General features: G+C 36.9%; 3 protein-coding genes and 1 long non-coding RNA gene across 6 annotated transcripts; all 4 read left to right on the top strand.

Annotated features, from left to right (window-relative positions):
- The first annotated feature begins 6,987 nt into the window (after positions 1-6,987).
- Positions 6,988-12,437, top strand: LOC138873918 (uncharacterized). Its single transcript, XM_070152406.1, has 7 exons — positions 6,988-7,221; positions 7,311-7,823; positions 8,640-9,223; positions 9,397-9,410; positions 9,538-9,784; positions 9,907-10,001; positions 11,818-12,437. The coding sequence occupies exons 1-7, from the start codon at positions 6,988-6,990 to the stop codon at positions 12,435-12,437; spliced, it is 2,307 nt and encodes a 768-aa protein (XP_070008507.1).
- A 6,887-nt stretch (positions 12,438-19,324) lies between these two features.
- Positions 19,325-27,434, top strand: LOC104242720 (serine/threonine-protein kinase ATG1c). Of its 2 annotated transcripts, none has more exons than XM_009797799.2 (13): positions 19,325-19,802; positions 20,715-20,835; positions 20,956-21,014; positions 21,677-21,741; positions 21,979-22,072; positions 22,161-22,241; positions 22,363-22,471; positions 22,706-22,778; positions 22,859-23,193; positions 23,319-23,677; positions 25,234-25,528; positions 26,556-26,626; positions 26,915-27,434. In XM_009797799.2, the coding sequence occupies exons 1-13, from the start codon at positions 19,551-19,553 to the stop codon at positions 27,152-27,154; spliced, it is 2,154 nt and encodes a 717-aa protein (XP_009796101.1). In that variant the 5' UTR covers positions 19,325-19,550; the 3' UTR covers positions 27,155-27,434. The 2 variants fall into 2 exon arrangements, with proteins under 2 accessions (XP_009796101.1, XP_009796102.1); XM_009797800.2 differs by having other exon boundaries at positions 19,326-19,802; positions 22,862-23,193.
- Positions 27,435-32,901: 5,467 nt separating this feature from the next.
- LOC104242721 (putative receptor protein kinase ZmPK1) lies at positions 32,902-35,640 on the top strand. Its single transcript, XM_009797801.2, has one exon. It carries the CDS (start codon positions 33,106-33,108, stop codon positions 35,518-35,520), a length of 2,415 nt encoding a protein of 804 aa, XP_009796103.1. The 5' UTR covers positions 32,902-33,105; the 3' UTR covers positions 35,521-35,640.
- Positions 35,641-41,641: 6,001 nt separating this feature from the next.
- Positions 41,642-58,918, top strand: LOC104242722 (uncharacterized). Of its 2 annotated transcripts, XR_011401141.1 has the most exons (3): positions 41,674-41,820; positions 49,377-49,459; positions 58,706-58,918. It is a non-coding gene; the product is annotated as an uncharacterized lncRNA (long non-coding RNA). The 2 variants fall into 2 exon arrangements; XR_715060.2 differs by lacking the exon at positions 58,706-58,918 and having other exon boundaries at positions 41,642-41,820; positions 49,377-49,683.
- The last annotated feature ends 7,110 nt before the right edge of the window (positions 58,919-66,028 follow it).

The raw sequence follows: 66,028 nt of genomic DNA, 5'->3' as shown, positions 1-66,028 counted from the left end.
ACACAAGGCCTTTGCAAAATCCTCACTCCCAATGGTACATGAAATGGTAAATGTGCCGGGATCCTCAAGCTTTAGAGCCATCGAGTGCACAATAGCACTCACGTGATGAGTCATTTTGATGGTCTCACAATCCATAGATCTCTTTTTAGTTACCAAGTCTTTCATAAACTTGGCATAACTTGGCATTTGCTCAAGAGCTTCCACTAAGGGCACATTGATCGATAAACTTTTCATCATCTCAATAAACTTCTTAAACTGGCTTTCATTCTTCTGCTTTGCAAGTCTTTGAGGGTAAGGTTGAGGAGGCCTAGGCAAGGAAACCTTGTCTTTAGGCATTACCATTTCCGATATGTCTATCACATGTTCCCTAGAAGGGTTTACGTTATTTTGAGTCTCTTCCTCATTGTCATGAATATCAATTCTGACTTCCCCATTCAGATTCTCTTCACTCACATGCTCATCAACTATTGTATCATCATTATTTTGAACTTCAACATCATCACTCACAACTTCCTTTTGGTTGGAGGTACTTGCTTCACCACCTCTACTGCTCCTTGTGGTCACCGCCATTGCATGTCATGTATTGTTCCCTCCCTTCGGGTTTACTACCGTGTCACTAGGTAGTGCCTGCTTAGGGCGAGTGTTCAAAGCTTGCAAAATCTGTCCAAGTTGGACCTTCAGGTTGTGGATAGAAGTATTACGAGACGCCAATTGGGCATGAAAGTCGGTGTTTTTCTTCATCATTTGCTCAAACATTGACTCGATCCTTCCCATCTCATAGTTTAACGAGCTAGGACATTGGGATAGAAATGGAGGCAGATTGTTTGGTTGTTGAAACATTGGAGGGCTTTGAAACCCCAGCCCCGATTACCTTGATTACCGTTATTCCAATCCTCTTGGTTGTTGTTGCCACCCCAATTACTATTGTTACCCCCAATTCTGGTTGTTGTTCCCCCAATTGTTGGAGTTGGTGTTCCAATTTCCTTGGCCTTGGTTGCCCCAATTCTGATTATTCCCTTGTGATCTCCATTGTTGATTTGCAGCATTACCTCGTTGTCCTTGATAGTTGTTGGCATACAAAAACTCTTCACTTTGCTCACCATACCCATCATCTTGGTTATAACTACTACTACCTTGCTCATATTGATCTTGATTGTGTTGCATTTATTGCCTATGTTGTCTCCCCTTGTTTACCAATAGATTAATTCCTTCCATTGCATTTACTTGTTTTGGTCCCTGAATTTGCTGAAGTTGTGCTTTGGCTAACTGGTTCATGGTTGTTGTCAACTCAGCTATGACTTGTCCGTGGTCTTGAAGTTCCTTGTGAAGATTTATGACATGAGGGTCCCCCTGAGGAATATTTTCCCAACTCTGCCAGGTTGAGGAAGTGCCAGCCATCTCATCAAGAATGTCACAAGCCTCGACATAAGGTAGCTTCATAAAATTACCCTCAGCTAGCTGGTTTACCACATATTGATTGGTCGTGTTTATACCCCGATAAAATGTTTGTTGGATCATTGCTTCAGTCATATCATTGTTAGGGCATTCCTTGACCATAGTTTTGTATCTATCCCAAATTTCATGGAGGGGTTCATTTGGTTCTTGTTTAAGTGCTAAGATCTCATCCTTTAATGCAGCCATATGTCCCGGTGAGGAAAACTTGGCTATAAACTTGTCGGCCAACTCATCCCACGTAGTGATGGAATGGTTAGGGAGTCTTTCGAGCTAGTTCAAAGCTTTCTCTCTAAGTGAAAAAGGGAACAATCTCAGTCTCAATGCATCCCCCGACACATTTGTTTGTTTGATTCCCTAGCAGGTATCCACAAAGCCCTTTAGATGTTTATATGCATTCTAATGGGGACCACATGTGAAGTACCCTCTTTGCTCCAATAAGGTCAACATGACATTTGTAATATGAAGATTGCCCGCCTAGATCTGAGGTGGGATAATTTCACTTGCATAACCTTCATTTAGAAGCACCCGAGGAGCTACTCGTGGATGAGCCTCATTTGAGTTACTCATTTGAGCTCATATTGCAAGGCCTCTGAAATAGCGCGACAGCGGAATACCTGACGCAGCCGCGGTGCAAATTTCACTTAGGGCAAAATACCTTCTCTGAATCTCAATCCCGCAAACAGCGTAATTGTGGCTGCTTCAACGTTGGACCTTCTACGACCGCTCTTTTCCTTCGCGGTCAGCACTTTTATCTCAGCTTTTAACTTGTGCAGTTTTAATTCCTTCATGAGTTGTTTATAGCTTTCTTACCTTATTTTGACCAAACCCTGCAAACAAGCACAATAAGTCAGTTTTCGGGAATACTTTTACACATTTTTTATTCTAAATCAAGCAAAAGAGAGCATAAGATAGGCTAGAATCTATGGTTATCAGAGTGCCACGTAGACCGGGGACTGTTAGAACCAGGATCAATGTCTTATCAGGATCAGAGACTGCATGATCAGCCTCGCAAAATTAAGTTACAAGTTAGCCACATGTATTGGTATGTTTATTTACTTAAGAAAATAAATATTTATGTAAATGTACTTTTAAAGAAAGATGGAATAAATCAAAGACCTTTTATTCTTATCTTATTTCTTGTCCAAATTATAAGTTTTTAAATATTTTATCATTTGAGAGTTAACAAAAACTTCAAATGTTTATGCCAAAATGAATGGGAGATGTCCTCTTCAAGAGCACCGTAAACATAAGGGTCCTCTCTTATGAAACCCTTATAGTAAAGGGTAGATTCCCGGAGTGCTTATGCCCAAAATCAAAAGCTATTAGATGTAAAAATATTCCTGAAGCTTTATTAATCAAACGTAAAGAGGATATTTTTTGCACAACACTTGAGCAAAAAAGTTCTTTTATTTATTAAAGTGCCAAACTTAGTAAAAAGCTTTGGCATAATTACAAAAGATAAAAAGAAAAAAAATTATTCTTTGCTGCCAAAACTCGAAGGGAGAGAAGGGTCTTCATTCTCCCTGGTAAAAGAAGGTTGTTCCTTTGCCGGTTCGGGGCCTTCATCCTCTTCAGTCTCCCCTTCGGATCCTGAATACTCAAAACTAGTATTCGAGGAGTCAGTTGCAGCGGTCCAAGCAGGAAGATTTTCACAAGCAGTTAACTCTAGTCCCCAGGCCTGGGCAATGCAGTTATCAATATTGGTAATGCCTTCTTTGTCCTCCTCCAAAGTCTTTCTCTTCATATATTACATGGCATAGGTATTCTCGAAGACAAGAGAGTCTTCTTGGTTCTGGAGTTTTGCTTGGAGTTTGTCAATTTTGGCCTAGAGCTCTTCATTTTCCGTCTTCATTGCACTGAGTTTGGAATCACGCTCAACATTGATGGTTAAGTGAAATAGATTTTGCTCCATGACTCTCTTAAGCCTCTCTTCCATTTTGGCCCTCCACTCCTCGGCAGCAATGGCCTCCTTAGTTTTGGCATGCAAACCGACCTCGAAGTTTCTAACTTGTTTCATGAAGGTTGATTCACGTTCGGCAACAGTAGTTATAACATCTTGAAGCTCAACCTACTGATCATAGGCTAAAAACTCGTATTTTAGTCGTTGTAACAACACTTTAATTATTGCATTTTACAAAGGTTTGAGCTTAAATGATAATGAATTGTACTAAATTCATGCTTTATGCCTTGCAGGAAGCTAATCCGACTTAAGAATTAAGTTTGGTATGAATTTGATTAATTTGGGGTTTTCAAGTATGAGTAAAAGCTAAATAAATCAAGTCGGGATCGTGTTCGGGGGTCGCAAAGCAAGCCCGGATAGAAAAACAAGAGAAAAATGAAGCAGCGCAGAAAAATACACTGCCGCGCCGCAGGGGGCGCTGCGCCAGTGCAAAAATCTGCGCTGCATTGTTTTGCTCCGTTAAAATGCATTCTGCCTCTGTCCAATCCATGTACGCGGCGCACGGGGCGTTGCACGGGGTGCCGCAGATGTGTAAAAATTGCAGAACTGCTCTATTTCGGTCTAAAAAGGGCATAATTGTCAAAAAAACCCTTCACACACGATTAAAAAAGGGGGGAAAGCATCCATTATTGACGGACCAGACTGTTTTTGAGGAAAAAAAAAGGAGGAAATCCATCTTGGAGGATCAAAATCAAGAGGAGACAATACTTTGGAGCAAGGATTAAAAGAGTTTTTCTAAACTTTCTTCTAGTATCTATTTATTTGATGTTTAAGACTTATATTGTTGATGCTTGTATAATTATGAGTGGCTAAAAACCCAAATATTCTGGGGTTATGAGTGTTAGATGATTATGTTGTTTGAAGCTTAGATTGATGATATTGAAATTATCGTTAAGGGTTGTTTATTTGATTATGCTATTAATTAGTTTACTGCGTAGCTAACAGTGAAATACTATTTACGAATCTTGAGTTAAACTTGAAAAAGAAAATTCTTGATTGCATATAGAATCAAATAGAGCAAGATCTGGATCCTGGGCATCGGGTGAAAGATTCGCGATTAAGATAGAACTATACTTAGTTGCCTTGTTTGGTTGAGAAATAGGATTTGTAAATGCATTTAAGTTACTATTAATACCATAGAAATATAGGTATTAATTTAACTTGAATAAGTGCATAAGAAATCGACAGATTCTTATGGTTATTATTAACCCTATAATCAATAACCCAGATAATTCAATAAATCATTTTTAAGCTAAAAATGTAGCATGATCTCTAGCAAGCCCATAACCCCGGGATATCTCTTTTATTAATTGTTAAAAGAAAAATTCATAAGTGGCGTAATAACTTTGCATTGTATTATTGTTTGTCTACTAGTTAAATTGTAAATTGGTTATTTATGTATTTTGTGATGAATTAGCTTGAATCGATAATTGTTTGAGTTTGCATCAGTCGTTAAGTTAATCATAAGTCCTCGTGGGAACGATACTCTACTTATTACTATATTACTTGAAGATCGCATACACTTGCGTGAGTGTTTTGGTCGCAACAAGTTTTTGGCGTCGTTGCCGGGGACTTGAAAATTATCTACTTGAGTAAGTTAAGCTTTTATCAGCTATTGGTTTAAGTATTAATTTTCAGTTCACTTTGTTTGTGTCACGCAGGCTCTTCTCTTGAATGCGGAGGAGTAGAAGCACAAGCAATCTCTTCCCTCTTGATCCTGAAATTGAAAGAACACGTCATAGTGCGAGGAAGGAGTTGGAAGCTAGATACAAAACAGAAAGAGAGTTGGATATTTTAGTTCAACCACAGCCAATAGTGATGGCAGGTAATGGAGGGCGTCCGATGATAGAAGCTGCAAGGCCAAATCTTGCTAATATGACTCAGGCTATTGTGAAGCCTGATATCACTGGTCACTTTAAGCTTAAGCAGCATATGGTACAGCTGATTCAGTCCACTGGGCAATATGTAGGTCTATCTCATGAAGACCCGCAGAGGCACATTCAGAATTTTTTGGAAATCACGGATACTTACAACTTTCCAAATGTTTCCAAGGACTATGTCAGGCTAACATTATTTCCTTTTTCATTGTTGGGGGAAGCTAAAGAATGGTTGCAGAAGGAGCCTGCTAATTCAATCCATACTTGGGATGATTTAGCAAAGAAATTCTTAATCAAGTTTTTTCCCACTAAAAAGACAAAGTCTTTGCGGAGCCAGATTCTTGGGTTTCAACAACGGGATGGTGAGACTCTTCGCCAAGCTTGGGAAAGATACAAGAAACTACTTCGAGATTATCCACATCATTGTCAAACTGATGAGGTATTGGGTCGTACTTTTGTTGATAGATTAGATGAGACTTCAAAGATGAATCTTGATTCAGCTTGTGGAGGTAGTTGCATGGCGAGACCATATAGTGAAATACAACTTCTGCTAAACAAGTTCACTGCTAATGATCATAATTGGCAAGGTGAGGGAGAACCAAGGAGAGAAATGAAACAGAAAGCAGTAGGGGTACTTGAACTTGATGATTTTTCAGCCATGAGAGCAGATATAGCAAAATTGGCAAATCAAATGAATAGAATGACAATGAACCAGACACAACAAATGCAACATGTTCAACAAATGTCGATTTGTTGTGAAATGTGTGGTGACAATCACACAAGTGACATATGCCCAACGAATCCTGAATCTATTTATTATGTGGGACAACAAAGCAGAGGTCCAATGAACCAACAGGCACAATATGGGAACACTTACAATGCAAATTGGAGAAATCATCCTAATTTCTCTTGGGGTGGAAATCAATCAAATCAGAATCAATATAGACCCTAAGGAAATTTTAATCAACCTCAAAGACCACCCCAGCAGGTAGAAGAAAGTACAAATGATTTATTGAAGAAATTGTTGCATGAAAATCAACAATTCAGAACTGATTTCAGAAATCTTGAAAGGCAAATGAGACAGCTAGCTGCAAATCAAAACACTAGACCTGCAGGTGCTCTTCCAAGTGATACAGAGAAAAATCCACAAGTTAGTGCAATTACACTTAGAACTAGAAGGGAATTAGAAGAAGTTCCAAAGAAGAGAAAAGACAAGTCTATACCTGAAGGTGAATTGATTCCCAAAGCAACACAGGAAGCAAAGAAAGATGATACAGTTTCAGTGCATGTGAATGTTCCAAGGCCACCACCACCTTTTCCACAAAGATTGCAGAAAAAGAATGATGATCGCATATTCAACAAATTTTTCTCTATGTTGAGTCAGATTCAATTGAATATTCCGTTGGTAGATGCGATTCATGATATTCCAAAGTATGCCAAGTACATAAAAGATATTGTGGCTAACAAGAGGAGATTGACTAAATTTGAAACAGTTGCACTTACTGAGGAGTGCACTTCAAGGGTCCAAAATAAGCTTCCTCAAAAGGTTAAGGATCCTGGCAGCTTTACTATCACTGTGAGAATAGGCAATGTTGATGCATGTCATGCACTTTGTAATTTGGGAGCAAACATAAATTTGATGTCATTGTCCTTGTACAAAAATTTGGTTTGGGAGCTCCAAAACTCACCACTGTGATGTTGCAACTAGCAGACAGGTCCATAGCTTACCAGGAAGGGTTGATTGAAGATGTGCTGCTGAAAATTGGGAAATTCATTTTTCCGGCTGATTTCATTATCTTAGATTTTGAAGCAGATGAAAAAGTTTCTATTATATTGGGAAGACCTCTCTTGGCTACAGGTGATGCTATAATTAAAGTAAGAGAGGGAAAAATGATCATGAGAGTTGACAATGAGGAAGTTGTTTTTAATGTATACAAAGCAATTCAACTTCCTCGCCATTATGAAGAATTGTCATGGAGATGGATGAGCAACTTATTGCCCCAACTGTATATTTGAAGGATTCTTTCGAGAAAGCAATTGTGTTGTTCGAGAGTTTGGAGATTAATGATGAGGTTGAAGAGATGAAGCATATTTTGAATGCATCATGTGAATATATGAAAGGTTTAAATCCCTTTGAACCTTTGAATAGACCAAATGGTCCTCCTCCGAAGCCATCAATTGAAGAAGCTCCAAAATTGGAACTAAAGCATTTACCTTCTCACCTTCATTATGCTTATTTGGGTAGTTCTGATACGTTACCTATTATTATTTCTTCTGACTTATCTGAATTGCAGGAAGAAAAGTTGCTGAGAGTACTACGTGAGTATAAAAGAGCAATTGGGTGGACAATGTCTGACATAAGAGGTATTAGTCCAGCTTTTTGCATGCATAAAATTCTTATGGAGGAAGGACACAAGCCGAGAATAGAACAACAACGCCACCTAAATCCCAACATGAAAGAGGTGGTAAGAAAAGAAGTGATTAAATGGCTTGATGCAGGTATTGTATTTCCAATTTCTGATAGAAAATGGGTAAGTCCAGTCCAATGTGTTCCAAAGAAAGGAGGAATGACCGTAGTGACAAATGAAAACAATGATCTGATTCCCATTAGAACTGTTACTGGGTGGAGGATTTGCATAGATTATAGAAAATTAAATAATGCCACCCGAAAAGACCATTTTTCTCTCCCCTTTATTGACCAAATGCTTGATAGATTAGCTGGGCAAGAATACTACTATTTTTTGGATGGTTACTCGGGATATAATCAGATTGTTATAGCCCCAGAGGACCAAGAGAAGACCACATTTACATGTCCCTATGGGACATATGCATTTAAAAGAATGTCATTTGGTCTTTGCAATGCACCTGCGACTTTTCAAAGGTGTATGATGGTTATTTTTACTGTTATGGTTGAAAGATTTGTGGAAGTATTTATGGATGATTTTTCTGTATTTGGATGTTCTTTTGATGAATGTTTAATGAATCTTGACAAGGTACTTTCTAGGTGCGAAGAAACAAATTTGGTACTAAATTGAAAAAAATGTCATTTCATGGTAAGAGAAGGCATAGTCCTAGGGCATAAAGTGTCCAAGAATGGATTGAAGGTAGATAAAGCAAATGTGGAAGCAATTGAAAAATTATCTCCATCGACATCAGTTAGAGGCATTCGCAGTTTCTTGGGCCATGCAGGTTTTTATCGTCGTTTCACAACAGATTTTTCAAAAATTTCATCTCCTTTGTGCAAACTTCTTGAGAAAGATACATCCTTAAAGTTTGATGATGCTTGTCTGAAACATTTGATGAGCTGAAAAGAAGATTAGTTACTGCACCAATTATTATTGCTCCAGATGTGTGATGCAAGTGATATAGCCATTGGAGCTGTTTTGGGGCAACGGAAGGAGAAAATCTTTTACTCTATTCATTATGCGAGCAGAACTCTTAATCCAGCTGAAATGAATTACATTGTTACTGAAAAAGAGTTGCTTGTCGTAGTATGGGCATTTGATAAGTTCAGGTCTTATCTAGTGGGAACCAAAGTCATAGTTTACACAGATCACTCAGCTATCAGGTATTTATTTGCAAAGAAAGATGCCAAGCCAAGGTTAATCCGATGGGTTCTTCTTTTGCAGGAATTTGATTTGGAGATTCGAGATCGAAAAGGGACAGAGAATCAGGTAGCAGATCACTTATCCAGGCTAGAAAATCGTGGCCATGTCACTGAAGGAGAATCAATCAAAGAAACATTTCCTGACGAATATTTGCTAGCCATCACTTCAGATGAAACCCCGTGGTATGCTGATTATGTGAATTTCATTGCAAGTGGGGTAACTCCACCAGAATTCACAGCTGATCATAGAAGAAGATTCTTACATGACGTGAGATTCTACATGTGGGACGAGCCTTTTCTAAACAATAATGCGCAGATCAATTGGTAAGAAGGTGTGTCCCTGAGGAGGAGATGAATGCAATATTGCATGATTGTCATTCTTCTCTTTATAAAGATCATCATGGTGGAGACAAAACTGCACAAAAGGTTCTGCAATCAAGTTTTTACTGGCCAAAATTGTTTAAAGATGCACATGCTTTTGTTAAAAATTGTGACAGGTGTCAAAGAACAGGTACAATCACGAAGAGGAACGAAATGCCTTTGCAAAATATTTTAGTAGTAGAGCTCTTTGATGTCTGGGGAATTGATTTCATGGGACCATTCAAATTCTAATAGGCACAGATAAATTTTGGTTGCAGTCGATTATGTGTCTAAGTGGGTTGAGGCCATTGCTCTTCCTACTAATGATGCAAAGGTAGTGGTAAGTTTCGTAAAGAAGCATATTTTCACACGCTTTGGAACTTCAAGGGTGTTGATAAGTGATGGAGGAACACACTTTTGCAACAAATTGTTGAAAAATGTTCTAGCAAAATATGGGGTAAGACACAAGGTTGTACTGCATACCACCCTCAAACAAGTAGTCAAGTTGAAGTGTCAAACAGGGAGGTACAACAGATTTTGGAGAAAACAGTGAGTGCAAATAGAAAAGATTGGTCCGGTAAGTTAGAAGATGCATTGTGGGCTTACCGAACTGCATACAAGACTCCAATATGTACTTTTCCATACAGGTTGGTTTATGGAAAGACATGTCATTTGCCTGTTGAGTTAGAACGCAAAGCTTATTGGGCAATCAAAAAGCTAAATATGGATATGGACTTAGCCGGTGAAAAAAGACTGCTACAACTCAATGAACTTGATGAGTTTTGGTTGCATGCTTATGAAAATGCCAAGTTATATAAAGAAAAGACCAAGAGGTGGCATGACAAGCACATCCAACATCGTGAGTTTGAGCCGGGTCAAGAACTTCTCTTGTTTAATTCAAGGCTAAAGCTTTTTCCTAGAAAGCTTAAGTTGGGCAGGCCCTTTCGTTGTGGTAAGTGTGACTCCTCATGGAACAGGTTAATTACGGGACATAAATTCAAGTGATACATTCTTGGTGAATGGGCAGCGAGTAAAACACTATTGGAGTGGTGATATTAAACGTCACAAGACCTCGGTAGATTTGGTTGATGCATGATGAAGTGTTAAGTCGTGCCGCGACGTTAAATTAGGCGCTTGTTGAGAGGCAACCCAGTGACTAACATCACTAACTTTTAATTGTAGTTTAGAAATATTAGATTTTAGATGTATAATGTTTTTAGTTAGGTGCAAGCATGAATTTGGCATAAAATCAATGTACAATGATAGAGAGGGTAAATTGTGAGCTAAAAAATCGAAAAATAGGCTAACTCTGTGAAAAATTGGCCTACCGCGTCGCATGGGCCATCGTACCACACACCGCGCCAGGCAAAATTGCATAGACGAGGTAGAATACAAAATTTTCAGAGCAGCTGGAAAATTTGGCCTACCGCGCCGCAGGGTGCGCCGCGGCAAGCCATTGTCATATAAAAAAAAATATTTCCTTAAATCCGAACCCCCTCCCCTTATTTCATTATTTCACTCCCCAAACTCTCCTCTTCTCAAACACTAAACCCAAAAAGCCTAACCAACTAATTTCACTCAAAAATCCATCCACAAATCCATCTTCTTCTTGCAAGGTGAGTAGTTTCTTCTCTCTTTTCCTTCAAACTAGTAGTATTTCATTTGTTTATTTCCTTCTATTTTCAAGTATATTTGTATAAACCCTAGCAAGAATTGCATTGTTAATTCCTTTTAGTTTCTTTTATTAATATTGTTAAAAATAGTATTAGAAACTTAGAATGTATATTCTTTTTGTGGTTAGGGAGGATTTGAAGGTGTGTTGAGGTGAAATGAGTTGAGTTTCTTGTTGAAGATTGTTAAGGGGTGTACTAATCCAAAAATGAATATAAGAAAGTGAAAAATTGTGTATTGAATATTATTGTGAAAATGTGGTGATGTTATAGTTGTGATGAGAGGCATATTAGTGTTGTTGATATGGTGATTATGCCTCTTTTGAAGGTGAAATTTTAAGAATTCAAGAGATGCTCACAATGTGTTTGATAAAATGTCTAAGTGACATGAAATTAAGTAATGTCGCAAAATAAGAAACAAATTGCATTGTGAGATGTTACTATTGTAACAACTATAACATTAAGCTAAACCATGATTTTTCGCTTTCTTTATGTAAAAATAAAATGTAAGATTCATGCTAATGTGCCTATGTAGTATTTTTTTTTACAATAATTTTGAATTTTATAAAATAGACTAATTTCTTTTTATGTTTATGTTTAATAATAATCTAGCTTAATTTTGTTTAATATTTATGTTTATGCTTAGTATTAATCAAGCTGCAAAATCTAGCTTAGTTTTTGATTTTTATTTTATTTTTAATTGTTGCAATTGTCTCTGATATTGGGTAGGTCGATAAGCATTATATCATTCTAATTGAAGAACAGGGTAGTCTAAATCCCTGTTACATGTTAAGTGTCAACATGATGATACCATAAGTGTGGGGTATTTACTCTACTTGCTCTTAAAATAATTTTGTGTATCTTTAACTAATATATCATGTTGTGTAGGTATAATGTCTCGGCGCCCAAGCAAAAGATCAAACGTTGGCCTATCTGAGGCTGCATCTACTAGCCGACGTGGAGGTAGGAGGGCACCACCTCCAGCACCAGTGGAGGAGGAAGAGGAACACTTTGACCCTGATGCAGATGAGGTGCCAGAATGCAAATATGGCATCAGGGCTATTCCAGCCCATACAATACAATGGTTCCAATCCTTTGTCCCTGATGTGCCACCAACCCCAGAAGTTACCATAGATGAAGCAAAGCTTGCCCGTAAGTATAATGCCATATATAATAACATTCGAGCTTTGGATTTTGAAGGGTTGTTTCGCCAAGGTGATAGTGTGAACATCAACTTGGTAAAAGAATTTTATGCCAATTGGCAACCAGGAGGTGATTTAGGTGCAAGCTATCAAGTCAGAGTCAGAAACAGAGTAATCCCATTTTCTTCAAAGGTCATCAATCAAATAATGGGTTTCACTGAACATTCTCATAAGCTGTTTCAGAGGTTCCTTCGTAGACCAGATTACCCTGACATTCGCAGGCAGTTATGTGGTGCAGATTCCTTTGCCTTGTGGACTCGAGATTCAAATGAGTTCCACAAGGAGATGAAAAAAGGATCAATTTAGCGTCCTGCACGAGTTGTTTTGAAGATAATAAATGCCAAAATCATGCCAACACAAAGTGATACAGACGTATCAAAACTAAAGGTTTGCTTGATTTATGCAATTTTAACAGGAATGCAGGTTGATCTGGGGGAAATTATGCTGGAACACATGTCAAAGGTGAGACCTTTTGTCGGATGCCGCCTACACTATCCGAGTATGATCACTCGGTTATTGCGGACGGACTTCATTGAAGAAGAGTATCACTATGATCGGCGGATAGAAGTAACATATCCTATCAGGGCGCTTGATGTCACGACTGTGATAGATCTGCCTGCAGCTGCACTTAATGCCGATCAAAGGTTTGTCCGGGTGGAAGAGACTTTGCAGATATTATTTGCTGACATGCGCTTTCACGCATCTAGAGGGGAAGTGAACTTGGAAGAGTTGCAACAAAATCACCCTCTATCTCCTTTCACTCAACAGTGGTTAGGACTGGCTCAGCAAGGACAAATCCCACCGGATGAAGATGTAAACTCTATTCCCTCAGATGACGAGGAATATTTGCGCACCTTTGAGGATGAAGATGTTTAGGCCAATGGCCTCAGGGAGTCTCTTTTCTGATCTATTTTAGATCTTTTCGCATTAGGGACAATGCAAATTTTTTAAGTGTGGGGTGGTTGGCCCCTATTGTAATGTACTTACTTTTATATTTTTCGTATTTTGTTTGATTGAGTTTAGTTATTTTGTTTGATTTTGTTTAGTTTGTTAAAATTGCTTTTAGTTTGTTTTGTTAGAATATAGTGTTGATAGATAGTAAGTAATCCTAATTTCGGTATAGATCCCTCCTGGATTTTCTTGTTGAAAAATAAAGTCGAAATTTAAAAAAAAAAATCCATCAGAAAAATTCGAAATTTTTGAGTTTGCAGTTTTTGTTTTGTTTTATTTTCAGTTTAGTGTATGCTAGTTTTGGTTTAAATTAAAAAATTTCCCTTGGTTTTTCTTTACACCACAGTTCTTTTCCAAGGGTGTATTTGAACCGGGTATAATATAATTTTTTATTTCAATTGAATAAAAAGTTCCTAACTTACAGAGTTAATCTCCTCAAATGCACATGCTTTAGAAGTTATATGTACCTTATTTGTGATGTTCAAATCTTAGTTCTTGATTCTAAAGTAAGTGCCTTAAATTGTGTATTTATAACTATGCTTAACTGCTTTGACTAGAGAGTCGAGAAAGATCCAAGCTTGGATGAGTTATGTGCCAATGTGTGAGTGAGGTTGTTGAAATATTCTGTGTATAATAGTTGATATCTAGAACTTGCCCCCAAGTGTTTGCAAAGCAAAATAGTAGCATTATTCAGTTTAGGAGATGATATAGGCATTTCTTTGTTGAACCAGTTTTATAATTGTTCCCACCTAGTTGTATATATCTTAGTCAAACCTTTTGAGCCGTTAATCCTATTTCTTTGGCATCCGCAATATAAACCTTACCAATTTATGTAAATATTTCAGTTATATTGAACCTCTATCTCTCATGAGCACTTAGTGTTGTTTTAATGTTGTTAAAGTTGAGAAGAGATTTGTTTGTTTAAAAAAAAAGGTTGGAGATGGTTTAACATAAGAGTAATGCTGAAATTATGAAATGAAATGGTGTATGTATGAAGTGATCAAAGAGATGTAGCTACTACATTCTATATTTATCACACCCTTCCTCAGCCTGCATTACAACCAATTAAAGTCCTATTTGATCTTTGATTGAATAAGCTCAATTAATAGAGTATTACACTAGGGGCAAGCATATGGTATGTGATTTGTTGCACATGAATTTCAATTCTGAGGGTGAGTTAATTCTTCCTATTTTGAGTTCCTAAATATTTGTGAATACTATGTTGAGAGGAACTAGTCTATATTAGTTGTGGGAGGGCACATGATTTGTGAAAGCAAGGAAACGTTTTGACCTTAGTGTTAGAGTAAGTGAGCAAGTTATGAAAATGCATGGCACTTGTGAGTCATGTCTTGAGGTTGAACTATTATAAATTGTTACTTAAGTGTCGGCATGTGTTGTTAGAAAAATTGATTGATAAAAAGGTCGTTCTTATGTGAAATGTATGTTAATTGCTCGAGGACGAGCAATGGTCTAAGTGTGGGGTATTGATCATAGGCTAAAAACTCATATTTTAGTCATTGTAACAACACTTTAATTATTGCATTTTACAAAGGTTTGAGCTTAAATAATAATGAATTGTACTAAATTCATGCTTTATGCCTTGCAGGAAGCTAATCCGACTTAAGAATTAACTTTGGGATGAATTTGATTAATTTGGGGCTTTGAAGTCTGAGTAAAAGCTAAATAAATCAAGTCGGGATCGTGTTCGGGGGTCGCAAAGCAAGCCCGGATAGAAAAACAAGAGAAAAAATGAAGCATCGCAGAAAAATACATTGCTGCACCGCGGGGCGCGCCGCGTGGGGCACCACGGCAGTGCAAAAATCTACGCTGCATTGTTTTGCTCTGTTAAAATGCATTCTGCCTCTGTCTAATCCATGTACGTGGCGCACGGGGCGTCGCATGGGGCGCCGCGGACGTGTAAAAATCGCAGAACTACGCTATTTCGATCTAAAAAGGGCATAATTGTCAAAAACCCCTTCACACACGATTAAAAAAGGGGAAATCATCCATTATTGACGGACCAGACTGTTTTTGAGAGAGAAAAAGAGGAGGAAATCCATCTTGGAGGATCAAAATCAAGAGGAGACAATACTTTGGAGCAAGGATTAAAAGAGTTTTTCTAAACTTTCTTCTAGTATCTATTTATTTGATGTTTAAGACTTATATTGTTGATGCTTGTATAATTATGAGTGGCTAAAAACCCAAATATTCTGGGGTTGTGGGTGTTAGATGATTATGTTGTTTGAAGCTTAGATTGATGATCTTGAAATTATCGTTAAGGGTTGTTTATTTGATTCTGCTATTAATTACTTTACTGCGTAGCTAACAGTGAAATACTATTTACGAATCTTGAGTTAAACTTGAAAAAGAAAATTCTTGATTGCATATAGAATCAAATAGAGCAAGATCTGGATCCTGGGCATCGGGTGAAAGATTCGCGATTAAGATAGAACTATACTTAGTTGCCTTGTTTGGTTGAGAAATAGGATTTGTAAATGCATTTAAGTTAATATTAATACCATAGAAATATAGGTATTAATTTAACTTGAATAGGCGCATAAGAAATCGACAGATTCTTATGGGTATTATTAACCCTATAATCAATAACCCAGATAATTCAATAAATCATTTTAAAGCTAAAAACGTAGCATGATCTCTAGCAAGCCCATAACCCCGGGATATCTCTTTTATTAATTGTTAAAAGAAAAATTCATAAGTGGCATAGTAACTTTGCATTGTATTATTGTTTGTCTACTAGTTAAATTGTAAATTGGTTATTTATGTATTTTGTGATGAATTAGCTTGAATCGATAATTGTTTGAGTTTGCATCAGTCGTTAAGTTAATCATATGTCCTCATGGGAACGATACTCTACTTATTACTATATTACTTGAAGATCGCGTACACTTGCGTGAGTGTTTTGGTTGCAACACCTACTTGGCCTTTAATTCCTTTAAGTGCTCATGAAGCTAGGTGGCTTCTTGGCTATGAGACATCCTATCTTGCTCTGACTCCTGCAATCGGGCCTCGAGCTCATCCATTTGAGCAACTTTGGCCTCTAACACTAGGAGACACTCAGCAAGCTAATTCCTCTCAACCAACAGTTGTTCTCGTTCTGAAGCAAGCTCTTGCTTGTCCATAATCAACCTTTGCAGGCCCTCAGAGGCGAGAAGATTAGCTTGAGAAAGGGATAAGATCAAGATTACTACTTCGAAGTGTAAATGGAAAGAAGATAGAAAAAGGCGAGATTGTTACCTACACGAGCAGTGCATATTGTTGCTTATCAGGCATTTCTTAGAAAGGAAGTCCATCTTTTTCCAGTCCTTCGTCGAAGCTGGTGGCTTCAGGTAATTAGCAAGTTCCACCAGCTTGGCTAGAATATGGAACTCTTTCGAAATCGAAAGAGTAGCACTTCACCTACAACGAAGATCTTGAGAAGGAGTTGAGTACGTGTTTCCTAAGTTCCTGTGGTCCGGAGACCTCGGAGAAGAAGCATTCCCTACTTGTTCGGCTGAAGCCAGTGGAAGAGAAGTAGCCGGTATTGGTGAAGAAGGGGAATCTGGTGTTGGTGGATAAGGAGCTGTTGGTATGGACGGAGAAGAAGCATATATGGCAGAAGGAATAGTAGTTGTTGCTTGCTCAGAAGTTGGTGTCAAAAAGAGGTTAGGGGCCGAGCTCCTCTGATCGGAGATGGCAAGGGGGGTTGGAAAAGGAAAAAATTGACATTCTCAACCAAATCCATTTCCCCCAAAGTGCCTGAACTTCTTCTGTTGGTGGGTTTTGGAGCTCCCCCGGCTGAGCATCCGGTTGAGCAGATGAAGATCTTTTTCTTCTTTGAAGGGAAGCCTCTTCATCATTGGCTTCCTCTTCATCATCGAGGACAACTGTGGCCAGCTCGATTGGGGACTCTGAGAGGAGGCAACCTCTTCGGAGGCTTGAGCAGATCCACGAGCCTTTCTCCGGTTAAGGGCATTCTGCAGTACCCGCTCGGCCTTCTCGGGGTCATCGAGAACGTCGACATCGAGGCACACGACGGAACCCCTCAGAAGCTCTATACAAGCAGAAAAATGGTTATTAAATTGTTCTTAAACTATTTTATGCAGATGACATTTAAAGAAAGAGGGATTTTGCTCACCATGGTTCTTGGCTCTCCACCCGTATTTGGGAGCCATTTCTTTCCACCGTCGAGATTCTGGAGTTGTAATATCTAGAATTTTCTGAATCCATCGGTCTAGACCGTAAACCCGTGGAGGTTCCCAGCAAGTAGCTGAAACGAAGGGAGTAAAAAAACTCAGCTAAGAAATGATTTTCTACGAAAAAAGGAAACGTACATCCTAAGACTTACAGAAAAGATTCTATGATTGGGGGAAAGCTGGAGCTATGGTCTGGATGATGTCCCCGATAGCAATAACAACAAACCGCTCTATCCATCCATAATATTGTCATCATCTACACTGGTGAGAAGAGCATGGTGACCACACTTGCTGAAGTTTAACACCCCCCACGAAAAATCTTGGGGGAGTAAAGATTCATAATATGTGCGAGACCTAGGGTTTTCCTAGTCTCGGCGCACAACTGACGAAGGCAGGCCACCGTGCAAGATATGGATGGGCCTACTTATGCCAAACAGACCTGGTACCGGTAGAAAAATTCTAGAATTATTGGGTCGATTCCTTCACTCGACTCCAAGGTTTGTTCTACCCCATCTAGGGCAAAAAATTTCAACATTACTACAGTTGTAGTCCTCCTTTACAATGGGGATGTTAGGAGGACAGATGGATGAGGAGTACCTACAAACTGGCCAAAACCTGCTACTTTGGGAATTTGCAGGTGCACTTTGCTCTTGGAGATTGTATGCAATGCTAAGATGGAGTGGTATGATGGTGTTTACGGTCAGAGGTTCAGATTCGATATCAACCACTTTGTTCTTGTTTTTCTTTGGACCTTCACCAAAGACAAAACCAGAATTTCCAGAGACGACGGAGACGAGAAGACATGATGATAAGAAATTTGTGAAGAGGTTTTTATTGAAAGAGTTGAGTTTTGCAAAAAAGCTCTAAGGAGATTCAAAGAAGGAGAAAGTATTGTGAAAGTAGTGAAAGTGAAGAAACAAAAATGATGAGTAGCAGAGTTATAAACGGGAAAAATCGTAGTCATGATTATCTCAAAACCTGGCGAAAATACTTGATGAATCACGGGGCAAAACGTGTTCGGGATATTAAATGCGAGAAGACGTGCGTCTCTTCAAGTGTCAGCGACTATTCAGAAATTTTCCCGCCAAGAAAAGAATGCTCATCTACTTCCCGATAACACTGAGTTGTATCACCGGAAAGTAGGGGGACTATCTGTATGAGGTGAAATCGGTTGATAACGGGTGGTCAAATGGCGAGGTGACACGTGGAACCGAAGATAGGCAAAAGATGAGTCAACAAATAATTGGCACCGGGTACGAAGTATGTAACCGGTACAGGATGGATCTCGAAAGAAGCATAACCGATGATAAAGGTTCAAAGGTTTGACATCGGATAATATTCAGTGAGCAACCGCTACAGAGAATATCTACATTCAAAGCCAGCCGTTATGCACCTATCAATGATATTTTTATTCTCATTCAAGAGGAGCTTGATTTTAGGATCTTGTCTCCTTAAGTATAACTATAAATAGCAGGATTAAAAACCATTGTAGGACATGAAAGATTCTGTACACAAAAGTTGTAATCTACTATTTTACGCTCAATCTAAACAGTTTTATCATTGCTTTTACTTTTGCTTTCAAAAAGAATAAACTAAAAGTTAGGCTTGTCATCTTCTTTAATTTCAGTCGTTAATTTTATTTTTGTTCCTATTTCTTTATCATTCTTGAATCAAATCGATTTAATTATCTATAAATCACGTTATAAATTCAGTTGTACCGTTTTACGGGTAAACAATACATTTTTCTCTATCTTCTATTTTGCGGAAAAGAGCTCACTATGATTCAAATTCAAACTAAAGAAAAAGTGCCCTCTATTTTCTCACGATCAATATGATGTCACCCCATTATTATTAACAAAATATTTAAGGTGGTCCTCTTCCACAGCAATAGACCACGTCGCATTACGTCCGCTCCCCAATATGCCTCAAGTCAATATGTTCACCAAGCGCACGGCACGATCACCATGACCTTAAGCAAACACCAAACTTCCAATACCACCCAAAAGAAAGCCCCCCCACCCCCCCCCCCCCCCCCCCAAAAAAAAAAAAAATTAAGTTTTAAAATCAAGATTAACTCCGTTAATTTTCCTTTTTTATAACACTCAATCATTTCAAAGCTCAATCACCATCACCATAACCCATAGTTCATTACTAAGCTCAAAAACCTCCCGTAATTGAATTTGACCGTTGTGGACTTTTCTGATAAGGCCGTGTTTGGTTGTATAGACTCAGCTTTCTGATAAGGCCGTGTTTGGGAAATTCGGTTAGGGTTTTGATGGCTCAGTCGATGAGCAGAGGAGGGGGAAGGAGTGTGGTAGGGAACTATGTAGTGGGGAAGCAAATCGGCGCCGGCTCTTTCTCGACGGTGTGGCATGCTCGGCACCGAGCTCACGGAACCGAAGTGGCTATTAAAGAGATCGTCACGGCTCGGCTTAATAATAAGCTTCAGGATAGTCTCAAGTCCGAAATTGTAATTTTACAGAAGATCAATCATCCTAATATCATTCGCCTCCACGACATGATCGAGGTTTTTTATTATCAAATTCAGTTTCAGAATACATTTATGTTTGTGTTAATTAAGGAATTATGCATATTTCTGCTAAGAAATGCTAGAATTTATATTCGAATTGTAGCTTAGTGATATCATTTAGGTATTTGTGTGAGTCTATGGAGCCATTGGAAAAATAGAGTTTAAGTTATATGCACTTACGACATAACAAAATGTATACAAAATCAGGTAAATTTCTATATAAGCGTTAATTAATAACCTGATAAAAATGGTAGTAACCTGCTACTACGCTGATAGTGTAAAAAATCTGTAAATTGTGAGTGTATGTAACTTAAATACTGGGAATAGAGGTTTATCTTATTGCTTATTTGGATGCACGGACTGCGGGGATATTATAATTTTTGCATTTGGAACTTTGAGCAGTATAGATTATGCTCATTTTGCTTGAGACTTGAGATAATATCTTTTTGGTGAAAGTCTTCAGTAGAAAGAAGGAACTCAATAAAGAAAATGTTTATTATGTGTTACCTGTTTAGTTGTCTTCGTATTGTCATAAAGAAAGTGTATAGCTTTGTTTCTATAAACATTATAGAAGGAATATGGGATTAGTTCTCCGTATAATCTCAGGAAGAATAGCTTTTCAGTAAGTTCTGTGGAAACTAGAACTGAGCAAATTCAGCTTTATGCCTAACCATGGCAGGGTGTTTGACTCTAGACCTTCGTATTTGAGATCGTATCTGCGACTCTGCTGGAGCATAGCCCAGCTTTGTTACTTTGCTTAGTTTATAGTCTAAAGTTTTGTGATCATTTGGGTGCACAATGTTGCTTAGTTAAGAATCTGCTTTGTTAAGAAATGATATGTTATTTTGCTTGTGACATATATTTTCTTTTCCTTTTTGATCTAAATGAAACCTCGTGAATGGGATATAGGAGGTGGGAAAAATATACATTATTTTGGAGTACTGTAGAGGAGGTGATCTTTCTATGTACATTCAACAACGACAAGGGAGAATTCCAGAAGCAACTGCAAAACATTTTATGCAGCAACTTGGTTTGTCTGAACCTTCTGTTTCTTTTGCCCAACTTCCTTTTTTCGCATGTAGAGTGAATGACCTTTTACTATTACATGAACTTAAACATATTAACGTTCATGCTCATGTATTTGCTGCAGCATCTGGTTTAAAAATCCTCCGTGATAACAATCTAATACATAGGGATCTAAAGCCTCAGGTTTGGCTTCCTTCTCCTCTTCTATTCTGAAATTTTAAAATTTGCTGATTCCTCATAAGCCTCAGGTGATTCTGCCGTAGTTCTTATTGATATTCATGGGCATCTAATGACTATCATACTAGCTTTTCTAGGCGTAAAAATATTAAAAAACGAGTGAGCTGCAAAGAGACTATCCCGTTAGTTGTGCACCACCTAGCACTTAGCATATATTGTACTAATCATCAAAAGGAGCCAAGTATTTGATAGTTTTTAGTGCATAAACCACAGATTGGAAATGGTTCACATGACTCCATCACTCGGAGGTAATTGAGGCATGCAGTTGCTTCATTTTCAGATAGCAATCGCATGTCTCATACAGAGATTTTGAATAATCATCACATTTGCTGAGGACAATACTCTTCAAAAAGATAATAAAGGAAAAGGAAGGCGTCAAAGGAGATGAGTCTCTTTGAACAGATATGTAGGTTTCATATCATCAAATTAGTAGATTCTAGTTGAGGGAGCTAATGATTTGATTTCTAGGAGTGAGTTCTTGCATGTCTCTTTTTGTAATTTTTCATTTTTGGCGACAGCACTACTTCTTAATTTTTTTGAGAATTTGCATGTTTGGTAAGTGGAAATGGTCAATTCATTGACTTGTTCCTTTTTTCTTGATCCAACAGAATCTCCTCTTATCCTCAAACGATGACAGCTCCACCTTGAAGATTGCTGATTTTGGGTTTGCAAGGTAAAGTTGCCCATATGGTAAATGTCTTTCTGCTGATGTACCTCTCTTCCTCCCCTTCCCTCTTTTGAATGACCTAAGATCCAGCAGTTCATCTGCCATTAAGAACACTTTTGCCAGAATTTCTTTCCTTCTTTTTCCCCCTCTGTTTAAGCTGCAAGCTTACTGGTTAAATGTTTCCTAAGTGGTGGGTGGTCCGTTCAAAATTCATAATGACTTAAACCACCTCTCTTTTGTTAGGTCTTTGCAACCTAGGGGCCTTGCTGAAACACTATGTGGTTCACCATTGTACATGGCTCCAGAAATAATGCAACTTCAAAAGTATGATGCAAAGGTGATATACTCTTTCTATGATTTCCATCCATAGTCTAATAGGAGTAGTATCATTTCAAGTTCCTATTAACTTTTGGCTGCAAACGCAGGCAGATCTCTGGAGCGTTGGTGCCATCCTGTTTCAGCTTGTAACAGGCAAAACCCCATTTACCGGAAACAATCAAATCCAGGTTTAATATCTTCTAAGCTAAGCATGCTTCTTATAGTGGCACTTTTCCAGTTCAATTTGATCGGCGATATTAAAATTCTTGACACAAAGTTCTAAACTTTTTCCCTCCATCTTTCCTGCAGTTGCTCCAGAACATATTAAAGTCCACTGAATTGCTGTTTCCTCCAAATGCAAAAAATTTAAGTTCTAACTGCATAGAGTTGTGTAAAAAATTGCTGCGCCGTAATCCAGGTACGTCATTTGAGTGGTCCAGATTTTAACTGTATAAAATCTTTCACAAACAGTCTTGAGTATACTTGTGTCATTGTTTCCTACACGCTTAGCCATTTTGAACCTTTCACATAGAGAGGATTTTGCATGATTTTCAGTATTTACCTTAACAATAATAAATCCGGAATTCTCATTACCCGACAATTTTCATTAAAATTTCAAAACTTGTCTTTGGTGTATTCCATGAATCAACAGTGGAGCGGTTGACATTTGAAGAGTTCTTTAACCACCCATTTCTTGCAGAGAAGCAGCCAGATAAGCTGTCTTGGTAATGTGGTTAATGAAATCTAGTTATCGTTAGTACATATTGTTCATCTTTAGATCTGATTGATGTGTGGATATTGTCAGCAGGGATAGGAGACCTCAAAGGGTAATAGGTGGTTTTCCTATATCAGAAGGCTATCCTGTGAGGAACAGAGAGGAAACTTTTCAAGAAGATGGTTTACCCTTTAGTCTAGATGATGATTCCAGCGTTCCTGATGGTACTCCTTCATTTGCTGGGAGATTACCACAGAGGTTGTCACATGGATTTTCTTATGATGCAAAAGCTGAGAGGAAAGAAGGTTCTAGTAATACCCCACTCAAAACAGATAGTATTGGCTCGAGCCACAGACATACAGAAGGGAACCTGAGGGAATCTATTAATTTGAAGGACCATAGGCAAGCTACTACTCGTTCAAAAGGTTCTATTTTGCAACGCTCTTCCCAATTTCCATTTGCCTAGAATTTTGAGGAAATCTATGTTTTGCTTGGATCTATAGTTTTGGCTGATACCTATTCTGATTATGGTATTCACTCCATTCAACAGTGGTGGATTCGTTTGAGTTGATTGATCAGGACTATGTCATTGTTTCTGGGCCCCCCATGGACTCATATTCTTCAGCAGGTGCTTCTAGGCTTAGCAATATGCCATTCAGATCAAGCAGCTCCCTGCAAGCATCTGCGATTTTAGATCCTAGACCAAGTGACCCAGTGCCTATTATTGGTCCTCCAACTAGTAGAATAGATCATTTAGGAAGTTTGGAAAGTCCCTCATCTGCACCTGGAAGTTCACAAGGATGCACAGATATCATAAACCGTTTGGAGCAGCCGCCAACCGATGGCATGGCCAGAATAGAGTCCCTGCAACATTTTGCCTCTGCTATCATGGAATTAGTAAATGAGAAGGTAACTCATAGTGATGTCATTTTCTGTAAAACTGCATGTGTCAATCTGCGAATATAGCATGCAGGGGTGCAGGGAGAGAATAAGTTCTAGCCTACTTTCTTGTAGATCCTGATCTCATTTATTTAGCTTTGAATTTATACTCTTTCTGTAAGAAGAGCATGGTAGAAGATATGGGTATTTAGATTTTTTGCTTTCTCTGTGGCTGAGGCTGAGACAGCTCATTCATAATCTAATTGTTGTACTTTTGCAGTATCTTCTTGGTACTCTATTAATGAAATTTACCATATTTTATAAAATTTAGAAAAGCTTTAACCCCATGCTTCATTTACCGCACTACCAGTTCTACAACAGCCTTGCTACTGTTTACACCATTGATTTGGTTACCCCCAGTTGTAGGAGTCTAATATGTTTGCTCAAGTTAGAGTCATCTAAATATATTCTATTCTTGCAGATCCTGTTGTAGTTGTTTTATAGGAACAAAATTTGATTATTCTAATGTATTTCATATCCTTGATACAAGCTTTCTTATTGTGCTGGCCGGTAAATCTCATGGAATGTCTAAACCTTGGTGAACATCTTGCATAGTATGTTTGACTCAATTTACTCGGTGTGCAGCTACCTGAATTAGAAGCATCTCTTTTTCTTTTTGTACAAATATGTGGTGTTTAATGTGTACTCGGGTTGCTTCAGCAATGAGCTGCATCTTTACATACGTAACTCGACCTTTTAATTCCTGAAGAAACATTAACAAGAATTTCATGAAGCCAACCTTAGTTGTTCCCTCAAACATTCCATTGTGATTTATTGATTTATTCTTCTATGAGGTTTATTTATTTACTGCTCCAGGCAAATGGAAACGTTGATTACATGCCTTTCTGCTTCTAAAATGAATTTGAACAATGATTTATGGAACAAAAATATAGAACATTGATTCATCAGATTGCACAATAAAATCTCTCAAATAAACTATATCAGATAGTGATACTTTTTCTTTGGGATATAGACTTACTAGAAAGTGTAAAGTGGTGAGATACAGAGTTTCGATGGAATAAGAAAATACCCAAAAATGCAAGTGTCTGACCTAGTTTTGACTTGGCCGAGCTCACTTTCATGAGAGCTAAAAAAAGAACAAGAAAAGAAAGATCTTCTGATTTTTTTTAATGAAAAGGTCATTTGAAGAAAGATTTATCAGCAAAATCAAGTCTTATAGTCCAAATTTCATCTCTGAGCCAATCTTGATCCTTGTTTGTTTATGAGTGTCACCTGATTTAACTTTTCATCATTCACTGCACTCACCTTGCTGATATCAGGTGATGGTAATTGGTAAGTGCTTGGGAACTGGTGATCTGAATTGTAAACTGTGTGGTCTTCTACCTTTTGCTGTGAAGATATATATTCTCTTAATCTATGCCTTCAAGTTTTGGTGCTCAATAGATATTTGTATATTCTAATCTGTCTGCTGACTCTTCTTAGGCTTAGCTGTCTATCCTTTATCTATGCTCTTATTGGTTCATTTCTGGTATGTTTCTTCTAATAGTTATTGTGTTCTCTTGAAGGTTGAGGCAAGCAGGCATCTGGAAGCATTTTCAATTCAGCTAGTCAGTCTTGCTATATGGAAGCAAGCTTTGGATATTTGTCATACGCAAGCGGCGTCGGCAATTGAAGGAAGTCCAAACCAAGAAACTATCAGATTGAGGGAAATCATGAAGAAAGGTCAAGCTAGTCTTAACATAAAAAAGCATCTTGATGCTACTAACATTTTGGGGCCGGAGAATGTATGCTCTCATATTGAAAAAGCATTTCTTAGTGAAGTTGGTAATGCAGAGGAACTTGCCAAACATATAGAGCCTGGTATATTCTCGGTTACTAACTACTGCCAATTTGTGCTGTACGCCTGTACCCCTCCCCTTTTTCTTCAATCTCTGTGTGCTTTATGTGTGATACTGCAACTGTTCTTGTGACATTTTGTTTCCTGTTTCCTCTATCTATTCTACTGCAATAATTCATGAGTTCCTTTAACACACCTGGCAAACTTTTGCTTCCACATCTACTATTAAGATGAAATTATGCAAGTAATTTTGATGGTCTCTTAAGATAAAACTAGTTTTATCAACAATCTAATGTGTTACTGCAAAATAACTTGGAAGATTTGAACTGGATAGAATGGCCATCTGTTGATCTTGTAGTTGTTTCTTGGTATTTTCATATTTGTGCGCATTAAATGTTATTCTTAGCTATTGTTTTTACTTCAGTGATTGAAAGCTAAGTTGTTCCGTCTGACATGGCAGTTTAGGTGCCATACCCATGTCGACACGACACTAGTATGGTTGTGGGTATGGGATCCGTACCGGATCTGATCTAACAATTTTGGGTACTTTGACCGCAACGGACGAAAAAATTCGAGACGAGATACAATTTGATTCCCGAAATCAGAACCAAAACTAGGATAAATTTGAAGAAAATAGCATATCTTATCTAGGAAATCAATCATTTACTTATCTACAACTTGAGAATAAAAAAGAAGTCCACACTTTACAAGCTATACATAAGTATTCCATAAAATTTCTCATAATTTAGATATATTTTTATATTATTTGAATTATTTTTAGCCGGATCCCCGCACCCGTATCCGCACTAGGATCCATATCCCTGAATCTTAGACTTTACATCTCGAAGGATCCGACCTCTAGATGCGCACCCATGTCGGACACCTGCACCCGTGTCCGAGCAACTTAGATTGAAAGAGCAAGCAAAACATCCCAGATACTTCGGCATAGGAATATATTCAGTTTTTTGCTCAAGTATGATGCATAGGACTGCCTTTTATGTTCTTAGACAAAAAGATAAAGAGCTTGCTTGTGCTGTTGTTTGTTCTCAGGAAATTCAGTGGTGCCAGATGCAATGGAGATGATATTTCAATCTGCCCTGGCTTTGGGTAGAAAGGGAGCTGTAAGTGTTCTGTATCTTCTTTCTTTATCTTGGTCTATATTGTTGTTTCTGTTGAACTAAAGTTCACCACAAAATTCCAACATAAACAAGTGACCCTCATCATAAAACTTCAGGACTTAGAAAAATCTGAAAATCTTTTCGTGTGTGTAATCACCTTGTCCTCCTCCTGGTTTAGACGATTCTTCTTTCTTCTTTCAGAAGACAACAATCCCTATCTGTGAAATTTTCTGTTTAATGAGACCTAATATTAAACTGAACCATTTACCAGAAGTTATGATACTGTGGCAGGTTGATGAGTACATGGGTCGGACTGAAAATGCAGTGGTATTTTATTCAAAAGCTGTGCGTTTGTTAAAATTCCTACAAGTGGAAGCACCATCTCTGATTTTAAATCCTCCATTTTCTCTAACAAACTCGGATCGTTATAGGCTTCAAAATTACATTGATGTCCTCAATAACAGGCAAAGCGTTTCAAGGTCTCAAATGATGGCTCTGCTTAAGTGTGAGGATCAACACTGCTCTCCTTAAAGAAGAGAGAGAGAGCTGTTAATACAAAATGATGATAACATCTCATGTGTACTCTGTAAAATTCTTTGATCTGTACAGTTATTCTTTTAGCATTTTAAAGAAAGTGAGAAGAAAAAGAAAAGAAAAAAGTCAACTCATGTTCTCTATAATGATTGTAACATTCAAGTTCCTCGTTCTTCAAACAAATTCAATGCCCCTAGACTATCTCTTTATATTCTTCTGGAGGCAAAGTCTCTTTAAGCACACTTGAGCTCTTTGTTATCCATCTTTTCTAAAGCTTTGTCGTGTGCCTTTGCGCTGTCTCAAGCCGTACGGCAGTTTCTTTATGTACAATTATGCTGATTGAAGATACACTGGCGCAGGATTTGGATGTTTGTGTGTACAATTACTGATTGAAGAATTTAACTTCAAATATCTCTAAACTAATTTTCTTATAATTTAATTTAGAGTATAATATTTAACTTTTGTGGACAAAGTTACTATATATATATATATTGGTGGGAGATAGCAAGTATTTCGTGAAATAGTCAAAGAATGCTTGCTTAATATAAAGAAGGGGTGCAAGTACTTCATTGACATTTGTTTTTCACTTTGGAAACGTTGTAGAAAATCGAATTTGGAAGGTTTTTGGAAAAGTTTCTTGGAGAAAACGTTTAACTAAAATTTTAAAATCAAACGGACACGGCTTATATTCGGGAAGACCTTTGATTACTAAAACTTTTTTTTTTCTTTTTAGCTTATAGGCACAACTTAATATTAGATTTCAATATTACTATGATATTTATATTTACATTTGTTGTATATTAATCCAGATGCTTCTGAAGAAAGCAATTATTATTCTTCCCCTTTTTACTCTCATTTCTCCCTCTTGGTTGACTACGAATAGTATAGTTACTTGCCGTCCAATTCAACTCCATTCCTAACAAATTAGGAAGGTAAAATAAATCAAGCAGAGTAAATAGAAATAAAGAACGTTATGAAAGCTTATTCCTAGTCATTCAGGGAGACCAAATCAGGAAACTTGTATGATCAAGTTGATGCTTTCGATAATGATGGGCGGCGGCTTGGAAAAATCACTGGTAAGATTGGAACTAAGTATTTTGTATACTTTGAAAACCTTTGTGGTCGAATGTGTAAATGACATAACTGATTTTAGAGTACATCAAGATTGGATTGATGGTAAATGGGTTTCTTCTAATGACACTGCAAGTGTTTGAAGAAGTATTTTCTTGAACAAGACTACAAATTCATGCCTTTAGGGTGTGTTTCGTACGAAGGAAAATATTTTTCGGAAATGTTTTCCAATTTTCCCATGTTTGGTTGGCTTAATTGTTTTGAATAATATTTTTCCCACTGAACTAAATTTTTTCCCTATCAAAAGAAGTGAAAATATTTTTCAAAACTCTTTTTCAACTTTCTCTACCCTATTTCCCATTCCCACCAACACCCACCAACCCACCCCACCCCCAAACCATCCCTACCCAACCACAATGCACCTGCCCCAACCCCGCCCACCACCCACCCTAAATAGAACTATTATTAAGCGTACTTTCTTTTCATGTTGTAGATAAAGTACTTTTTTTTATTTCAATATAATGAGTATATTCTTTTCATGATGTAGTAAAAATATTTTTTTTATTTCAACAAAATAAGTACCTTTTTTTTCATGATGTAGAAAAAGTATTTTCTTTCATTTCAACAAAACGATTATTTCTTTTCATGATGTAGAAAAAGTATTTTCTTTCATTTCAACAAACTAAGTATTTTTCTTTTCATGATATAGAAAAAGTATTTTCTTTCATTCAACAAAATGAGTAATTTTTTTTCATGTTGTAGAAAAGTTACTTTATTTTTCAACAAAATAAAGTATTTTCTTTTTTAGTTATCGAGCTCAAATTTCGACGTTGTTCTTATGTGAAAAAAAATAAAGTAGCACATTAGTTCCTTTGGATTTGTGTGAATTTTTTCAAAAACTTATTAAATTCTTGAAGAAAATAGAGTCCGGGAGGGGGGAGGGGGGAGTAGGGAAAACATGGGGATTTTGGAGAAGGTGCGTTGAGGAGAGTAGCATAAAAAATTATTTTTCTAAAAATATTTTATACTCTCTAACCAAACACTAGAAAATATTTTCCGGAAAATGTTTCTCACTCACCAACCAAACAAAACAAGGGAAAATAAGTGATAAGACCACTCAAAACATTTTCTTTCATAGCAAACACACCCTTAGTATTCTTTCTATTTGAGTCTCTTTTGGGGATTTGCTTGAGAGCATAATCAGAGTTGAATTTTGTTTATAGGTTGTAGTTGTTTAAATGTTAGGGCATTGATGAGGGCTTTATGGTTCATTAGTATTTGTTGTAGTATTAGATTATTCAGACATGAAGTTGTAAAACAGTTCTAAGTTTGGGAGTCTAGAATATGATTATCTTTTACCAAAATGAGAATGCTTAGTTATCTGCTAAATTGGCACTAGTCTTACTTAAATATGTAACAAGAAAAGAATGATCTCATATAGTAACTCAGTTTTGTTTTCCACCTTCATCTTCTTGCCAATTAAATTGGATGTCAAATTCATTGATAATCATATTTCCTAATCATCATACTATATTATAAGTGGGAAGGCCTAAAGTAAAACTTAAAAGACCAAAATAGCCATCAAAAATTGAATGACTTTTTTATCCCTAATCTAATCATTACTCCAGTAATATTTTTGTACCAAATAGTGAATTTTCCCTCTACCCCTAAATGATTAATTAGTTGCGAAGATTAGTGTGAAATTTATGTGTCTATATTCAAGCACTTATGTAATTCTAATAAAACAAAAAATAAATTAATAAACTAAAATGGGACAAATGTAGGCCCATATTGAAATGTTAGCCTTTAGTACGGCCTTTGGTTTTCTCGGCTTGAGCAGTTTATTTCTTCTACGTTCAAAATTGCAATAACATTTCAAACACTTTAATGAGTAGAGCAATTACTAAACAATGTCAGTCAAGTTAATGCATAATCTCATCGGTTGCAGAAAACCAACAGACATCCAATAAAATTGATAATGATGTGAGTAAATTATGATTTATGCATAGACATGAATACACAAGCATGAATGGCCGAGTAAAGTGACTATAATACATGTATTAGCAATACCTAAATGAGAGTACTTGTAAATAGATGGTCTATAATCGCTCGTTTATTTGTCCATCGCATCATTTTCGTTTTATTATCGTTTAAAAAGAATATGGTTAGAACTTAGAAGAGGAATGCAAGATATATATATTCATTTGTTTCATATATGTTGGCCTTATGTTGGTTTTCTAGCTTACCATTGTTCTTTATTTGAGATAATTAAGAATTAAATATTTTAAGTTTTATATTGATTCTTTATTAATTATTATATTACTGTGATTATTTTTCAACGTATAATAATTGACAAAATACCGATTGGATAGAGTAATGAAATATATAGGACAGTGAGATTGAATACTGGAATAAATTTAATTACACCAAATTCATGCTTTAAACTATGCATTATATGATAAATCAAATATCCATGGCTCAAAAAAAAGAATGAATTTATTAGCCACACATAATTATAGAGTGTAGGAGTCAGTCAACGTCTTTCATGATCCATCTCCTCATGCCGTGTGTGGAAGGCCATTTCTTTTTCGATTCTTTTTGTTTGTCTTTTTAGGGAATAATTATGGAGTCGTTTCTCTTCATTTTTAAGACTCAAATAAAGGAACGATTTTAAATGTGGATTCTCTTAGACCATTTTGGTACATCAAAACAACTGATTTCATTGAGGGAAACCGAAAAACATTCCAGTGGGTGTTCCCTTTTTTTCTCTAGTAAAGAGGACTAGAAAAACAAACACCAATATTAATGACTTTTGACAAATTCTCCATCCCAAGGCAAATGAAATAAACTGGAAATATCTCTTATTATATGGAAAATAGTTATAAATAAAGTTTTATGGTTAAAAATTTAGAAGAGTAACTTCAAGATCTACTTATTCATTTGTTTCCATATATAGTAGACCTCATGTTGGGCTTACTGTTAATATTGTTCTTTATTTGAGATAACTATAAAACAAATTCATCTTTATTATATTACATTAACTATTTCTCATCACATATTAAAATCGACAAAATACTGATTGGGTAGAGTGATGTAATATAGAGAATAGGTAAGGCAAGACTGCCGGTCCAAGGGATAATAATTTGCATAGGCAAAGACATTTGCAAATTTTCTACCGTCATACCTCTCTATAACAATATCCCTATATAACAACACTTCACTATCAAAGTCAAGCTTTTTCGGATCCAATTTTTATTTTATGTTATAGTTCTACATAATAGCACTTCGCCATAACATCCAAAAATATTCAGAACAAACGAGGCTGTTATAGAGAGGTTTGATTGTACTAGCTTATTCGCCTTAAATATTGTTTATTGTGGATTCGACCCCAATTTTTATTGGGTAATTTATATTGCATACGGTTATAGCTATTTAATTGGAGGTATGTTTATATCAACTTTCACTGAAGGGAACTCTTTTATTTTAATCCTTGGACCTGTTTATTCAAAATACCTTGTCTCCAAGGCATTTCATTTTTTATTAATGATATACACGATTCATTTTTCTTCTCTATTGGTATAAAGAGGAGTTCCTTTATTTACATAGTTAATAGACAAGTAGTTAAGACTCAAATAGAGGAATGCGACTTAAAGAAAATTCAACTGTGATATTAAGATCTAATTTTGGTCTTTGAGTCAATGGATTGTCTCTTAGGAGTATGACAAGAACTAAGAAATAAACTGGAAATATCCTTTTCCATTGGAAAACATTCCCCTGGCTTCCCCTTTTCACAAGTAAGATGACTAGGGAAAAAAAATCAAAAAAGACCAATGACTTTTGACAAAATCTCCATGGGAAGGCAAATGCAACTATCTCTCTCAATTATTCCAATCCTAGTCGTCCCCACCGTGTGTCATGCGTTTATGAGAGAGAACTTCTAAATTTGTTACGTTTTTAATGCAAATGATTCACAAATGGGTTCAGTGGAGTCATCCTTTTCTTGTTTCCATAATTTCCTTTATAAATGTGATAGTCTTAGTCGGCTTGTGTGTTGGGGTGAATACACCCTTCGCCAAGTGGTGTCATGTCATATAGTTTTGTCGAATATTTTTATTAAATATGTATATATAGATATTATACAAAGTGAAGGTATTGGATATAAATATAAAAATTAGCATCACTTTTCATTAGGGCGGAAGGCACATAGTTAAGGGTGGTCAACTGACTATCCTTTGTCAGAAAAATTACGCGGTATATATAGGTAAAAGATTAAATTTTAATGGTTTATCCATATATTGAACATTCTTTATTGAGGATCTTTTTTACTTATTTCAAATTTGAACAATCTAAATGAAATTCCTGGCTTCGCCAGCTTCACTACGGCTTTTCATTATAATGATTTATTTATTCATTCATTTTTTTTATATTTTTACACTGCTTACCAAAAATTAATTCTTCCCTAGAATAATGAATCCCATAAATATTATTAATAATATCTCCTTAGCCGCCTCAAATGTCAACAAACAATCCCCAATTCAAATCTTTGTCATTCTTAAATTCCTACTTGCAGTTGCAGTAAATTATAACGTAGCAATATTTAAACTTTAATTTTTTTGGTCTTTCCAATTTGAACCAACCAAGCTGTTTCTTTATTTATTTCCCGAACCAAATCATTTTCATTCTTAAATTCCCATTTGCACTAAATTATAGTGTCCAGACTTTATCTTGGTCTTTCTAATTTGAACCAATTAGGGTGTTTGACCTATGATTCTGAACCTGAAAATTAACTGTACAAATAAAGCAACTCATTACTTCTTTTCCCTTCATCTGCTTTTCACATTTATGATATCAAATTCCTTATCCAAATTCTTGTAGCCATGAAAAGTTTGAAACCTTGCTCCCTTTTTCCTTTTTTAATTCTCTCATTTCTTATATTCTCCTTCCCTTTGACAACATCAAGAATTCTGTTTAGAGGAAATTCATTTTCAGTTGAAGATGATTCAAATTTCATTACTTCCCCACAAAACACATTCACTTGTGGTTTTTTTCCCATTGGCAATACCAATGCTTATTACTTTGGTATTTGGTTCACAAATTCAAGGGACAAAACTGTTGTTTGGAATGCCAAACAAGAGAGGCCTGTAAATAAACAAGGCTCAAAGTTAACACTAAGAAAAAATGGAGCTTTGGTATTAACAGATGTTGATGACACAATTGTTTGGGAAACAAACACAACATCATTTGATATTGAAAAAGCAGAACTTCTTGAAACAGGTAATTTAGTCTTGAAAAATCCACAAGGTTATATTCTATGGCAAAGTTTTGATTTACCTACTGATACTTTATTACCTCACCAATTTTTTACCAAGAATCATAGGTTAGTACCTCCTTTAAGAAAAGGTAGTGTGTTACCTGGCTATTTTAGTTTGTATTTTGATAGTGATAATGTTTTGAGAATGATATATGATGGTCCTCAAGTTTCAAGTATATATTGGCCTAATCCTGATAGGGATGTGTATTGGAATGGTAGAACTAGTCAAAATAGTAGTAGATTTGCCTATTTTGATAACATGGGTAGTTTTTTCTCAAGTGATAGGCTACAATTTAATGTTTCTGATATGGGGTTTGGGATATTAAGAAGGATGAGTATAGATATTGATGGGAATTTGAGAATCTATAGCTTGGATAATTCGACGGGGTTGTGGAAGATTTCTTGGCAAGCTATTGCACAGCCTTGTATTGTACATGGAATATGTGGGAGATATTCAATTTGTACTTATGCACCAGAACCTAAATGTACATGTCCTCCTGGATATCAGATGTTTAATGATAGTGATTGGAGTAGAGGGTGCAGACCAAGATTCAGTCAAAGAAGTTTGAGTCCTGAACATGTGAAGTTTGTGGAGATTCCTAATGTTGATTACTGGGGTTTTGATCTTAACTTCACTAGTTCTATGTCACTGGAATCTTGTAGGACATTGTGCTTGGATGATCCGCGTTGTCGTGCATTTGTCTATAGGCGAAATGGTGAGGGAACATGCTTCACTAAAGGCATGCTTTTCAACGGCTATAGGTCTCCTGGTTTTCCTGGTACTGCATTCTTTAAAGTACCTAAGAATCTAAGTGGATCGGAATCAGGTCTTTTGAATCTTGAAAGTACTGATGCAAAATGTGGATCGAGTCCAGAAAATGTTCTTTTTGGTACACCTTCTATGTATGAATTGGATTTTAAGAAGGTGAAGTGGATTTATCTTTACTTGTTTTCTTTCACCCTTGGCGGAATAGAGATTCTATTCGTCGTGTTAGGTTGGTGGGCGTTGTTTAGCAAACACGGGATTCCTGCTTCCATTGAGGAAGGATATAAAATGGTCTCATCGACTCAGTTCAGGAGGTTCACTTATACTGAACTTAAGAAAGCAACAAAAAACTTCAAGGTTGAGCTGGGAAGAGGAGGTTCAGGGGCTGTTTACAAAGGAGTTTTAGCAGATGGAAGATTGGTTGCCGTCAAGAGACTTGCAAATGAGTTTCAAGAAGAATTTTGGGCGGAGATGACAACCATAGGAAGAATCAACCACATGCATTTGGTCAGGATGTGGGGATTTTGTTCTGAAGGGAGACATCAGCTTTTGGTGTATGAATACGTCGAGAACTCATCACTTGACAGGCATCTTTTCAAGTCGGATATTCTTGGGTGGAAACAAAGGTTTGTGGTGGCATTAGGGACAGCAAAAGGTCTAGCATACCTTCATCATGAATGCCTCGAATGGGTGATCCATTGTGATGTGAAGCCTGAAAATATACTTCTTGATGGTAAACTCGAGCCCAAGATTGCAGATTTTGGACTAGCAAAGCTCTCCCAAAGAGGCGGCCCTGGTTCAGACTTCACAAAGATTCGCGGAACTAAAGGCTACATGGCTCCAGAATGGGCTTTGAATCAACCTATCACAGCAAAAGTTGACGTTTACGCCTTTGGGATTGTAATACTTGAGATGGTTAAGGGAAGTAGGCTGTCAAGTTGGGTGGTGGATGATGGTGAATGTGATCACGAGCAAGATTCGCAGCTTAGAAAATTTGTGAGGATGGTGAAGAGGGAGATTCAAAGTGGAGAAGACTCTTGGGTGGATAAAGTAGTGGATCCACGATTAGAGGGGAATTTTAACAAGAAGCAAGCTGTGACACTGATTGAAATAGGCCTTTCTTGTGTGGAACAAGATAGAAATAAAAGGCCTAAAATGGCTTCAGTAGTCCAAACACTACTGGAATGTGAAGATGAAACTACAATTCTAACATAGTATGTGAGACTTGTAAATCCCAAGCAGAATGAATACAGATTATCCATTTCCTAAATGTAAAGAGAGCTTGGAATTTGGAAATGAAATTGATAATAATATTCTTTTCGCTTCCCATTTGAATCAACTATTTTGTTCCTCATCTTTTACCATCACACATATTTTCTTGTTAACTTTTGTTATCTCGGCTAGTTAACTTCTGCAATCTTGATCATATTGGCTAATTCTGTGATGGAAATCTTTCATCTTTAGCTAATTCTGACCCAATATAGCATGGAAATTGCAAAATTATTAACTAAATGACTCAAGCCTACATATAGAAGCAGTAAAAACAAGTACTACGACACTAAGTGCAGGTGCGATGGTTTTGATTTTTTAATACTTCACATACTGGAACCATAGAGTGAATTGAATACTTCTAGTGAGGTGAAGAAATCACATTCTTCATTTAAAAGTTTCAGACAATAGCACAGTATCTTGCTGATGTCTCAAGTAAAGAAAGCGCAGCATGGTGCACAAGGCATCTCGCGTTCACGCAAGATCCCGTGACCTATAGGTCACACGAAGACAACTTTACCATTGCTCCAAGGTCCCCTTCTTGCTGAAGTCTCAAGTAAACATTAGTGGTTATTTTTACGGCTCGAACCCGTAGCCTATAGGTCACAGGAGATACAACTTTACCATTGCTCCAAGGGTCCCCTTCTCGTTGAAGTCTCAAGTAAACATACTAAATTATTGGTGTCCAAAGTTTCCTTCTTGTGCAACATTGAGTACTATAGTTTAGTGTGTTTATATATGACTAGTTGCTTAACTGACCAGCTAATGATGATATTCTAACTAATATCTTTTAGCTGATCACAAATCAAAATACCCTTTCATAACCCTTCCCCTACATTCTTCATCGTTTTTCTGCACCTTTTCTTTCTTTATGTAGCTGAAAAGTCCAGCTACACTTAGAGACAAGTCATTTTCTATCTGCTAAATATGATTCAAATATTATCACTTCCCAAACAAAAAATTTACCCTATAACTCATCACTTGACAAGCACATTTACAGGTGGGTTTTTTCTATTTCCAGGCATGGAATTTACAAAGTGGCAAAGTGTTGACGAGGGGAGTGGCATGTCATAACTTGACGCCGGGAAAAAAAAAGTTTTGTAACTTTACTATTACCGATAAAATTCAACTACTTTAGTGCAACAAAATAATCTTATAACTATATTGTTATTGTATGGGTCAAAATCTATCATTAGAATACTTAAGTCAAGATAGTATTGATGGAACATTCTCAGTTGTCGCTTGTTGAAGTAATCTAAGAAATGGTGAAATTCGTGGTCGAAGAGTCAGCAAGGGCTGAAGTTGAGGAGTCATCAAGGATCAAGGCCAAGGTCGAGCACCCTTTGACAGAGTTATAACGGCTAGTTTCAAGATAGGACATAAAAGAAAATAATCTAGTGGATATTTGATAATAGGCTAGATTCATGTAGTTTGGCGACTATTTATGCCCCAACTTGACTATGCTTCACCATTCTAGGAAGGTTAAATGACGATAAATTGGCTCTAATTATGAATTTCATATTTTGTAGGAGCATGTTGTGCTTATGAGGACTTAGGACAGTGTTTGGAGCTAAATTAAAGCAAGGGAAGCCCTTCAGAGTTGAGTACGTGTGAAAGAAGAAAGAAAAGAAGAGAGAAAATGCTGATCCACTCTAGCGCGGGCCAAGCGCGGCCACGCTAGAGCAGAAAAACGGGACAGTGCACTTTGCCATATGCGCGACCACTAGCGCGGTTCGAGCGCGGCCGCGCTAGTCACTCCGGAGCGCAGAAAGTTCAGGGGTAAGCTTGGAAGTTTGTGGGTAATTCCACTTAACCTATAAGAGGTCCAGCTCGCCCAAAAAGAGATTATCAAGGTTTTTATAGCCTTGTTAAAGGCAAGGAGGATAATTCGACATCAAGTTCTACCTTTGATGTGGCCAAGCTTATGCACGAGGAGATGTTTACACGATGTTCGGTGAAGAGGTATGGTTTCTTTTTCCCCTCACTAGTCACTAGGTTTTGCAGGGCAGCTCGGGTACCGGAAAATTTGAATGTCGATGGAATAGTGCCGAGAGAGGGAAAGTTTCGAGTAGGCAAGGTGACTACTGGAAAGGAACCTGTGGCACCTGGTGGTGATGATAGTGCTGACTCCGATGAATCTGAGGAAGGAGAGGATGAGCAGGAGGCAGTAAGGGCCGAGTCACCCGCCCATGAGCAAATTGCAGAGGCTGTAGGACCATCTAGGGTTGGTCGAGTTACAGGGTTAGCAACTTTAGAGCGGGAGTTGGCAGGGTTGCGTACCTCGGTCGATGACTTAAGTACGCATGTTGATACGGTGGCCACCCAGCAGGTTAAATCTGAGAAGAAAATATTGAGCTGGCTGCGAGCTTTGGGCGGTGCATGTCATCTAGACCCGGGGACGGTCTTCGATCAAGATTGATCAATCAAGGAAGTTCCTTTACCTCATTGTTCTTTATTTTGTATCCCTTGAGGACATATCTTCTTTTCAAGTGTGGGGTGGGGGATACTTCAATGTATGTGTATATATGTAAGAACTTGATTGTTTTATGTTTTCTTTGTTGTTGTGGTTTTGAGTAGCTGTCGAATTAGGTAAGTCGACTTGTCCCGACGACATATCTCTTTCGACGGGGTTCTTGAGGGTCTAAGTCGACGAGAAAATCTCTAAAAAAACCCAGAAATATATTGGACTCTTCCTGATGACGGATCTTTTGGACAGTTTTCTTGAGGAAAGTAAGTCTAAATAAAATACCAATTTTTTTTTCTATTTTAGGTAGTTCAGTAACTCCCCCATGGTTTTTTTGGGCCGCGGTTCTTTTCCAAGGGTTTTGCTTGAACCGGGTGTAGTTAGTTTTTGTTTATTTTGTTTCTAGTTTTTAGTTGGTACTTATGGGTGATGAGCTGAAATAGGAAGAGAAGCCCTTTGCGTTGGTACACCTGAACACAGCAGACACTAGAGTGTGATGCTTAGTCTCAGTTGATTCTTGTTAGAGTTCCTTAATTTGTATGTTTGTAACTGACTTGAGTACTCAAACGAGAGTGTTTTGATAAGCCAATCTGGAGTGAATCATATTCCATGTGTGTGTGAGTTGTATTGTATTCTATGCTCTGCATTTGATACTTAGAACTTGCCATGTGTGTTTGCAAAGCGAAATAATAGCTTTATTCAGTCTTAAAAGTGATATAGGCATTTCTTTGTTAAGCCAGATATATAAAGTAGACCCACCTAAATGAGATACATCGTAGTTAACCCCGTTGAGCCTATGAGCCTGTTTCTTTGGCAACCACATTACAAACCTTACCCAAGTGTTTGAATAGCCCATCTGTTTGAACCCCTTTACCTCCCATGAGCACTTGAATGGTTATGAAATATGCAAAATTTAAAGTGTGAGGTGGTGGTTTGGTTTTCGAGTGGAACCAAAGAAATAGAGAAAGAAAAAAAAGGGTTCAGTGCTTTGAAAAATGAAAGAATAAGTGCCACTAAAAAAGAGAAAAGAAAATAAGTAAATGTAATCCTTGATAAGTGGTGACTTGATACAATTGCACCTAAATGAGTTTGGGGTATTATCAATGAAAGTGTGGTAGAATGTCTGGTCTGACATAAGTATGGTTCTGAATGCAAAAGTGATTGTATTAAAAGTGCTTAGGGAGGTTAGTCATTATATCCAAATATATCTTACCCGTCCCTTAGCTTACATTACAACCAAATGAAGTCCTAATTGATCTTAGACTGAATGAGCTCGATTAGTAGAGTAGTACACTACGGGCAAGCCTATGGTGCATCTTTGTGGCATATGAATGTTCTTTCTGAGAGTGAGTGAATTTTATCTATCTAAGTTCCTAATTGTTCTTAATATTATTATTTGTGGAACTACTCTCTTGTGTGATGTGAGGGCATTTGATTCACGAAGGAAAGGTAAGTCTTGACCTCTGTATAGAGTAATTTGAGTAAGTATGAATATTGCACGGCACGAGAGAGTCGACTCTTGAGGCAACGATGTTACACCACTAGACGCAACTTTGGTGATATGTTCTTGGTGTGATACTTAGGGAAAAGCTTAGTGAGGGAACCTTTATAGAGTATGGTGGATTGCTCGAGGACTAGCAATGATTTAAGTGTGGGGTGTTAATAATAGACTAGATTCATGTAGTTTGGCGACTATTTATTCCCCAACTTGAGTATGCTTTACCGTTCTAGGAAGGTTAAATGATGATAAATTGGCTCTAATTGTGAATTTCATGTTTTGCATGAGCAAGTTGTGCTTATGAGGACTTAGGATAGTGTTTGGAGCTAAATTAAAGCAAGGGAAACCCCTCGGAGTTGAGTACGTGTGAAAGAAGAAAGAAAAGAAAAGAGAAAATGCCGATCGACTCTAGCGCGACCGCGCTAGAGCAGAAAAATGGGATAGTGCACTTTGCCATATGCGCGGCCACTAGCGCGGCCGCACTAGTCACTCCGGAGCTCAGAAAGTTCAGGGGTAAACTTGGAAGTTCGGGGGTGATTCCACTTAACATATAAGAGGTCCAGCTCGCCCAAAAAGAGATTATCAAGGTTTTTATAGCTTTGTTGAAGGCAAGAAGAGGTAAGAGGCAAGGAGGATAATTCGACATCGCGTTCTGCCTTTCTTCCTTTTGTATTTATCATTCATGATGAATTTTGTTGTTGTTATTATAAACACGATTATGAGTAGCTAATTATTTAGTCTAAGGTTTTGATGGAACATGTTGAGGGCTGAACTTCTTGTTATGTTAATATAGTTTGCCCAATTTAATCTCTATTTGTGCAACTACATTCTTGTTGTAGTTAATTGATAGGATCCTCAATTAGCTGTGCCTATTTAGTATGTATTACTCGGGAGATAGTGCATATTTAGGTAGTTATTGAAAAACATCACTCCCAAAGTATATGAGGAATCAATAACCGAGGATTTAAAGGTAGGATTAGGGATAACGAAACATTGGGTGCGATCTAAGTGAGCTGTAATAAAAGCCAGCTAGCGTAAATCGAGTGAGTGCGTCTAGTAAATTGTCGTAATTACTCGAGAGAGATTTACGGTAGTAAGAGTGCTCATGATCAATAGATATGATTAGGCAAATCTATGCGAAACATAACAGGAAGGGATCCTTTCAATAGGGGAAATCACAACCTTAGATCCTTCTCTTATTTGTTTACAATTCAGTCATAGTTAGCTTTTAGTTTACTTAATTTTATTTAGTTATAGTTAGTAGAATTATCACCAAGTGTTATTCAAAATATCTGGGAAGTTGATTACGGAGAATTCAGTGAGTTTGACAAAAGTAATTGGTAGGTTAATTCCTTGTGGCATTCGACTCTGGGCTAAATACTCAGATTATATTTGCAACAACTGCTTATCTTTTTTATAAGGCATAGTTGGGCATGATCAATATTCTCTTCACTTATACTGTTAGGGTTTTTAGGAACATATTCCTTATAAATAAAAAGAGACACAATAATCGGGGACATGTGATATTCATTTGTAAAATACACTTTAACTTTAAATAGAGAATTGGATCTTATTGCTAGCATTCAAAAATAACTTTTTCACTAAGATTCATGTTCATACTTTTCCTCTGGATTTGAGAATAACCTGGCCAAAGGTGATGGATATAAACTCAATAGATCCAACTACAAGTTTTTGAGTTATATACAGTTATACACCTGCACGATGTGAAAAATATTTAAGCAGTCAGATTATTTATTTAAAAAAAAAATTAAACATAAATTTTTATAATAAGCATTAATTGGTAATTCTTTTTCCATTAATTCCTATAAGGGCTTTATTTTTGTCTTTTGTAATTAGAGAGTTGGTTTAAAAATTGAGAAGCTATTATTGGAGGTGGAATTATTAGAAGAAAATATGCGTGTAGGGATTCGAGGGAGCTACTTTGATCTTTTTCCTAATGTTTTTAATAGTAAAAATGACATTTTTTCCTCTTTCTGTAATCGATTTGAGGAACCAGAGGTTTAGGCGAGGGTTTTGAGGTAATTCAAATTTCAAAAAAAGACGAAACTATATACGACGTCGTACTCGTAAAAAAAGAAAAAGTTATTGAGGCCCATCCATAGATGGAGTAAGGCTTGCGTTAAAAGTTTAGTTTCCGGAGGTATAAGAGTTTAGGGCAGAACTTGTAGTTTTTTGCCGGTGATAATGTTGGTCTTTTACCATATATTTGCTGCTCTTAAAGGTTGAATCTCTGGGAACAAGCATTATGATTGCATATAGAAAGGTAATATTCTTTTTAGAGTATTATTCATTTTTAGCTCACCTGCTTCTTCATTGTCTTTGTCATGAGCGCTTATGGGAGATAATTGGGGTTGTTTTGCTCTAATTTTCTCAGTATGATCATATATGTCGCACAATGCACAAATTCGAGAAAGTTAAAACAATATTGATCCTATATTTTCGCTCAATTCTTAGGAATAATATTATACATGTTGATTTTGTGCAGAGATGAGATCTCATAGTCACAGATATTATATATTTTCTTTGAATATTTTTTTCCACGCTTCTGCTTATTTAGGGGATGCGTGTGCCCTGCTCCCTTTTTCTATTTGTTCTTCAGGGAATCTAGGGATAAAACAATTAGGAAATTATTGAATTTTGGTTCCAATTTTCTTTTTACCGAATTCCGATGGATTAGCTTTGTAGTCGTTGCTTTCTTAATATTGTTCTAAACACATTCTTTTAGAACAACCCACTTTGTTAATAGAGTTAATATTATCGATCACTGATCCATCGGATAATTTCGCTAATCTAACAGTTTTCAATTAATGAATATGTGCTTTTAAATTTATAGACAATTACTAAACCAATTCTTTTTGGTTTCCAGCAATAGAACATGTGTTAGGTTAACTAATATATTTTTGGTTATGCATAAGACAACATTGTATATTCTAGGATGGTCCACTTGACGAATTATGTAGAGTTTTGAAAGACTTTCTCCAATCTATGGTGATTTGCATTGTGTTTTATTTCTCTTGGTGGTGGAAGCATATAAGCTATAGTATATAGAGTTTTTTTTTTTTAATTGTGAACTCAAATTTTGAATGAGTCACTTTTTAAACTAATTTCTTAGAAATATGTTAAATTTAACATAGCATTGCTAGCCGAATGATGTGATTTATCCCTTGAGAGAAATCTACTCACGCCAGGGAATTGCTTCTCCATATCTTTTCAGTAAGATTATGTGATTGATAACAAACAAACTTAGCTGAACATTAAAATCTTTGTATAAAAATGAGCAATTCTGGATAAAGAACTTTTCCTTTTACTGCTCATATAATGCCTATTAGATTATAAAGTTCTATTTGGTTGAAATTCACTTCCTTTGAAAATTAATAGTCCTACTATTTTGCTCTATTCTGTGTTTACAAGACTAATGACTACTGAAAATAGAAAAAAGAATTCGAATTGTGTTGAACTTAAAAACACATCATCTCTAATCATTATTATTCAGCTGCCTTATTTTAGAGACAAGTACAAAAACAAACAATCGTTTGATATTTTTCTCCTTCGTATTATTTTCTATTTCTCACCTTGCAGAAATTTTGAAGATGCTTAATTATTCATTTGAGGAAAAGGAAAGGAGCACTGACGCAAATAGCCTCTTAAAATTAACAACAAATTAATCTCCATAATGGACTTTATAGAACTTCTACTATGTAAAATTTCAACAATTTTTTTTTTTAATGAACTCACAAGTTCTTGCGAGAAGTGTTCATTTTGGGAAAGGAACATTTGTCACCATTTTTTATTTATTAATTGATACTATTCTTTGATTCTTCGAAGCAAAAGCGGGCAGGTCAAGCTTCACTTTTATTTGTAATCTCTCCCCCCACCTGCCAAAAGAAGAAAATTAGAAAGATGCCAATGGTCTTTTTGACAATGATCTTTTTTTTTTTTTTTGCTAATAATCAGTCAAGTGTATTATATTATTGTATTTGATTGGTCTTAACTTTTTTTGACCAGTTTTAGCTCTTTAGATATTCGTCTATCAATGACAATTTTAAAGCTCTTTAGATATCCATTACTTAGTTTGGAATAGTTCTTTGAACCATATTCACAACTCTTCACTTCACAGAGTGTGAATGGAGCATTCACTTTCATTCAAGTGATGAAGGTTGTAACATAATTCGGGCCAGGCTCTTTGTCTTTGATCAGATTCACCTTTATTTTGTTATCAATTTAATCTAATTTGCTAAAAAAAATTATTTTGTTAAAGAATAAAAAATTGTGTCCAAATGTTAATTTGATTTATAGCTCATAAGTTATACATCAAGAACATGGTTGGTTGTTCCTGTATTATTATCATTTTAACATATGATTGGCATGGAGGTCCGTTTTAGGAACATCAATGTTGGTGTTATATCCTATATATTCATGCCGGGAAATAGAGTTCCATGTAACTAGATATTGAATCAGAGTGTGCTATCTTTTCCTATTTTTTCTTATTGCTCTTCACCTAACAATTTTTCATATAATTTTTTTGGAATATACTTTAAGTTTGTATTTCATGTACATGTTTTATCTGAAAGTACAAATGGTGGATTGATCTACCATCTTGGCATATTTGGTAAGGACTAATTCACTTGGCCACTTGGTTAGTGTTGTTGCGGAAGCCAAATGTATATAGTGTGAATAAGTCACAACTACTATACCAAAAATTATGACAGCCACCAAATAATAAATAAGACAATAAAACAACAATAAAGGGAACACCAGAATTTACGAGGTTCGGCTAATTTTGCCTACTCCTCGGACACAACCAATATTTTATTTCACTCCAAAAATACAAGTGAAATAATACTAAAGAGAGAAGATACAAATGCCTTAAACAGATGAGAAGGCAAATGAGAGGTGTGTTTCAATCCTAAACATTAGGCCTTCTTTTATAGGGGAAAAATCCCCCCAAACTTAACTCCCAACCAATGTGGGACTTTGGCATTTTGCCAAACTTCAACAAATCTCCACCTTGGCAAAATTCCACATTTTCAATTCTCTCTCAATAACAAATTTTGGTTGTGTCTTCATCTTCAATCTTCAGTGTTCAACAATGTTGATCAAATCCAAACAATGTTGAAACTTGACCGCAGTCACCACCTTTGTCAGCATATCAGCAGGATTCTCTGTAGTATGAATTTTCTTCACCGTGACTCCACCTTCTTCTATGATTTCTCGTACGAAATGATACCGAACATCAATGTGCTTCGTCCTTGCATGATAAACTTGGTTCTTCGCTAATTGAATAGCACTTTGACTATCACAAAAAATTGTGATACCTTTTTGTTCAACACCAAGCTCCTTTAGCAATCCTTGAAGCCAAATTGCCTCTTTCACAGCATCTGTAATAGCCATGTACTCTGCCTCTGTTGTAGACAAAGCAATTGTTGACTGCAAAGTAGACTTCCAACTAACTGGTGCCTTTGCAAAAGTAAACACATAACCAGTAGTTGATCTTCGTTTGTCCATATCACCCGCAAAATCTGAGTCACAATATCCAACTACAGACTGATTGTCTTCCTGCTCAAAAACTAACCCGACATCTACAGTATTATGAATATACCGTAGAATCCACTTCACAGCTTGCCAATGCTCCTTCCCTGGATTGTGCATATATCTGCTAATAACTCCAACAGCTTGTGAAATGTCAGGCCTTGTGCAAACCATTGCATACATCAAGCTACCAACAACATTTGCGTATGGTACCTTTGACATATACTCTCGTTCAGCTTCATCCATTGGCGACATAATAGTACTTAGCTTAAAATGGGAAGCAAGTGGAGTACTAACTGGCTTAGTCTTGTCATCTATGCCAAAACGTTGAAGTACTCTCTTCAAATATTCCTTTTGAGATAAACAGAGTTTCTTTGAACGTCTATCTCTAATTATCTCCATGCCAAGAATTTTCTTTGCCTCACCCAAATCCTTCATCTCGAACTCCTTCTTCAGTTGAATCTTCAACTTATCAATTTCTTCCAAATTCTTGGAAGCTATCAACATATCATCAACATATAGGAGAAGATATACAAAGGAACCATCTTTAAGCTTGTGCAAATACACACAATGATCGTATTTGCTTCTCTTGTACCCTTGCCGCAACATAAACTCGTCAAATCGCTTGTACCATTGTCTAGAAGATTGTTTCAATCCGTACAACGATTTTTCAAGTTTGCACACCATATTTTCTTTTCCAGCAACTTTGAATCCTTCTGGCTGAGTCATGTAGATTTCCTCCTCCAAGTTTCCATGTAAAAACGCAGTTTTTACATCCATCTGAACTAGTTCCAAATCCAATTGTGCTACCAAAGCCAACATAATTCTAATGGAGGAATGTTTTACAACTGGAGAAAACACTTCATTGTAATCAATTCCCTCCTTTTGAGCATATCCTTTGGCCACCAATCTTGCTTTGTAGCGAACATCTAATTGGTTAGGAAATCCTTCTTTCTTTGCAAATACCCATTTGCACCCAATTGCTTTCTTTCCCTTCGGGAGATTGGCCAATCTCCATGTATGATTCTGATGAAGGGACTGTATTTCATCATTCATGGAAATCCTCCACTTATCTTCTTCTGAACTTTGGACAGCGTCTTTATAAGTAGTAGGAACATCATCAGCTACAATTGAGGTTGCACAAGCAACCGTCTCTATGAGACGAACAGGTTTCGTTATTGTTCTTTTTGGCCTGCTGGTTGCTATTGATTCAAGTTGTTGTTGAGATTCCTGAGTTGGAATCTCCTCTACTGGCTCTCCTTCCAGAGGGTAATCTTCATTTGTTTCCTCCTCTGCTTCTTGTGTAGGAAAAATAAATTTTCCCTCAAACTCCACCTGCTTAGAAGCACCTTCATTTTGTTTGGTATCTTCTGTTACCTTATTTACCATAGCAAATTCATCAAAGGTAACATCTCTGCTGAATATTACTTTCTTTGTCATAGGACACCATAAGCGATATCCTTTGACTCCAGAAGTAATTCCCATAAAAATAGCCTTCTTTGCCCTTGGATCCAATTTTGACTCCGTCACATGATAATATGCAGTTGAGCCAAACACGTGCAAAGAGTTATAATCTACAGCAGGTTTTCCGTACCATTTTTCAAATGGTGTTTTGCCATCAATAGCAGCAGATGGTAGACGATTAATGAGGTGGCATGCATATGTAATTGCCTCAGCCCAAAATTCTTTGCCCAAGCCAGCATTGGACAACATACACCGTACCTTCTCCAGCAAGGTCCGGTTCATACGTTCTGCCACTCCATTCTGTTGTGGTGTATGTCTAACAGTGAAGTGTCGGACGATGCCATCATTTTCACAGACCTTATTGAAATGATCATTTTTGTATTCACCTCCATTGTCTGTGCGAATACACTTGATCCTCCTGCCTGTTTGATTCTCCACCATCGTCTTCCATTTGAGAAAAATTCCCAGCACTTCATCTTTGTTTTTCATTGTATACACCCACACTCTTCGAGAAAAATCATCAACAAAGGTTACAAAATAGTGCTTCCCACCCAATGAAGGTGTTTTGGAAGGACCCCAAACATCAGAGTGTACATAATCCAAAATGCCTTTAGTATTATGGATCGCTGTACCAAATTTAACCCTTGTCTGTTTCCCTTTGACACAATGCTCACAAAACTCCAAGTTGCAAGCCTTTACTCCTTTTAACAATCCTTGATCTGATAGAGTTTTCAAGGATTTTCCTCCAGCATGTCCCAAGCGCATGTGCCATAGCTTGGTTGCTTCTGCCTCTTTGTCGTCACTGGATGTCACTGTCGCTGTCCCAATAACTGTACTGCCACGATAGCGATACATATTATTATTCTTCCGATTAGCCTTCATTACCACTAGTGCACCGGAGCATACTCTCATCACTCCATTTTCTGCAATGATTTTGAACCCTTTTGATTCTAGGGCTCCCACAGAGATGAGATTCTTCTTCAAATCCGGTACATATCGAACATCTATCAATGTTCTGATCATTCCATCATGGTTCCTTAATCGTATTGAACCAATGCCATATGAGGTAAGAGGGCTGTTATCCGCTGTGTGGATGACTCCATATTCTCCTTCTTGAAATTCCATGAACCAGTCCCTGTTGGGACACATATGATAGCTACAAGCCGAGTCCATCAACCATATGTCTGATGATGTTGATGACTCTGTTGTAACTAATGAGAAGTCTGAATCATCACAATCAGCTACATTTGAATCCATAATGGCCTTTCCATTGTTATGTTTGGCCTTATTCTTCAACTTCGGACAGTCTTTCTTCCAGTGCCCTTTTTCTCGACAAAAGGCACATTCATCTTTGCTGGGTCTGGATCTTGACTTGGATCTTCCCTTCTTTGTCCTCGTTTGATTTTGAGGACGACCCCTCACAAATAGTGTTTCTCCTTCTCCGCCCTTCTGTTTTTCTCGCTTTCTTTGTTCATAGCTGTACAAAGCTGAACAAACTTCTCTGAGAGAAATTTCGTCATTTCCATGGAGTAGAGTAGTTTCAAGGTGCTCGTACTCATCAGGAAGTGACGCCAACAACATTAAGGCCAAGTCACCATCATCATAAGTTGTATCCATATTTTGCAAATCTGTGACCAACTTATTGAAACTGGTGATATGTTCATTCATCGTGGTACCAGGAACATAGGTGAAGTGAAACAGTCTCTTCTTCATGTACAATTTATTTTGACTGTTTTTCTTCAAAAATTTATCCTCCAGTGCTTTCCATAATTTACTTGCAGAAGTTTCCTTTGTGTATGGATATTTCTGCTCTCTAGCAAGGTAGGATCGAATGGTACCGCAAGCAACACGGTTGATAATTCTCCAATCTTCTTCTCCAATAACATCTGGTTTCTTTTCTTCAATGGCCAGATCTAACCCTTGTTGAAAAAGGACATCTAGAACCTCGCCTTGCCACATCCCAAAATGTCCGGACCCGTCAAAAATTTCTACCGCAAATTTCGCATTTGACACAATTCTTGTCATAAGCGAAGATGCCAATGATGACGTATTGTTGACACTTGATGTAGATTCTTCTTGTTTATTGTCCCCCATATTTGACACAAATATTATTTAATAGCTGACGACACAAATCAAGATTATTTCCTTTCTGATGTAGAAGATCAGACTAAGCTGCAACTACAGAGCATACTCAGACAGAACCTTGACTCAGTTACCAAGATAAATCTTTTCTGATGTGGAAGATCAGACTATGCTGCAACCACAGAGCATACTTAGACAGTACCTTGGCTCTGATACCAATTGTTGCGGAAGCCAAATGTATATAGTGTGAATAAGTCACAACTACTATACCAAAAATTATGACAGCCACCAAATAATAAATAAGACAATAAAACAACAATAAAGGGAACACCAGAATTTACGAGGTTCGGCTAATTTTGCCTACTCCTCGGACACAACCAATATTTTATTTCACTCCAAAAATACAAGTGAAATAATACTAAAGAGAGAAGATACAAATGCCTTAAACAGATGAGAAGGCAAATGAGAGGTGTGTTTCAATCCTAAACATTAGGCCTTCTTTTATAGGGGAAAAATCCCCCCCAAACTTAACTCCCAACCAATGTGGGACTTTGGCATTTTGCCAAACTTCAACAAATCTCCACCTTGGCAAAATTCCACATTTTCAATTCTCTCTCAATAACAAATTTTGGTTGTGTCTTCATCTTCAATCTTCAGTGTTCAACAATGTTGATCAAATCCAAACAATGTTGAAACTTGACCGCAGTCACCACCTTTGTCAGCATATTTTTTTTTTGTTTGCAGATTAAACTCTCAAGCAGAACTAAGAGCAAAATTTACTTGTCGTGGTTGCAGAAAACTAAGCTCCTCCTCCATCGCTTTAATCGGTAATGGCTATGAACTACCTCATTTGCTTCGTTTGATCCCTCAACAGACCGTTCCCTATATGTTTATGTTTATCTTTCTTGAAATAGCCAATGTTGAATTGTGCATATATTGTGTTTAGTTTTATTTATTTCATCATCTTTAAGTTGTAGTTATTCACATGCTTCAATTGATTCTAACATGCGAGTAGAAAGAGTTCTCCTATAATATATGTTGTCTTTATTTATTTTTTTGCAAGCTATTTATTTAATTGTTTGTTTCCAATTAGTTTTATTCCAATCAAAACTTTGATGTGTTAGGGTGTAATGATGTGTTTTTTTTATGATTACATTTGTGTATCTTCAGTATCTTGATTATAAGAAATTTAATTTATTTAGGGGCTAAATTTTATCTCTGTCATACCATTTCGCTGACAGATGATTAGTGCATTACTTCTTTATCAGTTTTCCTTAAGTAATGGACTTTAAATTAAACGGTTGATAAAGAAGTTACTTTTGCAGGAGCTTTCTGGTATTTTTTATGTATTACAGATTTATAAAAAAATTCTAAAGTTATGATATTATTACCCAGCTCAACCAGTTCAAGCAAGCATTTATAATGACGGGGCCTCTTATCCGACCCATGACCACCTCCCTGTGACAGGACCATCTCCACTCTCCTAGCCACATTGGCCGCCTCCTGGAAAGATATCTCACTCCTAGTCTTCCTAGCCATCTGAAGACAAATCGGCTGAATAATACCATCAATAAACTTCCTCACCCTCTGTCTCTCGGTAGGTAGTATGACAAGAGCATGACGAGCTAAGTCGATGAACCTGGTCTCATACTAGGTAACAGTCATGGAACCCTGCCGGAGGCACTCAAACTGCCTTCGATAGGCCTCTCTCTAAGTAATGAGGAGAAACTTCTCCAGAAATAGCTGTGTAAACTGCTCCCAAGTCAAGGCTGGCGATCCTGCTGGTCTAGCTAAGCAATAATCCCTTCACCAAGTCTTGGCGGATCCAGACAAGCGAAACGTAGCAAAATCGACACCGTTGGTCTCAACAATACTCATGTTCCTGAGAACCTCGTGGCAGTTGTCTAGGTAATCCTGGGGATCCTCACCAGATGCACCGCTGAAAGTAGAAGTAAAGAGCTTGGTGAACCTATTCAGCCTCCACAAAGCATCGGCAGACATAGCTGCTCTATCGCTGGTCAGAGTTACCACACCTGGCTGAACTACTCCAACTGATTGAACCGCTGGAGTCTGAATCTGGGGAGCGACTTGCTCCGAAGTGCAAGTAGCAGGAGTCTGGGCCCCTCCTCCAGCCTGAGAGACAGCTGGTGCTACAGGAAGCAAGCCTGCCCCGGTGACACTCTCCATGAGGCCCACTAATCGGACCAGAGCATCCTGAAGAATTGGAGTAGCAATAAACCCCTCTGGGACCTGAGCTGGGCCCACCGGAACTGCTGGGGCCGGAACCTCCTCATCAAAATCAACCTAACGCTTCATCACTTGTGCTGTTGCTCGAGGCTGAGCTCTGCCCCTACCTCGGCCTCTAGCACGGCTTCGGCCTCGCCCTCTGCCCCTCGTGGAAGCTGCTGCTGGGGGCTTGGGCTGCTGAGCGGTGGATGAGGAAGAGTGTGTTCTCGCCATCTGCGAAAGAACAGAGTAGAAATTCAATTAGCATTGAGAAACAAACCGCACGACAAGAAGAACGAATGTGAAGTTTTTCCTAACCCTGTAGCCTCTAGGGGATAAATACAGACGTCTCCGTACCGATCACTCAGACTCTAGTGAGCTTGTCTGTGAATTGTGAGACCTATGTAACCTAGAGCTCTGATACCAACTTGTCACGACTCGGATTTCCCACCCTCGGGAGTCGTGATGGCGCCTACTCATAGAAGTTAGGCAAGCCACGAAATGCGGAAAATTCAACCTCTTTCATTTTAGCCTTTTTAACCAATTAAATTAGCAGGTAATCAGCATTTAATTAATGATGAAATATGAAATTTAAGCGGAAGATTTAGATAATATTATACCAAAACCGATACGAATAAAAATCCAACATGTATCTCTACCCAGAAACTGGTATCACAACATTCACGGACTGTCTAGGAATGCTACATACAAGTGTCTGAAAAAGGAAATATAGTTTGTCTCGGATACAAAAGAAAACAGAACATCTAAATGGATAAAAGAGACACCGGGCCTGCGGACGCCTGCAGGGCTACCTCGGTGTCTCGGTGGACTGAAGGCTGGCTTCCCTACCGCTGCTGACCAAGTGCTGCTCCTGTATCTGCACATAAGTGCTGAGTGTAGCATCAGCACAACCGACCCCGTATGCTGGTAAGTGTCTGGCCTAACCCCGACGAGGTAGTGACGAGGCTAGGACCAGATTCCAGATAAATCTGTGCAGTTATGTATATATATACAACAGAAAGATAGACAGAAACAAACAATTAAAACTGGGGAGGGGAAACATGCTTCGGGGAATAACAGATAAGACAGAATCTCAATAAAATTATAAGGAAACCAAAATTTAACTTCTAACAAGGATAAGGAAAATAAAGGCAAATTTCACTTTCAGTTTCCATCTTGTTGCAGCGTGCAACCCGATCCCATTTCTCATATCATGTGGTAGGCGTACAACCCGCTCCCATTTTATTAAATCTCGTGGTAGGCGTACCACCGGCTCCCATTTCATCAAACCTCGTGGTAGGCGTACCACCTGCTCCCATTTCATCTTATCTGGTGGTGGGCGTACCACCCGCTCCCATTTCAACATATCTTGTGGTAGGCGTATCATCCGCTCCCATTTCATCATATCTTGTGGTATGCGTACCATCCGCTCCCATTTACAAGCCAGCACAAATTCATAAGGAATCCCGGCGAGGGAACAAAAGCAATATAATAACTTCCCAGCAAGGGAGCAACAACATCGAAACAATCATCCCGACAAGGGAGAATCAGCTATAACCAATCCTAACTCAACTTCTACTTAGCTCAATTAATACCAATACTCAATCATAAATAAAATCCACGAGAAGAAACTAAATCTTTGCTCAATATCGAGAATCATCAATTAAAGCATCTGTAGTAACATTTAAGAACACAACAACTATCAATTTAAGACTCACGGTCATGCTCGACTCCAACGTATAGATACCCGTCACTATGCATATACGTCGTACTCAACAAGAAGTAATTAACAAATAGGATTCAACTCCTAATCCCTCAAGCTAAGGTTAGACCGAACACTTACATTGATGCCTCAAACACAACTCAAGTTTCAATTATAGCTTTACTCCTTGATTCCTCCGCCAATTCGCTTGTATCTAGCCACAAGTTACTTAATTACATCAATAAACGCTAAATGAATCAATTTAAATGCATGAAAATGAGTTTTCCAAAGTTTTACCCAAAAAGTCAAAATCGCCCGCGGGCCCACGTGGTCAAAACCCGAGGTTCGAACCAAAACCCGATTACCCATTCCCCCACGAGCTCAATTATGTAATTTGTTTTGAAATCGGACCTCAAATCGAGGTCTAAATCCCCAATTTTTGGAAAACCTAGGTTCTACCCAAAACACCCAATTTCCCCCATGAAAATCATTGATTTGAAGTTGAAATCATGTTAATGATTGAAGAAACTAGTTAAAACGACTTACAATTGATTTGAAAAAGAAAGGTTGTTTGAAAAATCGCCTTTTATGTTTATGGGGTTTTGAAAAATAAAAATAACATGAAAATCTCGTCTATTTATACCCCTCTCAGACCCTCTGTGCGGACCGCACAAAATGGACTGCGGCCGCACAGCCCTTCCTGAGGATACTGCAGTCCAATGCTCCTGTGTGGACTGCACAAAGTCGACTGCGGCCGCACAGCCCTACACCGCGCACCGCACAAGGTCGACCGTGGACCGCACTGGCGGGTTCAGAGGCCTGCAACTTCTGGTTTTAAGCCTAAAACATCCCGGAACCTATCCGAAACTCACCTGAGCCCTCGGAACTCCAAACCAAGTGCACAAAAAACCTCAAAAACATCCGACGGACTTATTCGTGTAATCAAATCATTAAGATAACATCATGAGCATCAAATTAAATTTTGAGATCAATAAAATTTTCTCAAAACTTCTTTAAACATAAATTTTGCGATTTAAATCCGAATCATGTCATATGACATCCGTATTTCACCAAATTTCACAGAAATGTCTTAAATCATATATAAGACCTGTACCGGATGTCGGAACCAAAATACGGGCCCGATACCACCATGTTTTATGCAAATTTCATTTCAAATTTCTTTAAACAATTTCGGAAAATAATTTTCTTTAAAAAGTCCGTTTCTCGGGATTGGGACCTCGGAATCCGATTCCGGGCATACGCCCAAGTCCCATATTTTCCTACGGACCTTCCAGGACCGTCAAATCATGGGTCCGGGTCCGTTTACCCAAAATGTTGACCGAAGTCAAATTTATTCATTTACAGTCAAAACTTATCATTTTTCACAAATTTTCACATTTAAGCTTTCCGGCTACACGCCCAGACTGTGCACGCAAATCGAGGTGGTGCTAAGAGAGGTTTTTAAGGCCTCGGAACGTAGAATTTCATTGTAACACAAGTACCCTTACTACCCCTCCATCCCCCTCCCCCTCCCCCTCCCCGCAAAAAAAAAAAAATTTTGCTATTTCAAATTTCTGTTTTTTCATTTTTTTGCACCACCCACCCCAACCCCCACCCCCCGCACAAAAAAAATTACTTTTTTTTTAAATTTAAATTTCTATTTTTTTTCGTTTTACTGCCTCCCCCCCTGCCCCCTCCCCCTCCCCCCGGAAAAAAAATTAAATATATTTTCAGTTTTAATTTTTATTTATCGGTTTAAAGGCTCAAAATTTTACAAGTTCCAAAATTATGAGTTCAGAGGTTTATGTATTTGGAAATTTACGGGTTTAGCGAAATCATAAAGTTTACGGGTTCGAAATTCGGTTTTGAAAGTTTAGCGGTTCGAAAGTTTATGAAATTTGTGGGTCCGGAAGGTTGTTGGTTTGAAAGTTTATGGCTTCATGTTTATTATATCTAAATTATATATGAATACTCTTGAGAAGTCATTTTCCTTAATTTGCGTATTAAACACCGAAAAATGAATAAGATTACTATTTATTTTTCAAGAAAATATTTTCTTGAAAAACATTTTCCGTTATACCAAACACACCCTAGCTTTTGAGAACCTTTTGTGCACAGCCTTGGTAATATTACTATTTGTTGCAACTACACAATTGTACGGTTGCTTTAAAAACTTCATAGTGGAAAATGTTTGACATCTAAACTATCACTAGCATAATTCCAACAATAGCAGAGGTTTCGACCCCCACCCTCACTCCCACCCCCCCAAAAAAAGGAGGAAAAAATGAAGATAAAACTTTGACTGACTTGACAAAACTCTTTATACATAAAAAGTGACAATTGAAGCTTATGTTAACTAGTTCGCGCATATTTTGGCACATAATAAAAATGAAGACGGAAAATTAAAATTTTATCATTCTCAATAGTTTATTTGATGCAAGTGTGACGGACATGGAAGAATTTTAGCTCATGAATTAAATTATCGTTTACAAAATAAAATGGAATTATTAAAAGTAAGAAAATCTTTAAGAAATAGACATTGGACCTAATTCAATTGCAAAAGCTAGCTCAATAGGTGAAGATTACCCAAGATCATATGAAGAGACCAATAATGTTTTTCATAGTCAATGTGGGAATACAACACCTGCCGAACACTTAGAATTGGAGGCATGGACAATATAAGATGGAGGTCAAACATCGAGTAAACTATAAATTTGTATACATCGAAATCGGAGGGTCCAATTTCTCGTCATTAAGGCATTTCAGAAAATCATCTCGAGACCTCGATGTTGTGGTCGAGCTCCCTTCCTCGAGGTTCGTTGGCACCCGACCTAACGATTGGTTGCGGTCATGATGGGAATGGGGAGTTCCCTAGGCATGCAGCTAGTACTGGCAGAGCCTGGTGCCATCTAGTTGTCTCATCCCCATATTTTTATAATTAATGCTTTTGTACTATGTTGGGATTCCCCTCCTATATAAAGGGGGTCCTTGACATTTTGTAAACTCTCTGTTGCTCCAGTTGCTCCATAAGAAATATAGAAGAACATTCTCTTTGCTCTCTCATAACTAACCTATCAGTTTGATTATAGCTCTCTCCTTATCCTTATTTCGCCTCTAAATCTCATATACTTAGCATTAACTGCTTAACAAACTAGCATAAAAATAGATCACGTATTTTTAGAGTCCCATCAACAAATTTAATTGTTATTGTAAGCACACGTGATTTTTGCCCTATATGAGAATTACTCCCAAAAAATTCAAAAATAAAATGATTTTTCTTTGGTGTGCAATTTTGTGATATTTTGTGATATTTTGAAGAATTATTTGTATTTGTCTGTGCGTGTTTATTCGCTAAATTAATAAAAAATACAAAAATATGTCGCATTTTGCATGTAGGATTTAATTCTACAATTGTTAGTAATTAAAATTGTTTTACAAAAATTAAAAATTACAAAAATAGGCATCGTTTGCATTTTTAGCATTTAATGTCCAAATATACAATTTTATGCTTAATTAATACTTAATTGTGCGTTAATTGTTATTGGGAGTTAATTTGCGCCTTTATAACTTAATTTAGTTCTTAATAATAGTTTAAGTATTTTTATAATTTAGTTTTAGAAAAATAAAAGAAGAAAAGAGAGCGAAAATATAAAGAAAGTCGGAATTGGGCCTCTTCTTCAATTTCAAGCTATAGGCCCAAAAAATGGCCCAATCTTCCCTACGACCCAGTCCATTTCGAACTGGGTCGACCCAGTCCATAACCCAAAAGACCCAAACCCCTTTGTCTTACATTTTACAACACAAAACAAAAGAAAAAAGAAGAAAAAACCCTAAAAAGACTAAGAAGTCATCCGCCCCCCTCCTATCTTCTTCTTCTTCCTCAAGTTTCTCCAAGGTCATCCATGGTTTCCCCCTCAAAGCTCAACCATGGCTGCCCAACGTCACACTCACACACGCACAACCCCTCGTCGGACCACCCAAATCGACCCCCGTCCGCCATTAAAACCAAACGACCACCTTCAAACTTCGACATCCATGGTTGTCCCCCCCCCTTGTTTCTTCGTCGTCTTCTTCACCACGTCCAGTCATGGACGACTTCAAACAGCCCCAAGCAGCCATGAACGAGCAGCCATGACGAGCAGCAATGACTCCCAGCAGCTACACCATCTTCGTCGCGTCCAAACAACCATCGTCGCAGCTGTTTCTGCGTCATCCATGTCGCTGCTGCTGCGTCCTTTTCTCTTCGCCATTGCTGCTGTTTTTGTCCTCCATTGCTGCTGTTTTTTGTCCTCCATTGTTGCTGCTTTTTGTCCTCCATTGTTGCTGCGTTTCCACTGCTCCATCGACGACGAACAGCTCGTCGACCTTCACCAAACATGCTTGCCGCTGCTGCTGTTTTTTGCCTTCATCTTCTCTTCGTCTTCGTCGTCATTTGTTCGAGCTTTGGTCGAGGCTCGGACAGATTTGTTTACAATCAAAGTTCTTCGTTGATTCATCTTCGGTTAGTTGTTTTTGAGTTTTATTTTGTCCATATTTCGTTTTTATATTTCTCGAAGTTAAAATCGTTAAAGAATTCAATTCTTGTTTTGTTCGTTGTTCATCGTTGAAATCATTTTTCTAGTTTGTTCATGTTCATGTGCTTTGTTAAATTAATTTTCAGATTTCAAAATAGAAGTTTAATTAGTTGTTTTCATATTCATTTCATGTTTGTATTATTGTTTAAGTGAATATTTGTTAGTTTGATGTTTGTTAGATTCAAATTGAAATTTAATTAACTATTTCTTCAATTTGTTTCATGTGTTTATGTATTGTTGGAAATTGTTAATATTGTTAAGTTCAAGCTTAAGTTCATAATTGTTTATTCGTCAATCTTGTTATTTGTCTAAAAAGAATTTAGTTGTGTTAAAGGAAATATATTGATTTAATCGTTTAATCCGTCATGTTTGTTGTGTTAAAATAGATTCATTCATGTTCATACTTTGTTTGGATGATCTTGAATCCGAATTTTGTATAGTTTGATTTCTTGTTTACCATTTGTGATTATTTCTTGAATTTGTCTCATAAAGTTTAATATAGGAATTGTTGTTGTAATGTTGTTAGAGTAGTTGATTTTAAGTTCAATATTATTGAATTTAGAAATCAAAATATACTTGTTTGTTGTTGTTGTTGAATCCGAAAATAGGATTGTTTGTTGCTAAAATATTGTTCAATCAAATTTTAGTTGTTCTTTGTTGTTCAATTTGTGTTCATGTGATTTGTTGTTGAAATGTTGTTGAAATCATGTTCATGTGCTTTGTTGTTGAAATGTTGTTAAAATCGTGTTCATGTGATATTGTTGTTATGATGTTCATCCGTGTTCATATTGTTGTTTGAACATTGTTAGAAATTGATCATATTGTCTATATTTTGGTTAAGTTTGATTAATTGATGTGTTATAGCTGATGGGTAGTTTGGTAAATTTGTAGTACGTTCAGGGGTAGTTTGGTAATTTCAGTAAGGTCGGAGGGGGTAGTTTAGGAATTGTACATTTTGAAATTGTTTATTTGAAGCATGGGGGACAAAATGAAATGGGGTGGGTTGTGATATAGTTGTTTAATATAAAGGGGGGACAAGATTTAATTTAAAGGGGGAATCTTGCATTATTTTAAATGAAGCATGGGGGACAAAATATAATGGGGTGGTGTGATATGTTTATTTAATGTAATGGGGATGAGTGGAAAGATAATGGGTTGGGTAGAGAAAAAGTATGGATTTTAATTAATTGAAAGGTTTATGGGATGAGTTATAAGATGAAGTCTTGAACACAAGACAAAGGAGAAAGAACAGAAATAGGGAGAGAGATACGAAAAAAAAAATACACACACAGATAGAGAAAAAAAACGGACAGAGAATAGAAGAGAGAAAAATTCCGAAAAATATTTAAGCTTTCAAAATAAAAATAAAAGCTAAAAAATCTACTGCTTTCTTTCTTTGTTTGAAATTAGTATTAATGGTTGTTGTTTCATTTAAAGCTTAAAGCTTTTGTTTTTGGGATTACTACTCCACCGGTCTGTACTGGGTTGTTACTGTTGCTGGGCAGTTGTTGATGTTGTACTGTTATTACTGCCGCTGATTCTCATCTTCATTTTCTTGCTTCCAATATCAGGTACATATCTGTAAATTCATGTCATGAAAAGCTTCAACATGGCAAGTAAATGAAGTTTGGAATTATAAGGATGTCTTCTACTCATTTAAATTTTATTAGTTTAAGTTTCAATTTTGTTTTAGTTGGTTAATATAGTATTATACTTGACATGATAAATTGTTAACTAATTAACCTTCTGGAGTAGTAAATTCCACGATAATCTTATATGTTTTGAGGACTAGTGATGATATTTACTGTTTGAATTGTTGAGATAGGGAACATTGCAGAAAATTGGCCATTAATTAAATCATGTGATATTGTTAGCTAAGTAAAGAATAGTACGGAAATACCCAGAAATTACATTACTAGCTTATTTTGTCAAATATCCAATTTTGTTTAAGGCTAGATGATGTCGTCTTATTAAATCAATTGGTAGATTAGTTCTCTTTCTTAATAACAAATGGCATAGTTATTTTAGGAACGCGATCAACTCATTTCTTTTAATGTATGAAATAATGTCGATGATTTTTTACAAAATATAGAGTTAGTGTTTGCAAATATTCGCGTAGGCAGAGAATAAGAATTGGTTTATTTATCTCAAACTCAATCTTCGTAATCAAAAATTAACTAAATAATTATAACTTTGGACTAAAAACAAGTATATGAAAAGGATATGGGATTTATAAGCACGAATTGCAACATTTTATGTCAAGGATATGTAGAAATAGAGTTCGCATTAAATATAACAATGAAAATTCTTCAGAAACTATTAATTTGTCTATCAAGTTAATTCTTTTTCCAGTTTTATATGCGATTCGATTTTTGGATATATTAATGTTGTATCCACGATAAAAATGGTAGTATTTTTAGTTACATGTTGTTTGTTTCTTTTTCATATCATTAATTCTTTAAAATTTGAATAGTTTTGAGGTATATAATTCATACGCGTAAAATAAGACTTGTAGCAACGCCTAATAAATTTTGAATTCTTTGTCAAAGAAATTTGTTGGCATCCCAATCGGTGATTCTCCATGACTCTTACATTTAAAAATAGATGGATGCAATAAACATTTGTAGAGAATTTATATTACTGTCAAGAATATTTGCATAATTAAGGATGCGTTCGCGTGACTTGATTATACTTCTAAAGGCAATTCGGATTATGCGTTCGTGCAATTTCGAGCAAATTTTTATTAAAAAGAGATTCGTCGGGGAATATTAAATTAATTTTATAAAACCCGAGATGTGTGGTTCACTATTTAAGAAAGGCGAATGTTCTTAATTTTATTTTTAAACACAATTTCGAAAAAAAATGATTATTTTTATAATAAATATATTATCAATATCATTGTGTACACGTACGCGTGACACAATTTCTCACGTAAAAAAAATATATAATATATAAAACGAATACACGTACGCGTGATTCGATTCGAAGAAGGGTCTTTAATTATAAACAATCTAAACAGAAGCGGTAACAAAATCATGCAATAAAAATGTAAAATCGAGATAATTAAGCCAAGAATAAAAACAGTTAAGCGACCGTGCTAGAACCACGGAATTCGGAAATGCCTAACACCTTCTTCCGGATTAACAGAATTCCTTACTCAGGATTTCTGGTTCGCAGAATAATAAACAGAGTCATATTCTCCTCGATTCAGGGATTAAAATTGGTGACTTGGGACGCCTTAAAATTCCCAAGTGGCGACTCTGAAACAAACAAACAAATCCCGTTTCGACTGTCCTTCAATTGGAGAAAACTCCCTATGCACCCACGCGGGGGCGGAAAAAGGAGGTGCGACAGCTCTGGCGACTCTGCTGGGGAATTTACCCAGAACCACTGGTTCAGGGTTAGAAATTCGAGCTTAAAATAACTGTTATAGTTGGCTTTATTTATTATCTGATTTTTACATGTTTATGCTTAATATGCTAAATGATGCTTTTACCGCTTTAATATTATCTGAATTGTGTATAAAACTGCTACGAAACCCTTCTTCTTTCTGAGTCTTCTAAATTTATGGTGTACACGTGCGCGTGACCCACCTTTCTGTTAGAAGTCATACCAAATAAGACGAAGTTGGGACAAGTAACTAGGCCGGGCAGACTTTCGTGCTCCCGGTACGTTGCCCCCATTTCGGCTCAAGCTGTCCACTTGGGTAAGCCAGGGCTAGAACAATATGCCTCAGGTTTTTCACTTAGAATAACTCAACTTCATGCCGGATCCCTAGTAGGAACGTTTGTTTGCATCACGTGCATTTGACTTTGGAGGCTCAACACAGGGGTTGAGTCTGTCTAGGACAGGTGTACCAAAAAATGAAAATGACCATCCTGATGCATCTTACTTGCTGCTATTTGCGCATTTATTTGATTCGGACTTTTGTGTTGACTGACTTTTGAATATCAGGAATAATATTTTGAAATTGAAAAAAAATAGCGGTTAGGGAATTGATTGTTTATTTTTGAAAAAAAAAACCAATGCCCAAATAACTGTCAAAACTCTGCCGAAATTTTGAGAAAATGAAAAAAAAATGTTTTATTAGTTTGTTTTATTAAAAGCAAAGGAAAAATAGAAAGAAAAAAAAGTCGTTGTTCTGTCTTGTTTTTAAAAAAACAAATTAGAAAAAAAATAGTTTGTCTTGCCATAAAAAAAATGAAAATGAAAAAGAGTCTTGTTTTAAAATGAGTTTTTATTTATTTATTTGTTTAGATACCAAAATAAAAATAACTAATAAAATAAAAAGAGTCGCGTCGAAAGTGGTTTTATTATTTGTTGCAAATATGTATATATATAAAAATCCAAAAAGTTGTTCTTTATTTCCAAAAAATGTATATATATCTTTATTTGTTGCAAAAATATTTGTCGTGCCAAAAGTCTAGAAAAGTTTTTTTTTAGACTCTCAATTTTCAAAACAAAAAAAAATCCAAAAAAAATTTTCCGTTATTGACTTCTTTAGAAAGTCTTTTTAATTATTAAAAAATATATATATATATATATATATATATATATATAATAAAATAAAACAAATTCGAAAATATTTTCCTTCTTCTTTAAATATTGAAAAGAAAATTCAAAATTCAAAAAAATATTTTTTTTAGAAAGAGTTTCTTTTATTAAAGGTAAAATTCCAAAAAAAAAATAATAATAAATATTTTCTTTCTTCTTAGAATAAGAAAAAAAAATATCTTCCTTTTACTTTTGAAATTCTCAAAGATCAAATCAAAAGAAAAGGAATTCTTAGAAGTCTTTCTTTCAAAAAGAAAATCAATCAAAAATCCAAAAAAAATATATATACTTCATTTCTTCTTTTAAAGCAGTTCTTTTACAAATTCAAAAAAAAAATTTAAAATTAGTTTATTTACTTTATTCACGACCTGCCCGAACTACGCGGGTTTGATTCTCACCGGATGTGAGATACGTAGGCAACCCTCATCGGGTCCAACCCCCCTTTTTGTTAAAATAAGCCAAAAACCAATAAATAAATAAAAAACGTGTCAAAATTTTAATTTTTTCATAAATAAGTCGGGCAGTGTCCAGCCTCCACTTTTTGCTAAAACAAAATAGCCAAAAAAAAAATATATATATATATATATGTCAAATTTTAGTTTTGTCATAAAGAAGTCGGGTGACACTGTTTTATCAAGACATAGCCGAATGTTCCCGAAAGGGACGCCGGAAGGCTGACTTTGCATAAACAGCCACCTTTGGGTCATTTTTTAAAAAATTGGTTCAGTTGACCCACACAGCCTTAAAAATCTTCGTCCCCGAGGCGCTTAAGGGTCGTGTTGCAACACCTGGTTTTTATTGTAATTTGAAAAAGAAAAACAAAGAGTCAACGGTCAGGTGAATTTTTTTTTAGTCAAAAATAAGCCGAGCTAGCTTCGACAGTGTCTTAAACCGTTCTTGCCGAAATAGCCTTAGAGTATCTTTCAGTTTTCGAAAGGTTATTTTCGTAAAAGAATGGACAAGTTTTTAAAGTGTCATAAAATAATCCTCTCCGGCCTCAAAATTTGGAAGGGGCCACATTTGCAAAAATAGCCGTTTGGTTGCATTTGTCAAACGGGGAAAGGAAGCTGGCCGTTTGTTTTTGAGTTTGTAAATCTTTTAATTAAAATATGTGGGTTGTTTGATTTTCGAGTTTGTAGGTCATCTTCAAACCATTGAAACCCAGTTTATTTTAATATGAAAATTGAAAAAAAATGATTAGTATTGTTCATCTTTTATTGGTCCGAACTACGCAAAGTCTGATTCATGCGGGGTCATGATACGTAGGCAATCTCCATAAGATTCGACCAAAACAAAAAAAATGAAAAAAAAATCGAAAAAGAATGATGAAAAAATGAAAAAAAAATCGAAAAAAAGAGAAAAATGAAAAAAGAGATGTTGTTAATAATGGGGACCAACTGAGTCCATTCTAACCTGTTTTGTTTTGAATCGCAAAGAAAGAAGGTGGTTGGTTTGTGGTAAGCCGGAAATACAAGACCCAGAAGCACACTTTGCGGGGATCAGGCATGATAACAGAAGCACTCGAATCCTATTGGGATTTGTTGACTAAGGTTGATGATATCGAAGTTGGAAATGGTCTGGACAATACTGATGCAAAGCTCAGTGGATAAAGGTGCCAATTTTGATAAAGTGGGAGGACGCTCTGTTCTTTGGTTAGCAAAAGAGAAGCTGGTGGTGGCTTATTTTGTTGTCATTTCTGTTGTCCGGATTATTATTAGTGTTGTAATCCGAATATTATCTTGTGTCAAACCTTCTTATCTTTTCGATTTGTCATATCAGTTTGTTTAAGTTTTGTCAAGGTTGTGTTAGGATTTTATTCTGGTTGTTTTGTTTGTTTTATTATTCAAACCATCTCGTCGGTAGTCTAAAGCAAATCCGGTCCTTTATTATTTCCAGTTTTCTTTTTGTTTGGTCCTTTTATCATTTTTATTCAACGCCGATTCTAGTGACATGACATGCGCACACAGTTTGGGCCTAGTCTTTAAAGTTAATCATAAAACTCTGGAGAGGTGATCAAAGCATTTAAAGAAAATAAGAACGGTTTGAGATTATTTGAAGCCCGAGTCATGTGGAACTGGGGCAAGTAAAGCACAAAGAAAACCGTTTAAAAACAAGATTCGCCAAATTGGCGTGAGGGTCGTTCATGATAATAAGAGTGAGAGTGTCGCCCAACGGTGCTTTAGAAATGACAAATGTTAACATAATTGTCAAGTCCAGCACCATCGGAAGAGACTATAAATCTATGTTCAATTGTGTTGTTTGCACTTGGCATATTTTGAAGACTGGAATGACGAAGGCATTTTGTTCTGCTACCTAAACACTTTATCCTTCGTTACCCCCCTTTTTTGAGCCTTATTTATTTTCTTTCATACCCCTCGTTCGGAATCAATAGCAACGACTAGGAAATACGAGCCTGGAAGGTAAAGGAAAAAAAAACAAAAAAAAAACAAATGAAAACAGAGGAATTGGGAACTACGTTTGACCTGATTCCTCAAAGAGGATACGTAGGCGCTTCACGGCTCGGTCATAGGGTGCATAGTGTGCATAATATGCATGATATGCATGGTGTAATAAATTAAAAAAAAAAATTTATAAATAAATAATCCCCAAGCAAGAAACTGGGGCAAGGGTTGGGCTTGTGGGAAGCAAAAAAAATTGGTTCCGAAGGTTGTAATTTTAAAAACCCAAATTTATTTTGTTTTTGAGCCTTTAATACCCTTTCTTTCTAGCCTATCCAAAACCCACACTACGGTCCAAAGAAAGACCTTCTGACCAGTCTGCAAAAGATGCCAAGTCAGACAAATGAGAGTCTTACCAGCAAACATAACATTCTGTTCCACAGCAGAAAGGACTCTAATCTCCAACAGAGAGATTCATACCGGCAACACTCCAAATCCCCAGCTGGAAAGGGATACAAATGAGAAAGTCTTATCGGTGAAAATCTTCACGGACACCATAAGGCGATGAAAGCTGAGAGAAAAACCAAAATGAGAGAGGCTTGATAGTGAAAACCCTTCGGGCACTACAAGTCGAATAAGATTAAGAATCAGATGGGAATTGCCAATTGAAGGTCTTGAAAGACGATTGACGGCAGAGGATAAGGCCACAGGTGCATGTCATGACCATTAGAGTCAGTATATGCGTTTGATAGGTTTTTCTTTATAGTTTCTTTTGTTAAAGAGTCATCTTTTTCCGTTGTCTTTTATTCTATTTCCTTTTATCTTTTCCTTTCATAGAAAAATTCCCGAGTAGAGTCTGTTTGGTCAGAACCAGTGGGAAATGACTTCAAAATAGGCCATTAGCTTTCCAAGATAAGATCTGACTAGTACATCCAAGTAGTATAGTCAAGAAGGAACAAGCGCGAGGCCAGTGTCAAGAAAGATATCCCCAACAAAAGGGTCAACGAGTGTCAAGAGGGATACCCTTGCCGAAATCAAAGGTTATAAACCTCAAGGCCAAGGCCGGTGGACAAATTAAGAAGAGCAATGAGCATGATTTGGGAAATTCATGCGAGACTAAAAGGTCGGGGAAAGGCCAATTTCCGAGCTGTGCCACAAAGGAAGAGGGATATCCCCAGCAGAAAGGATTATCCCCAACAAATAATATCATCCCCAACAAGTTGTGGGACGCAGAGCAAGGAAGGAGAAAGGGAAAACCATCCCAGTGGAGTATCACAGCCAACCACCACGCTTTAAGCTAACAAATGTTTGGTTTGAAACAGGTAAAAAAAATTGGCATTTATAACGGAAATGCATGCCACAAGAAAGATTGTCAAACTGGGGCAGAAAATTTTCCTTTCATTTGAAAAATTTTCTGGAAGTCAGATACCCATTCGGGGTAGAATGAATATAGCACCAGTCTCAAGGGAAGTGGTCTTTGAACCAGTTTTACCCCAAGCATAAAAAGTTTAATAGAGGAAGTTGTTCCCCAGCAGACAGAATAAAGGGATGACACTTGTGTTCAGAAAAGCAAAGAGCCATTATCATCCCCAGCAGCTTCCAGAAGAATGAAGCATCGATTTGAAGGGATAAAACTTCCCAGCAGCATTATCCTCAACAACGTTATCCCAAAAAGATAACACTTATATCCCCAACAGTGTTGAAAAAAAAATTTGAGGGGAAGAAAGAAGACTCCCGCAGTGGTATTATCCCCAGCAAGCAAGAACAAAGCAGAGCGAAGGAAAAAGAAAAAAGAAAAGAAGAAATCAGGCGTCCACCTGGAGAATGAGGATGAAGAATTAAAGAAGAAATCAGGCGTCCACCTGGAGAATGAGGATGAAGAATTAAAGAAGAAATCAGGCGTCCACCTGGAGAATGAGGATGAAAAATTGAAGAAGAAAT

Source organism: Nicotiana sylvestris, chromosome 7 (genome assembly GCF_000393655.2).
Source record: "Nicotiana sylvestris chromosome 7, ASM39365v2, whole genome shotgun sequence".
NCBI lineage: Eukaryota > Viridiplantae > Streptophyta > Magnoliopsida > Solanales > Solanaceae > Nicotiana > Nicotiana sylvestris.
This window is presented reverse-complemented; position numbering and strand designations above follow the sequence as displayed.

Excerpts from the sequence above, each read along its gene's own strand:
- LOC104242720 (XM_009797799.2), top strand. The coding sequence starts at position 19,551 with ATGGCTCAGTCGATGAGCAGAGGAGGGGGAAGGAGTGTGGTAGGGAAC. Across the intron at positions 21,742-21,978 it reads GCTGATTTTGGGTTTGCAAG|GTCTTTGCAACCTAGGGGCC; the intron begins GTAAAGTTGCCC and ends CTCTTTTGTTAG. Across the intron at positions 23,678-25,233 it reads TGGAATTAGTAAATGAGAAG|GTTGAGGCAAGCAGGCATCT; the intron begins GTAACTCATAGT and ends GTTCTCTTGAAG.
- LOC104242721 (XM_009797801.2), top strand. The coding sequence starts at position 33,106 with ATGAAAAGTTTGAAACCTTGCTCCCTTTTTCCTTTTTTAATTCTCTCA.
- LOC138873918 (XM_070152406.1), top strand. The coding sequence starts at position 6,988 with ATGTTGCAACTAGCAGACAGGTCCATAGCTTACCAGGAAGGGTTGATT. Across the intron at positions 7,824-8,639 it reads CAATTTCTGATAGAAAATGG|ATGTGTGATGCAAGTGATAT; the intron begins GTAAGTCCAGTC and ends TTATTGCTCCAG. Across the intron at positions 10,002-11,817 it reads TATGGATATGGACTTAGCCG|GTATAATGTCTCGGCGCCCA; the intron begins GTGAAAAAAGAC and ends CATGTTGTGTAG.